At 29.6% G+C, this 72,089-nt stretch overlaps 3 protein-coding genes across 6 annotated transcripts; all 3 read right to left on the bottom strand.

Annotated features, from left to right (window-relative positions):
• Positions 1 to 6,469: 6,469 nt before the first annotated feature.
• Positions 6,470 to 10,352, bottom strand: LOC135962173 (CD63 antigen-like). Its single transcript, XM_065513945.1, has 4 exons — positions 10,170 to 10,352; positions 7,278 to 7,469; positions 7,027 to 7,191; positions 6,470 to 6,944 (listed from the first exon to the last, which is right to left on the bottom strand). Exons 1-4 carry the CDS (start codon positions 10,227 to 10,229, stop codon positions 6,675 to 6,677), a joined length of 687 nt encoding a protein of 228 aa, XP_065370017.1. The 5' UTR covers positions 10,230 to 10,352; the 3' UTR covers positions 6,470 to 6,674.
• A 25,542-nt stretch (positions 10,353 to 35,894) lies between these two features.
• Positions 35,895 to 57,875, bottom strand: Tsp42Ea (Tetraspanin 42Ea). 2 transcript variants are annotated; one of them, XM_065512472.1, is made up of 6 exons: positions 57,734 to 57,875; positions 55,161 to 55,245; positions 40,464 to 40,655; positions 40,214 to 40,375; positions 39,947 to 40,141; positions 35,895 to 36,048 (listed from the first exon to the last, which is right to left on the bottom strand). In XM_065512472.1, the coding sequence occupies exons 2-6, from the start codon at positions 55,218 to 55,220 to the stop codon at positions 35,977 to 35,979; spliced, it is 681 nt and encodes a 226-aa protein (XP_065368544.1). In that variant the 5' UTR covers positions 55,221 to 55,245; positions 57,734 to 57,875; the 3' UTR covers positions 35,895 to 35,976. The 2 variants fall into 2 exon arrangements, with proteins under 2 accessions (XP_065368544.1, XP_065368546.1); XM_065512474.1 differs by lacking the exon at positions 57,734 to 57,875 and having other exon boundaries at positions 55,161 to 55,283.
• On the bottom strand, positions 55,194 to 57,863 carry LOC135961016 (uncharacterized). 3 transcript variants are annotated; one of them, XM_065512471.1, is made up of 2 exons: positions 57,734 to 57,863; positions 55,194 to 56,992 (listed from the first exon to the last, which is right to left on the bottom strand). In XM_065512471.1, the coding sequence occupies exon 2, from the start codon at positions 56,850 to 56,852 to the stop codon at positions 56,133 to 56,135; it is 720 nt and encodes a 239-aa protein (XP_065368543.1). In that variant the 5' UTR covers positions 56,853 to 56,992; positions 57,734 to 57,863; the 3' UTR covers positions 55,194 to 56,132. The 3 variants fall into 3 exon arrangements, with proteins under 3 accessions (XP_065368543.1, XP_065368541.1, XP_065368542.1); XM_065512469.1 differs by lacking the exon at positions 57,734 to 57,863 and adding an exon at positions 57,082 to 57,270; XM_065512470.1 differs by lacking the exon at positions 57,734 to 57,863 and adding an exon at positions 57,129 to 57,257.
• Positions 57,876 to 72,089: the final 14,214 nt, after the last annotated feature.

The raw sequence follows: 72,089 nt of genomic DNA, 5'->3' as shown, positions 1-72,089 counted from the left end.
ATGAAATGCAGGCATACGACATTCGTATTTTGAGGTAACGATATATGCTTCAAAAAAAAAATCAAAATATGACAAACAAATTTAAAAAAGAAATGCACTTAATACAATGTATATTTTTAGTGATGAGAAAAAATAATAAGCATTGCACAGTGGTATGAGAAAAAAAGAGGGAAATAAATCTGTAACTTCTTAACCTTTAGTCCGATTTGAATGAAATTTGACATGCACAAAGATGTTGTCGAATTTAAGTTAGGACACCTCGCGTATGTTAGGATTATATTTATAAAACGGTGGTATGTTAGAGTAGTAGAAACAGATATCCACTTAATTAAACAATTAAATTAAATTAAAATTTATTAACAGTATAGTATATAATTTGAAATTTTTAAATATGAAATTAAATTGGTCACTCTAAATTATTAAGTTAATAATGTAATTTTTAAAAGATTCTAATTGTTAAAGTATTTACGATACTTTACGAAAGTAGGGTATAAGTTGAATGTAGGGTGAAATATAACAAAAAAAATCAAACTTAATATGAATATTTAAGAATAATTAATGAAATTATAACTCAATTGTCCAATTCACAACATAGTTGTATGTTGTACGATGTATGATACAACTATTGTGGTTGTGAACACACATTTAGCAAAGTCGAAAGTTTACCTTGTCAAGTCTTGAAAATGACAAAAGAAACGGATCAAAACAAAACATTCCAAAGTCTATTAATATGTAAAATTAAACTAATGTATGAATGTATGAATTGTGTAAAAATGCAAACAATTGGCAAATATTATAAATTAAATAAATCACCTGATTTCAGTGTTACCGTTTGGTTGTTATTTTACACTAAAATGAACAAATTTTTTTGTTTATGTATAAACATAAACTTTTGGTAACACTTAAATTTTCATACAACATTCGAAAAATATATGTAAAAATGTTGTAGGTGTTGTACAAAATATTTATATAGAAATTATCAACAACATTTGTACAACTATTGTTGATTCAGACGACTTATAACTCATACGACTGTACAACGTCAGTTGTGAATTGAACAAATCCCAATAAGCATTTTTGCTGGAATTCAAGTGTAAAGCAAATTTAATTCCAGTCATACATTCAAATTTCAAGGGTTGAAATACACTTGTATCACACTTTAATTCAATACCATTCTCCAGTAAAAAGGCACCTTGAATTCAAGTCAAACATTATAGCATTTTTACAGTTTAATTCAAGCCTTGATTTCAAGTGTACTTCAGGTAGAAAAAGTACTTAAATTCAAACTTTGAATTACAGTTTATTTCAAACCTTGAATTACAATGCAATTCAAGTCGAACAAAATAATTTGATTCAAGCTCTTATTAATATTTTTTCTTACTAATTTTAAATTAAAAAAACTTTATTTTTTAAAATTTTTATTTTTTCAAAAGATTAACAGAAAATTAAACATGAAATATTAAAGTTAAATTATGAAGAAACAGAAAACTAAATGTATTAATAAATTAAAAGAAGTTACATTATAGTTAAATATTATAATTCAAATTATTAGTAGTAATAAAGTGTAAATAAACCAAAATGATAAAATATGTTGTAAATTAACGTAGAAAATTACATTATCATAACAAATGTCAAATATTTAAGTAATGGAAAATTTATCTGTGCTTAAAGACTAATTACAAGATATTAAAATTGTTGCTTATTAGTTTTTTACTGTGTCGATTTTTTGCCTGTTGGAAATGCATTATAACTGCTTTTTCGAATTCAGATTCATTGTGATCGGCAAATTTTTCTACATATGCAACTGAAATATTTTTAAAACTTAGTTAAGTAACGAGTAAAAATTTTAAAGTTTATATGTATTTAATAGCATACATTTAATTGCTAACATCGTTGAAAAATTCTTTATTTCGGTTTTCTCCTTGGAACCTTGCCAACAAAACTCTTTTGCTACTTCATCTTTTAGTATTAACCGCCAACAATTTTTTATAAATTTAATGGAATTTCCATTTATTTTTTCTTTGAACTCATTTACCTGTAAAAGCTAAAAATAATAATGTACAAATATGCTTTGCTAAATGCAAATAAAATAATGGAATTTGGCATACCAGTTTTACAAAATTTTCTTCTGATTCTTGAATTTGTTTTTCAAAAATAATAAAATCTTCCTTTCTTTCATATGGAGTTTTCGGTAACATTTTTGTTTTATTTGAATGTATTGCTGTAGAATTATTTTGCAAAAGTTTTATTTCCTCTAACAATCTATGCATTAGTCTATTATTGGTTTCTATTTTTTCTTTAAGATCTTGAATATCTATAACAAAAGAACAATAATAAAATCATATTTTTTCTTAATCGACACGTATATATGTACTTTACCTTTCTTTGTTGCAAGTTCTACAATATGATTCTCAGTTATTCGTGAAAATTGATTATTAAAATCCATCTATTGTGTTAATAAGTGGAATAAAAATGAATGAGTTTTTTTTCAAGATTTTCGAACATAACAATTTTATTTTCAATAGATGTCCAGCAGTGTTCAACCATTGCATTGTTTACTGTAAAATTGTCACTAGATTTTATATTTAAGAGGCTATTGGACGATTAAAGTAATTTTTAAGGTTAATAATCTCGTGAGATTTTACAACATGTGTATACTCCTTATTTATGGAATGTATCCTATACAATTTTTCTCCAATGCTGTATATATTGTTTGGTCGATCTGAGGAAAATAACAAGCCGTCTTTGTTTATGTATTTTTTACTTTTTTTGGATTTTGTAATTTTTTTTGGTGTTGTAAGATCTTCGTTTAAATGGCATACGCTGCCAATTTGATAATGTTTTCTCAATTTTATTTTATTTGTTGCAAATAGTTTTCAAATGGGAAAGCACTATACGAACCCAAATCTCCGTAAGTTTCTACGTCATCGCATAAATGCAGCAAACAATGGAAGTTGAATGTAAGTAGACTATCTTCAATAAAAATGGGAATTTGATTTAAAAATTATTTTAACATATTATGAGCACAATTTTTGTTGAGCAAACAAAGTTTCTTGTCCAATAAAATCCTTATAGCTGAACTTAACAACAAAAAATGGTCATATTGTGAAGTCTCCAGAATATCTTTTAGTACAAAAATGCCAGTATACAATGTACACTATCTGGATAGAACTGCCTGAATTCTGTTGCTTTATAGCGCTCAAGTTCATTAAATGGACGAGGTTTTCTTGCAAATTCTCTAGGAATTTGATCCCTCAAAACCAGAAGACGCGACTCTAATAATTTTATTTTGTTTAAGTTCATACAATAGGTTGTTTTTCTTTTTCTTATCCAATTGATTAAAATAGACTTTGTAACTCCTAGGCAAACAACGTGCATATAATCATTTGGAAAACATTTACCATATCGATATCCAGTTTCTCTATTTCCAAGCTTGCCATACACTTATGATGATTTGAATCCACTCTTGTCCTGAAATCTTCATTCGTACGCAGATTGTGATTCTCAAGTCTGTAAATCATTTTGTGATTAATGAAAGAACCCTTTTGTACACATTTTGGGCAGCTGTGATATCCTGTAAGTCCTTTAATCCCAATCACAAATGCTCGAGCCGGAGCATCGCAAATAAAGGTTCTACATATGACTCTATATATAGAACCTTGAAACATCACTCCATTAGCTTCAATTTCTTTTATTTCTTCAACAAACTTTTTCAAAAACATATCAGATGAGGGAGCAGCTACAGTATATACGTCCTTGTAGCCATCAATAGTCTTGTTTTTTATTAAAAATTTTGTTAATGTATCCCTTACTCCATAATACATTAACTCCCAGATCCCATTTTTTCAACCTCTGTACTTTTAGGAGTATGTTTCAAGCAGCGTGAGTCCAAGGGCAACCCATCAATGTGATCTTTTAAAATATTTAGAAGATAATTAACAGCACTATTGGGTATATTGAAAGAAATTGCCCATTTAGCCAATTTATTTTTCAGTTCCTCATTACTTTGACTACTTTCATTGTCAATCTTTTCATGATAATTGCTTTCCTGATTATAAGATTTATCTGTTGATGTACTACTCACGTTTTCTGGAATCGTTGACTGATGTATTGATTGGTTGTATTCCGTATGTTGAGTAAACAATGCAACAATTTTTTTGGAGTCTGATTTAGCTTTTTTCACCATTTTATTATGAACTTACTTTAACTTTATATCTAGAACACTTATTTTTTATTATTTTGGTCCTCTTTTTACTACATTTTGGTCCTCTTTTTAATTAGTATTAAAATTGAATTTACATATTTATATTTTAATATATGTATTGACAATAAAAAAAAAGTTTGAAAAAAATGTTCAAACATATGTTACTTGAAAAATACTTGAAAAAAAAGCTGAAATTATTCCAGTAAAAATTCAACCACTTGAATTTTAGGTTTTTGTGTGCTTATTGGGATAAGTTATATATGATATTCATATTTTGTTAATTTAATATTAAATGATTAAATGTGTGAAGTTGGATAATATAAATTTTATATTATCTAATATAAATTTTATAGTGACATTAAATATTGCATCAAATAAAATTTTAAATCGCAAGTAAACCTGGTCACCCCAATGATTATTGGAATAGAGGATTGATCCTCCTATTCCTTATCTTGAAAATTCAATATTCATGATATCAGGTACTTAATACTGTAATTGTCTTTAGGATATAAAATTTTAGTTGCTTCTTTTATTATGAAATTTGAATTTAAGTATATTTTCCGAGTTTTCGCTCTCAATGAAATAGCTTTCTGATTTAAAATGACCATCAATGATCAATGATAATAAAATTCCAACTTCCTAAAATTATTTGAACCGTCAACCAAAATATTCTATAAAAAAATCAAGACTGTCCTTACCAATTATCCTTTATTCCTTGTTCCTTTCGGATCACACTTCCCATAAATCTTAATCTGCTTGCACAAAATTTCAAATTAAACAAAAAAAATTATTGTTTGAACTGATAACTATTTTTCAAATGAAAATATTTTTTCAAATTTTGATGTAATTCAGTAAAACAAAATCAGGAATTATTCAGGAATTTTAATAAAACAATAACTATTCTGAATACAGTAAATTTTCTTACACCCAAATAAAAATGTTAATAAAAATGAAATTTCAAATGGTCGCCATCACACCATTGAAAATGCAAATCAAGGAAAATCCAGCATGCAACATTTCAAAGAACAGTGCGATAACCAAAGTTTTGCAGCAAGCAAACTGATCGTTTGGGATGAGTGTACAATGGTGCATAAAAAGTCTATGGTGACATTAGACATTAGACAAAACTTTGCAATATTTACGAAACAATCAAAGCGGGTTTTGAGGTGCGATGATTCTGTTGGCAGGTGATTTTTGGCAAACATTGCCAGTGGTTCCACGGTCAACGCAAGCCGATGAACTTAATGCATGTTTGAAGTCGTCCGTTTTGTGGAAACACATCAAGAAACTCAAATTGACTGTGAATATATGTTGCGAGCTTCGGAACGATCAATCTGGAGAGTATTTTCCCAACAATTGCTGGACATTGGCAACGGAATAATCCCGATTGACATTTCGAACGGCTACATTTAATTACCCATCGCTTTCTGCTATTTCACCGAATCCAAACATTGCCCAAAATTACAAAAATCATGATTGGATGAGCTAACGTGTCGAATATGTCGAATGATGACATACAAATCGGTGGATTTCGTTACTTACCAAGATGATGTCGTCAACTATCCAACTCGCTAGAATTACCAGGATTACCGCCTGCCTCACAATATCCAACTGAAAGTCTGATTGGACCAAGTCTTTGTAATGGCACCCGACTTGCGGTAAAAAAACTTGATGCATAACGACATCGAAGCAACAATACTTAAAGGAAGTACAAAGAACAAGATGTTTGCTGCCACGGATCCCAATGGCTACATATGTCGCCTGTTCCCGTGTCGGAACACCATCACCATTATTTGTTTACGTGCCAGACAACAACAACAAAATGTCTTGTATCATAGATCATTATGATATCACAGCAAAGCAATCGAAAAAAGTATTTCTTTATTTTAATTGGTTACCTGAACATCGATCTTTCAAACAAAATGTAAATAGAACACCTTAAGATTCGTTTTACATACCCAAAAATTCAAGCACTTGAACATTTTGTTGGAATTTGACTTGAATGCAAATGTAATTATGTTTTAAACTTGAAAAATATTTGAAAAATTAAATATTTTTCAAACACAAAACATATGGCTTGAATTCATGTTTCCTTTTTACTGGAGAGTGCTATTGAAATAAAGTGTAATACAACTGTAATTCAATTCCTTGACTAGATTTCAAAGCTTGAATTACACTTGCTTTCAACTTGAATTCCAGTAAAAATGCTGATTGGGTACATACATACATATTTTAAAATCAAATGTAAATAAAAATGTAAATAGATTTTGTTTTGTAAATTTTTAAAATTTTCCTGGTTATGGAAAATACAAAGGAATTAATTATTTGTTTTATTTTGTATAAAATTTATGATTTTTACTCTTAAACTATTTATTTAGTAAATAAAATTAATGAGGTGAATTTATGTTGAAAAATGCAAACATTTTACTAAATAATATGGGAATGAATATTCTAGACTCTATTTGAAATTTTACATCTTATGACTCGATTTGCGTATACTACTGGCTAGACAGCAGGCAAATGTGAAGGCTACTAGTTCCACTAGAGCCACACCAATGCCAGCATAACGGATAATGTTCGTATTAGAAGCCCAGAAGTCTACAAATTGAGCACGGCAACCGGGTTTAAACTCATAAACACTTATCGGGCATTCGGCTGTCATCGAGCCGCAACACGATTTTGGCACATCAGTGCCAGCAACAACATAGTTCATATAACCAGTTCGACCGCAGCAGTTAAACTTTATTATGAAACAGATTTAAATAAAATAAAATTTAATTAATTAAATTAAATTAACAAAACAATATGTACGAAATACTTACAGCAATCTCTAAACCATTCATGGGATAACCATTGGCATCGTTGTTCTTTTCCCATGCCTTATCAACGACCTCACCCATGGTATTAAGGAATTGTTGACGCTTCACAAAAATCCATACCACTAAGGCCACTTGTAAGGCGAAGAGTATAAACATAAACACAGCATACTAAAATTAGAATAAAAAAAAAAACATTTAATTTTTAATTGAGAAACTTATAATGGAAAAAAATGTTTATAAAATTGTCAACTTACTACTGTGGTACAGCAGATACTCTCCCGTATGGCACCGCAACAACCAAAGAACGCTACTATAAAAACTATACAACCCAAAATTATAATTAGAATGGGTATCGTATCGATATTGACGGCTTCAGAAAATGAAGAAAAATCTCCCAAATTACTAATTATAAGCGATCCCAAGATGATCAATAATATGCCGCATATCTGAAAAGAAATTATTATTATTTATACATAAATAAATATTGTTTGAGATCGAATGTGCAATTTGGTGTTGTTGAATTTTTTTTAAAAATATTGTTACTTTGACTTAAAACATGAAACTAAAACAATTAAGAGAGCTATATTCGGCTGTGCCGAATCTTATATACACCAAATTAAACTTCAAAATACAAATTTTAAATATTTTTAGGTAAAAAAAATTATTTTTTTCATTTTTTGGAAAAATTTTTTTTAATTTTTAAACAAATTTTAAAAAACAATTTTTTGTTTGTTATTTTTTTTGTGAAAAAGAAAAATTCGGGTTAAAAAATATTTTTCCGATTTTAACCCATTGTAGGTCCATATTGTCTATATTAATGACTTAGTAATCCAGATAAAGGTCAAAAATCGAGGTTCTCCTGCTTTTTCCTCATATCTCAGCTCAGTGGACCGATTTTGCTGATTTTAAATACGAAACTTCTCGAAAGCATGTCTGACAGAATTATTGAAGATTTGGATCCCGAAGATATCTGGGATCTTCAGAAAATTGATTTCAACAGACAGACGGACATGGCTTAATCGACCCCGCTATCTATAAGGATCCAGAATATACATATATACTTTACAGAGTCGGAAAATTATATTATGGAAATTACAAACGGAATGACAAACTTATATAATAAAATATGAAACGTTATCTGATTAAATGCTAAAATTCTCAGCATTTGATTTTTAGATGACGCAGAACCATTTTAGAACTTAGGAGCATCGTGAAAAATAAATGTCATTCGAATGTATATATTATATACATATATTGAGACTCAATTTGGAATAATTAAGTTTGTGGTGAATTTCGGTCCATAACTAAACCAGGTTTGGAGGAAATTAATAAAAATGGAAATAAATCTGTAATTTCTAAACGGATAGTCTGATATTAAAGTTAAGTTTTAAATTTGGGACGAGGTCACAAGACTCCAAAGTGGGAATTCTTGGGTATATACAAAATTTAAAATGATGTCAATTTTATCCCTTTTTATTAAAATCGAACTATCCATTTAGAATTTTTTTGATTTATTTCCACGCTAGGTCCACAATTTATTTCAATATCGTCACGTGTGTTTAGTTTCGTCACGTGTGTTTAGTTTATTTTTATAAATAGAACTTTGTGAAATATAATTGGAAATTTCTGAATTACAACAAGTTAGTAGAAACCTCTGAGATACAATTATAAATGTCTAATAATTGGGCTTCTTCCCAGCAAACACAGAAGTTTGATCACAAATTTGGAATGATTTGAAATCAAATGTTTCGTGAATACTTTAAAGATAATGGAGATTTTTCTCAAAATTTCTTAAAGATTTGATGAGAAAAATTACATTTAATATCCACTGAAAAAGCCATGGTATCTGGTGCTAAGAATTACGTGGAATACAAACTCCCAATATTTCTATGTAAAGAATATACGAAGAGTGAATTTAAAAAATAATACCAAAAAAATTGTGTGGTTCCCAATTTTAATTTCGAAAATGTCTTTGAATCTAGATGGATAAAACCAATCTTCTCTTGAAGATCTTTTAACATTATGTATTTGTAAAATATTTTCCAGTTGCTCTGATAGGACAATTTTAGTTTGATGTAGTAAAGAAGTGGCCACTTAAAATCCGTAGGGATTAAATCGAGCATAACTTTTAAATGAAACAACGTATGTTATCATTTTATACATGAAATTAAACGTAATTTATTAAGCTTTAAAAAAATATAACTGTAGGTTTATGTGTCTTTATTGCGAATAAATTAAATTTTCTTCTTATGCCTTCCATTAATAGCTGCGCAACTTTTCATCCCACTTCTTCCGTTATTCCAGCATATTTATTCCACTTTGTTCTCATCAAAATCTGGTTATTTACTGTACCTGCACTCTTTTTCAATTTACGTTTAACAATTGCCCAATATACATATCTCGATTGGACGAAGACTTGGGCAATTTGTTTAATTGATGTTTTTTGGTATAACATCAATATTATTCTCATTATATCCCTTCTTAGTTGTATTTGAGTAATGACAACTTGACATTGAGTAATGACAACTTGGCTGAAACTTTGTATCAGATGTGTGATGTCTTATAAATGACAGCAATCGCTTTTCCAAACTCTCTTTTTATATATAATTCTGAAAACTCTTTAAAAAAAAGTCTGAAAAGCTTGACTCTTCAAACCGCAGCTGCGGATTGCCTGCCAAATTAATATTTTTGTTAAATTTTACGTATTCATATTTAAAGGCCACACAACCTCGAGCTGCCGAGACGTAAAAATTTTGACCTGATATCTGCCGAAAATCAGATTTTGGCTATATTTTAACCCGACAAAGTCGGACTTTCTAGATATTTCTGCACAATTTTACCTCTAGCTTCTTTTTCCATTGTGTCTACACTTTTTAAAACTAAACATAATAACTTGCAATTCATTGTAGAATAACGGTAGATTTGTGGTTAAAAACGTATGTAAATCTTTTTCCATTTTGATAACAGGGGGCGTTGTTATGATTACTATAGTGCGTACGGATTTTAAGTGGCTACTTCTTTACATATTTTATATAAATCACTTTTTTAACTGAGCTTTCACTCAATATCCATTTAGTGAAATTGTTGTATGATTTTCGATTTCAAACTTTTTAATTTATCTCCTCCAATTGTAATTTTTCTCTTACCACAAATATTAAATTAAAAATATACAGAATATATTTAACAATATGTGCTAGACAATTCATTTTTATTATTTTTTGTTTTAATTCTTTACGAATATTAAAATATTTCAAATTGCACAATTAAAATTTAATCGTATTGATTCGCGAGGAAATAATACCGTGCGCGTCGCTTACTATTGTTCGATTAATTGAAATGTTTTTGCCAGCAAAGCCTTTTTAATGGGAATGTACTTAAAGTTGGTTGGGTCATAGACGAATATTTACGTTCTATTACTATTCAGAAAAACACCATCTATATCTTATCTATATTTAACATTTTGTGGTTGTTTGATAAAGAAAATATAAATATTTTTTTTTATTTTTTATTTCATTTCCACTTGTTGTTCCCATTTAGAAATGAAATGAATAAACTTATAAAGTCTGAATATAGAATCAAAAATCAAAGTATTCTACATTGTAAATGTACTTAAAATAAAGATACGTATACGTATAATTTTAAATATTTAGAGAGAACCATTAAGTTGGGTAATATTTTACCACTAATACTACCTATAAATAATTAATTATTTCTATAAAAACAACCATCTTTAAAATATGAACTTGAATTACCCAGATGTATGAGTCACTAAAATACGAATTTGTATATAATGGTATTTCTCCTCTAAGATTCATTTAAATTCTGAGTCATTTAAAACTTTTAAGATGTCATTATTTCAGTACATGAATAAATTTATTTAGAAAATTCTATATTTAACGAAATTTAAAAAAACACACATTATTAAATAATTACAATTCAATTTAAGGAATCATAATGCATCTTAGAAGACATTTTTAAACTTGGGTTTTTGGGAGTGTTCCTTATATAGGAGCTATGACCAATTATGGATCGATCTTCATATTCTTTAATTTCGATAAATTCTCTTTGAAAGAAATTTGAATTTGAAACTAATATGACGATTCATACATACATACATCACACCTTTTGTCGTTTTGAAATCGTTTTTGAATCTAAATCGTTTTTAATCACATACCTGATTATACTACATAGTTCAAGGCGTATTAACAAGGTGAGTGCGTCCCGGCAACAAATACAACAATGCAAAAACAACAGGCAATTTGTTTTTGTTAAAATGTACGGTAAATGTCAAAATCAAGGCGAATTAAAATATTACTATGTTATTTACAATAACAAATGTAAACATAAACAAAGTTTGACATATAGTGTACATAAAACCACAGCGAATTAAGAAACAGCTGATTTTATGCACTCACCTTGTTAATACGCCTTGGAAACAGCTGATTTTATGCACTCACCAAGGTGCATTTAATAAGGTGCCATCGGCAGCACAGCTGATTATAGAAATAGCTCGCACAAATGTCAAACTACATATATAAAAAATATTCGCCCATACGTCCGTATGTCAAACTCTATATATAAAAAATAAGTGAATTCGCCTGTATTTATTTCAATTCGCCACTGTTGTCACCTTGTTAAATACGCCTTGGCACTCACCTTGTTAATACGCTTTGACACAAGGCGAATTTATATACAAGGTGGTGTCGGTGGCGAATTTAGGAAAATTCGAGCGAATTCATTAATTTTTTATATATGGAGTTTGACATTCAAAACCACTCTCTCATTGTTTCGTATGTCAAACTCTCGTATTTGCCTGAATTCGCCACCGACACCACCTTGTATATAAATTCGCCTTGCCTTGACATAGTTTGTTGTAAAATTCCACTTTAATATTGAATTCGCCTTACTTGTTTTTTTTTACAAAAACAAAATGTATGTTGTTTTTGTATTGTTGTATTTGTTGTAGAGACGAGTACAAAGTAAATTAATAAAGTAGCGACAGTACTACAACAAATACAACATTTACAAAAACAACAAGCAATTTTGTTTTTGGTTTAAGGTCTGAGCTGTCAAAGTTGCCTGTTGTTGTTTTTGCTTTTGGGCTTGTTGTATTTTTCGCCACAACAACCACAAGTGAATTGACAGTTCAGACTGAATAAAAAAAAATAGTCAGCTGTTCTACTGAGTCTACTTTATTAATTTACTTTGGACGAGTACATCTTATATGAATTCGCCTTGCTAAGTTTGAAGTGAAACAATAGTACTGATTTAACATTTTGTGTATTTTGGATGTGCCAGTGTTTTGCAGAGACAAACGGACATAGCTCAATCGATTTAGAATTTCATAATGACTCAAGAATATACTTTGTTGGGTCTTAAATAAATGTTTCTCAATGTTACTCACGGAATGACAAACTTTCTCGGGAATTATCGGGAATATTTTTTAGAAATTCCCATAAAATTTTTTCGGGAAATTTTGGGACTCTCATTATAAGTTTTCTTCTTGCATTACTATTTCTGCACAGTTAAAACAGATTCATTGTGATTCATTACCAATCAAATGATTTTATTATATCCATTATAACAGAATATCATTTGATACGGATGAATTACTATTTAGATAAAATAAAACTCCTACTAAAGTTTTTCAGTTACAATTACAATACAGGATCCCGGGAAATTTCAAAATTAATCTCGATTTCCCGGGAAAAGAAAAACTCTAGTTACAACAGAAAAATTCGCTCAATTAGACTCATCAGTCATTTGATTATCAATAAATCTGGTTATCATAACCAAAAATATAAAAACGTTTATTTAAACCATGAAAATTAACTAGCAGGTCGACTTAACACAATTTTAAATTTGAAGTTCTTAAAGGAATAATTAAGATGCTTAACATTAAAACTTCTTACCCCCATTAACACGAAGTCTGGTTATGTGTTATCAATAGATACACTGATGATTAAAATTAGTTTTGTATGAAAACTGTCAGAAAACACATAACCAGACTTCATGTTAAGGATATACAAATTAAAGAAAATATTTAATACTAATTTCAGTGTTTTTTAAATATTTGTGTACAATTAAAAGACAATAAATACACAAATAAATATTCTTCGATATGAACATATTTTTAACGAAAGTGCCTGATATTTTTCTAGCCATTACCATACCGAGCATCGAAAGTTTATTCAAAATTTAAGAAAATATGTTGGTGGGGCTAACCTAGATAAACGATAAAATAAATCCGACCCTATAAAGTATATATTTTGGATCCTTATAGATACCGGAGTCGATTAAGCCATGTCCGTCTGTCTGTCTGTTGAAATAAATTTTCTAAAGACCCCAGATATCTTTGGGATCCAAATCTTCAATAATTCTGTCAGACATGCTTTCGAGAAGTATCCTATTTAAAATCGGTTCACAAATGGCTGAGATATGAGGAAAAAACCAGGACAACCTCGATTTTTTACCTATATCTGGATTACTAAGTCATTAATATATGGATATCTAATGATAGATATTTCAAAGACCTTTGCAACGACGTATATAAGACCATAGTAAGTTGAACATACAATGGGTCAAAATCGGAAAAAATATTTTTTAACCCGAACTTTTTTTTTTACAAAAAAATATTAAAAAACAAACAAATTTTTTTTAAAATTTAAAAAAAAAATTTTTAAATACAATTCGAAAAAATTTTTTCACAAGAAACGAAAAAAACTACTTTGGGAAAAAAAATAAATCTTGTTCACCTAAAAATATTTAAAATTAGTATTTTGAAGTATAATTTGGTGAAGGGTAATGGGAAACAATAAGACACCTTTATTTACTTTCAATCACTGAAACTTTTAGATATTTTGGTTTCAATAATAGAGTTTATTGAAATCATAAGAATATAAAATGTAATATGTATAAAACTACCTACTACATATTTTTGTAAATTTTATTATAAATTTAAGTCTGACCGAAATGACCGTTATCATTAAAATACCATTACCGCTAAAAAACAGTTACCAAAATTATCCAGATTATCGTTACATTAACCGTTACCTTAACCTTGCATATTACTCATCAAATTATGATCGAATAGTAATCAGCTGATTCAAACTACTTAATGAAGATGTTTATAAAGGTATTTATAGACGGCAATACTGAGTATTAATATTTGTCAGATACTCAAGTATCATAATATAGACTGACTTCATAAACGCATTTTGCAAAGCAACACTGCAATTAGTTGCATTAGATTTTGTTTTGGCAATGTCGCAAGTTCATTATTGTATGGCAATGGTTGTCCATGCGCAGCATCTGTCAAATTTGTGAACTGCTTTTATTTATGATTCCTTACAAAACATTTATACGTTCATGAATGTCACAAATAATAATACCAAATGCGACATCTTCTCTTGAGCCAGTAAAAGGCGTAAGTGATTTTTTTTTCGTATTTCAAATATAAACAAAATATTTCTCAATTTTCAGTTGTTATTATTCGTATTTTCGTATTTCTGTTTTTTGTTTTTCTATTATTTGACGTAACAAGGCATAGCATTTTAAACTCTCTCCCTAGTGATTCTACCTTCTAATGGTTGTATCATGCGTATAAACAATAAATGTTTTTTCGAAACGATTATTTGAAATACCGAATGATTTCAATAATATTTTAAATTTGAAAAGTGTTAATACTCAGTATTGCCATCTATAAATACCTTAAGTAGCTACGATTCGAAAATAGTTGAATAATTAAGCCTTTAAAAAAACACTAAAGTTGCAAAATATTTTATTAGATACAAGTCGAATTTGTCTTGTTTCCTCAAAATTTTAGTAATTAAGATCCTGGCAAAATGTATCTTGCCAATGACCAACATTCACATAATAAAATAATTCAATCCTTATTTCCAGATGGGTAAAATTGTTCATAACAAACAATTACAATTATAAGTCTCTCTGTATATACAGTCATCCATATGTTGTTAAGCCCCCTAAGAATTTTCGTACTCGTATTTCAAAATTATAGATAGGTTGACTAAGTATATGAAAAAAAAACAATGTTATCATTTGTAAACAATAAAGAGAACAAGATAATTATGAAACATACCTACATTAGGGTGGCCCCAAAATTAAAGTTGCGGATGTTCCCACCTAAAATGAAAATTTGATTCATTCTAAGACTACGTTTTGAATTTTTTTCGTCCTGGGGTCAATATTTGGCGAGCTGGATCGAAGGATAAAAAGGTCCTTTTTTGAGGTTTTTTACATTTTTTCCATATTTCTTCCAAAGGAAGTATATGTAAATTTGGTATCATATGAAAGGTCTTTGAGAGACGCATTCAATTGGTTAAAAGAAATTTAAAAAAAAAAAATTTTAATTAAAAAATTTTAAAAATTTTCGACAAAATTTTAGTTTTTTTTAATTTTTTCATAGAATTTATTCAAATACATAGATGAAATTTCTTGATCATAAACATCATGTAATTTCACCGAAATGGTTTTTCTCGTTTTTTAAAATTCAATCCAGTTCAATGTTTATTCAAATTTGTTTAAACCCAATTTCATCCCTATCTGTTAAGCAGTTTTTCACATGTTACTTAAAATTAACAACAACATTCCAAGGGAATAACATTAAAATAATCATTATAGCGCGATGTATAGTAAATGTTTTAGCTTAAATTTAAATATTCGTAGTGTAACAAAAGAAAAGTATAAGAATTTATACATCGATGGAAAGCTTATAAAATTTGAGTTATTTTGATGCCCATACATATACCATGAATTGAGTACAGAGATTGTCAGATAGGGATGAAATTAGGTTTAAACAAATTTGAATAAACATTGAACTGGATTGAATTTTAAAAAACGAGAAAAACCATTTCGGTGAAATTACATGATGTTTATGATCAAGAAATTTCATCTATGTATTTGAATAAATTCTATGAAAAAATTAAAAAAAACTAAAATTTTGTCGAAAATTTTTAAAAATTTTTAATTAAAATTTTTTTTTTTTAAATTTCTTTTAACTAATTCAATGCGTCTCTCAAAGACCTTTCATATGATACCAAATTTACATATACTTCCTTTGGAAGAAATATGGAAAAAATGTAAAAAACCTCAAAAAAGGACCTTTTTATCCTTTGATCCAGCTCGCCAAATATTGACCCCAGGACGAAAAAATTTCAAAACGTAGTCTTAGAATGAATCAAATTTTCATTTTAGGCGGGAACATCGATACCTTATTTTTTCTCCATACAAACGGGGCCACCCTAACCTACATACTTAGTTATATTTTCATAGTACCTATTTCGAAAACAAAAATAATAATAACAAATACTAATACAAGGAATATAAAATGGCAAAATGTTTAGAAATGAATCATAACAGTAAATATTTTCAAATAGGTGTTCAAGCGCCTTAACTTATATGGCCCCACACATTACGTCACATACAATATTTAACTACAGTCATTCACGTTACTTCATATCGCCATCTAAAATGCAAATGAATCGAAAAAGCTGAATTTTAAATGTTTGATTCATAATAGAGAAAGCAAAATCCCGTAATGATTGATTATCGGGATTCCGAAATACGTCCAGATAAATTAAATATTGAACGATATAAGCGTGAATAATAAATGTTTCAATATTTACCAATTGTATCTACACACACAGCCTTAAAAATGATTAAACACCACAAATTATTATTTTTTTTTTCGATCTATCAATCTATTCAAATAATTGATTCGGTTCTGAAAAAAATTATATTTTTTTTAAACAAACAACTTCCTACATGGAATAAATCTGAATATAAAAATCATGATTTATTTATCAAGTATGATAATAGTAATTTCGGGCTGACTGAAATAATAACAAAATATTCAAAATTTTAAACAACTTAAGTTTACACTGTATTACATTTTAACAACTGTATAATTCAACGTTAAAAATGGATATTTAAATAATTTAGAATTTTTATAGAATAACAGTTCTTTTGCATTTTATGTGACGATATACTAGTTGCCTAGCTATTTTAACAAACGAAAAAACTTCCCCCAGATTTTGTCAATTATACTATAATTGATGAGGTACTTTTATTGTTTTTATACGGCTTCTCAAATAACATCTGATCATTTCTGAGTTCAACTTTAGAATATTTTAATAATATTTTCAAGCTGTCAATCGTTATATTTAGCCAAAAAAAAATCACAAGCATATGTGCCATTTTAAATTATGTATATCATAATTTGACGACTTCACTGTGGAAGCGATTGCAAAACAAGATTGTTAATAAATATTGTTATGCATTAGCGATTTGAATTTAACGGTCTGTAGCAACTGCCATCAACATTCATCGTGTTTATAAGCATTTCCATCACTAGAAGATTCTACTTATCAACAATGTTGTTGATAGCATGCGGTTGTTAGCATTGTTTGAAAGTATGGCAACACTGAATGTTTAAATAGTTGTCCGTTAAGTTCATTGTAGAAGGCGCTGCAGCGCGCTGCGAATAATGGCCCCAAAGTGGAAAACGAAAAATTACCCCAATTCGGAGTAATTATGAAATACCCCATTTTTTAATGAAATATCACCCCAAAATTATGAAGAATTGCCCCAATGCTAAAATGAAAGATGACCCCCAATTTTTGGGGTAATTCCTCGTTATGAAAATTTGTCACAAATTTATAAATGAAATTTCACCCCAAAAATAGTTTTGACCACCAATTTAAAATGAACAAGTTCTAATTTAAAGTTTTAAGAATTGTTTATTCCAAAAAATTTATAAATTAAGTGAAAAATTCTATAAAATAAGTCGAATATAAACAACAGTACGTTTGCAATTTCCTCTAAATGGGAAAAGGTTTCCTGATGATCTGGCCTAAGCAACCAGTGAAATGCACATATGAACTAGCAAACATATTCAAACCAAATTCAGCACAATTAAGTTGTATATGTAAGCCGAACTCTCACGACCAAACATTCTCGAAAATATCATTAATATACATAAATCTCTGAAATATGTCAGTATCCAAACAAAATTCAACACAAATATGTTTCATATATTCGCAATTCATCCCACCATAGTCATAGCTGCCATATAAGGCCCACTACCGAAAATGTGTGTCTTCAAATAAGATTCAACACAAATAAGTTTCATATCAAAAGAAAACTCTTTATAATCATATGTAGGGTATCATAAGGTCGGGCTTGGTCGACTATACCATTTTACTTGTTTATTAAAAAGTCTTCTTCTTTGCTTTTCACAACGGATTTTGTTATATTTTTATCGAATGAAATATTAAAATAAAATATAAAAAGTCAAATAATTCAAATTTAAAATATTTTTTAACACTTAAGTAGTTAAGATAGAAGGATGAAATTTTGACATGTGGTATTCAATATTTGGATCTTTCTTTATTAAAAATTATTGGAAATCTAAAAGGATATTCAAGGATAAAAATTTTAAAGAACATTTTTGACATCCGTTAATCGATTAACCGTTAATCGGTTTATTTGAAAATCGTCAATTTTAAATTATTCGAACAGTTAACCGACCAAAATTAAACGGTTAACCGATTAACGGTTAATCGATTGAATGCCCTAGTATTTATAGACGACAATACTGAGTATTAATATTTGTCAAAAACTCAAGTATCATACTACAATTTCATCGTCAAAACAAAATTTGTATTGTATTTTCAAAAAATACAAATGATTTTTTTGATTTACAGTCGGTATTCAAAATTTGTTTAAAAAAATTCAAAAACTTTTTATTTTCATATGTACCGCATATGTATTTATAAATACAAACAAATATGTCAAGTAAATATAAAATAAAAATTAAGTTTGCAGAAATCAACAAAGAAATAAAATCTTATATATAAATAGGCCACACGTTTTTTTGTGGTACACTTTTAAGTATGTTATTGTCCACCAATTTTGATGAAACTTATATGGTTTAAAAGGTTATTTTCTCTAGATGTGCACAATATAATTTTTTTTTTTAAATTCTTTCCATAAAAGTGGTAAAAATCATTTTAAATTAGCTTGAAAAACAACATCAACATGTTTATGCACATCTAAATACATACACGTGCATTTGTACACAAACGTGAAAAATATTTTTGCGTAGGTATAAACAAAAGTAACTGTATACTTTCGTTATTAGTGGTCGAATTTTGACCACCAGGCGATCCTAGTATTTGTAATACTATCGTATAAACAAGAAATGTTTTTTCAAAACGATTTCTTGACATGCCGAATGATTTCATTAATATTTTCAATTTGAAAAGTGTTAAAGAAGTGGCCACTTAAAATCTGTACGGATTAAATCTAGCATAACTTTTAAATGAAACAACGTTTGTTAACATTTTATACATGAAATTAAAGGTAATTTATTAAAAAATATAACTGTAGGTTTATGAGTCTTTATTGATTATTTAAAATTGTGCACAATTTTATGTCTAGCTTCTTTTTCCATAGTGTCTACACTTTTTAAAACTAAACATAATGGCCCATAATCATAGTCAAAAATAATGCATTAAACACATTGAAGACAGCAGGCTTCACGACTTCACGAACACAAATGCTGCTGGCTGAAGTTGAAGTCGTGCGGCAGCCGCTGAATTCTTTTAAAGACGACAGCTTCAAAGTAAACAGCTGATTTATAATTCAGTGGTGTCACTTTAATTTTTTACTTTAATAAAAATAACCGTACAAAATTCCAAAGTAATTAAGATTTAAACAATTATTTTAAGTAAATATATATATGTGGTAATAATTTATGTACCTGTTATTAATTTATTTCAATATGGTTATCAGAAACTTCTCTTAATGAAGTAAAAAAAAATATTTTTTTTAAGCACTGATTTGATTTACATTTTTTATTATATTAGCAACACTATTTCTGTTTTGAAGTTGACAAAAATAGAAATTAGTCTAATTGGGCAGCAGCAGCAAACGAAGTCGTGTCGTCGTGAAGTTGTGCTGTCGTCAAAAGAATCGTCTTCATATAAACGTGTGTATTCTATTTTTGACAGATTGAAGTCGGAAGCCTGCTGTCTTCAATGTGTTTAATGCATAAAGTACATTTTAAGAGAATTAAACTCGACTTTACTTTAGAGTGGACTTTATGTCTATCATAAACAAATTAAAGTATACTTCTGACGCTGAAGTCGACTCTAAATATAAAACTAGCTGAAGTTGTTTTTAACTCGTTTAACAACAGCATCAGCTGTTCTTCGCCGAGTAAAAAAGTTCATAACAAAGTAAAAAATGTTTAAGTTACAAGATATTGGTAGAGATTTTGCAATTATTGAACAATTATCAATAAAATTAGTACCAAAATATCGTAATTATGATATTAATCTTATCTGTTCCATTTTTCCACAACAAACAACTTTCTTTCTTTAGATGTCCCGGTTACTTTTATTGTTTACGTTTTTTGGATTTTTTTTTAATTTTGTATGTCAGCTGTTCAGCGTTGCCACTTGTCTGTTTTTTGTTGTATATTATATGAAAACATTTTCTACATTTGCGGTGGCACCCAGTTAAAGTCGGTTCAATTTAAAACATACTTTAATTTTGACTATAGTTGCAAAATAATTAAAAGCAGGTTTTTATTTTAAAGTTGTTTTTAAAAAGAACCGACTTTAATGTTTGACTATGATTATGGGCCAATGAATTGCAATTCATTGTAGAATAACGGTAGATTTGTTGTTAACACATTGACTGCCACGTCGGACACATATGTGTAACACTGCACTATGCGGTTTACGCCACGTCGGACACATATGTCTGACACGATATATATGTATGTCTCTCTAGCCAAAGTATATTTATACAAGTACATGCAACTCTACAACAAATCAACAATAAAAAAAACAACATTAATTTTGTTTGTGTAAAACATTGCGAGATTGTCAAAAACAGTTGAAAATTTTTGCCACAAATTTCACTCACGTTGCCTTTTACACTGCAGCCACACGATCAAGTTTTTCTTGATAGTCTTTTACATATACTGTTTGTCAAAATTTATAAAAATTGAAAGCGGTGACGTAGGCAGCACGCAACTTGAAAACAATTTTAGTACAAATTGGACATAAAAATGTAATCAGCTGTTTTCTTGAATGAAAAATTGAACACCAACTTGAATGTGAAATTGAATGCAAGTTCGTTTCAATTCTTAAAAGTGTGAGTGTATTAGTAAAAAAGTGTGAGTGTATTAAAACTTGAAAGGCAAAACTTGATCGTGTAACCCCCAAGTTAATCGGGTCTTTTCGCACATAGAATAAGTCACCACTGCCACTTGTACATCTTTTTTGCACAATGATCAAAAACACATAATTCCAATTGTTATTTTTACTTTTATTATTAAAAATTTTCAAAATTAATTTTTTTTTATTAATATTTTCATATACAAAAAATGTTAAACAAACAGAAAGAAAAACAAAAAAGTAAAAAATTTTGACAATCTCACAAGTATTTACAAAGGAGAAAAAAATGAACAGCTGATCACTTGCATGTACTTGTATAAATACGTGAGCCAAGATAGCGTCGACGAGATAGCGTCGATTTTGGGAATTTAAAAAACCGGGAAGTCGAAATACCCAATTTATGGGAATTAAGAAAATCGGGAAGTAAAAATACCCAATTATATAGTAATATTAATGCAAATGGAAATAAAAGCAAAAAACATAAAACCTAAGAAATACTAGAAAACTATAATTTAATTTTAACAAAAATTACTAGTTGGAATTTAGGTATAAGAAGGTTAATCAAAAATGGCAAAAAAAATCGTTGCTGATCTACCACGGGAAATATGGGAAGTGGCTCGGTACAAGCCATATATATTATGAAAGAAGACAGTTTTTGGAACATAATGAGACAATCGTGCTAAAAATCGTGTGAATGGTTCCAGAGAAAAATAGGTTCCTCCAAAATGGCCAAAAAAAATCGTTGCTGATTTATTATGGGAAATGTGGGAAGTGGCTCGGTACAAGCCATATATATTATGAAAGAAGACAGTTTTTGGAACATAATGAGACAATCGTGCTAAAAATCGTGTGAATGGTTCCAGAGAAAAATAGGTTCCTCCAAAATGGCCAAAAAAAATCTTTGCTGATTTATTACGGGACACATGGGTAGTGGCTCGGTACAAGCCACATATATTATGAAAGTAGAGGGTTTTTGGAACAAAATGAGCCAATCGTGCTAAAAATCGTGTGAATGGTTCCAGAGAAAAATAGGTGCCTCCAAAATGACCAAAAAAATCGTTGCTGATTTATAACGGGACACATGGGAAGTGGCTCGGTACAAGCCATATATAATATGAAAGTAGAGGGTTTTTGGAACAAAATGAACCAATCGTGCTAAAAATCGTGTGAATGGTTCCAGAGAAAAATAGGTTCCTCCAAAATGGCCAAAAAAAATCGTTGCTGATTTATTACGGGACACATGGGGAGTGGCTCGGTACAAGCCATATATAATATGAATGTAGAGGGTTTTTGGAACAAAATGAGCCAATCGTGCTAAAAATCGTGTGAGTGGTTCCATAGACAAATGACTTCCTCCAAAATGGCCAAAAAAAATCGTTGCTGATTTATTATGGGAAATGTGGGAAGTGGCTCGGTACAAGCCATATATATTATGAAAGTAGACAGTTTTTGGAACATAATGAGACAATCGTGCTAAAAATCGTGTGAGTGGTTCCATAGAAAAATGACTTCCTCCAAAAAGGCCAAAAAAAATCGTTGCTGATTTATTATGGGAAACATGGGAAGTGGCTCGGTACAAGCCATATATAATATGAATGTAGAGGGCTTTTGGAACAAAATGAGCCAATCGTGCTAAAAATCGTGTGAATGGTTCCAGAGAAAAATGACTTCCTCCAAAATGGCCAAAAAAAATCGTTGCTGATTTATTACGGGACACATGGGAAGTGGCTCGGTACAAGCCATATATAATATTAATGTAGAGGGTTTTTGGAACAAAATGAGCCAATCGTGCTAAAAATCGTGTGAATGGTTCCAGAGAAAAATGACTTCCTCCAAAATGGCCAAAAAAAATCGTTGCTGATTTATTACGGGACACATGGGAAGTGGCTCGGTACAAGCCATATATAATATTAATGTAGAGGGTTTTTGGAACAAAATGAGCCAATCGTGCTAAAAATCGTGTGAATGGTTCCAGAGAAAAATAGGTTCCTCCAAAATGGCCAAAAAAAATCGTTGATGATTTATTACGGGACACATGGGAAGTGGCTCGGTACAAGCCATATATATTATGAAAGAAGACAGTTTTTGGAACATAATGAGACAATCGTGCTAAAAATCGTGTGAATGGTTCCAGAGAAAAATGACTTCCTCCAAAATGGCCAAAAAAAAATCGTTGCTGATTTATTACGGGACACATGGGAAGTGGCTCTGTACAAGCCATATATAATATTAATGTAGAGGGTTTTTGGAACAAAATGAGCCAATCGTGCTAAAAATCGTGTGAATGGTTCCAGAGAAAAATGACTTCCTCCAAAATGGCCAAAAAAAATCGTTGCTGATTTATTACGGTACACATAGGAAGTGGCTCGGTACAAGCCATATATATTATGAAAGTAGACAGTTTTTGGAACATAATGAGACAATCGTGCTAAAAATCGTGTGAGTGGTTCCAGAGAAAAATAGGTGCCTCCAAAATGACCAAAAAAATCGTTGCTGATTTATAACGGGACACATGGGAAGTGGCTCGGTACAAGCCATATATAATATGAATGTAGAGGGTTTTTGGAACAAAATGAGCCAATCGTGCTAAAAATCGTGTGAGTGGTTCCATAGAAAAATGACTTCCTCCAAAATGGCCAAAAAAAATCGTTGCTGATTTATTATGGGAAATGTGGGTAGTGGCTCGGTACAAGCCATATATATTATGAAAGTAGACAGTTTTTGGAACATAATGAGACAATCGTGCTAAAAATCGTGTGAGTGGTTCCATAGAAAAATGACTTCCTCCAAAATGGCCAAAAAAAATCGTTGCTGATTTATTATGGGAAACATGGGAAGTGGCTCGGTACAAGCCATATATAATATTAATGTAGAGGGTTTTTGGAACAAAATGAGCCAATCGTGCTAAAAATCGTGTGAATGGTTCCAGAGAAAAATGACTTCCTCCAAAATGGCCAAAAAAAATCGTTGCTGATTTAGTACAAGCCATATATAATATTAATGTAGAGGGTTTTTGGAACATAATGAGACAATCGTGCTAAAAATCGTGTGAATGGTTCCAGAGAAAAATAGGTTCCTCCAAAATGGCCAAAAAAAATCGTTGCTGATTTATTATGGGAAATGTGGGAAGTGGCTCGGTACAAGCCATTTATATTATGAAAGAAGACAGTTTTTGGAACATAATGAGACAATCGTGCTAAAAATCGTGTGAATGGTTCCAGAGAAAAATAGGTTCCTCCAAAATGGCCAAAAAAAATCGTTGCTGATTTATTACGGGACACATGGGTAGTGGCTCGGTACAAGCCACATATATTATGAAAGTAGAGGGTTTTTGGAACCAAATGAGCCAATCGTGCTAAAAATCATGTGAATGGTTCCAGAGAAAAATAGGTGCCTCCAAAATGACCAAAAAAATCGTTGCTGATTTATTACGGGACACATGGGAAGTGGCTCGGTACAAGCCATATATAATATGAAAGTAGAGGGTTTTTGGAACAAAATGAACCAATCGTGCTAAAAATCGTGTGAATGGTTCCAGAGAAAAATAGGTTCCTCCAAAATGGCCAAAAAAAATCGTTGCTGATTTATTACGGGACACATGGGAAGTGGCTCGGTACAAGCCATATATAATATGAATGTAGAGGGTTTTTGCAACAAAATGAGCCAATCGTGCTAAAAATCGTGTGAGTGGTTCCATAGAAAAATGACTTCCTCCAAAATGTCCAAAAAAAATCGTTGCTGATTTATTACGGGACACGTGGGAAGTGGCTCGGTACAAGCCATATATAATATTAATGTAGAGGGTTTTTGGAACAAAATGAGCCAATCGTGCTACTTTCATATTATATATGGCTTGTACCGAGCCACTTCCCATGTTTCCCGTAATAAATCAGCAACGATTTTTTTTGGCCATTTTGGAGGAACCAATTTTCTCTGGAACCATTCACACGATTTTTAGCACGATTGTCTCATTATATTCCAAAAACTGTCTTCTTTCATAATATATATGGCTTGTACCGAGCCACTTCCCATGTGTCCCGTAATAAATCAGCAACGATTTTTTTGGCCATTTTGGAGGAAGTCATTTTTCTCTGGAACCATTCACACGATTTTTAGCACGATTGTCTCATTATGTTCCAAAAACTGTCTTCTTTCTTAATATATATGGCTTGTACCGAGCCACTTCCCATGTGTCCCGTAATAAATCAGCAACGATTTTTTTTGGCCATTTTGGAGGAAGTCATTTTTCTCTGGAACCATTCACACGATTTTTAGCACGATTGTCTCATTATGTTCCAAAAACTGTCTTCTTTCATAATATATATGGCTTGTACCGAGCCACTTCCCATGTGTCCCGTAATAAATCATCAACGATTTTTTTTGGCCATTTTGGAGGAACCTATTTTTCTCTGGAACCATTCACACGATTTTTAGCACGATTGGCTCATTTTGTTCCAAAAACCCTCTACATTAATATTATATATGGCTTGTACCGAGCCACTTCCCACGTGTCCCGTAATAAATCAGCAACGATTTTTTTTGGCCATTTTGGAGGAAGTCATTTTTCTCTGGAACCATTCACACGATTTTTAGCACGATTGGCTCATTTTGTTCCAAAAACCCTCTACATTCATATTATATATGGCTTGTACCGAGCCACTTCCCATGTTTCCCATAATAAATCAGCAACGATTTTTTTTGGCCATTTTGGAGGAAGTCATTTTTCTATGGAACCACTCACACGATTTTTAGCACGATTGTCTCATTATGTTCCAAAAACTGTCTACTTTCATAATATGGCTTGTACCGAGCCACTTCCCACATTTCCCATAATAAATCAGCAACGATTTTTTTTGGCCATTTTGGAGGAAGTCATTTTTCTATGGAACCACTCACACGATTTTTAGCACGATTGGCTCATTTTGTTGCAAAAACCATCTACATTCATATTATATATGGCTTGTACCGAGCCACTTCCCATGTGTCCCGTAATAAATCAGCAACGATTTTTTTTGGCCATTTTGGAGGAACCTATTTTTCTCTGGAACCATTCACACGATTTTTAGCACGATTGGTTCATTTTGTTCCAAAAACCCTCTACTTTCATATTATATATGGCTTGTACCGAGCCACTTCCCATGTGTCCCGTTATAAATCAGCAACGATTTTTTTGGTCATTTTGGAGGCACCTATTTTTCTCTGGAACCATTCACATGATTTTTAGCACGATTGGCTCATTTGGTTCCAAAAACCCTCTACTTTCATAATATATGTGGCTTGTACCGAGCCACTACCCATGTGTCCCGTAATAAATCAGCAACGATTTTTTTTGGCCATTTTGGAGGAACCTATTTTTCTCTGGAACCATTCACACGATTTTTAGCACGATTGTCTCATTATGTTCCAAAAACTGTCTTCTTTCATAATATAAATGGCTTGTACCGAGCCACTTCCCACATTTCCCATAATAAATCAGCAACGATTTTTTTGGCCATTTTGGAGGAAGTCATTTTTCTATGGAACCACTCACACGATTTTTAGCACGATTGTCTCATTATGTTCCAAAAACTGTCTACTTTCATAATATATATGGCTTGTACCGAGCCACTTCCTATGTGTCCCGTAATAAATCAGCAACGATTTTTTTTGGCCATTTTGGAGGAACCTATTTTTCTCTGGAACCATTCACACGATTTTTAGCACGATTGTCTCATTATGTTCCAAAAACTGACTTCTTTCATAATATATATGGCTTGTACCGAGCCACTTCCCATGTGTCCCGTAATAAATCAGCAACGATTTTTTTTGGCCATTTTGGAGGAAGTCATTTTTCTATGGAACCACTCACACGATTTTTAGCACGATTGTCTCATTATGTTCCAAAAACTGTCTACTTTCATAATATATATGGCTTGTACCGAGCCACTTCCTATGTGTCCCGTAATAAATCAGCAACGATTTTTTTTGGCCATTTTGGAGGAACCTATTTTTCTCTGGAACCATTCACACGATTTTTAGCACGATTGTCTCATTATGTTCCAAAAACTGTCTACTTTCATAATATATATGGCTTGTACCGAGCCACTTCCTATGTGTCCCGTAATAAATCAGCAACGATTTTTTTTGGCCATTTTGGAGGAACCTATTTTTCTCTGGAACCATTCACACGATTTTTAGCACGATTGTCTCATTATGTTCCAAAAACTGACTTCTTTCATAATATATATGGCTTGTACCGAGCCACTTCCCATGTGTCCCGTAATAAATCAGCAACGATTTTTTTTGGCCATTTTGGAGGAAGTCATTTTTCTATGGAACCACTCACACGATTTTTAGCACGATTGTCTCATTATGTTCCAAAAACTGTCTACTTTCATAATATATATGGCTTGTACCGAGCCACTTCCTATGTGTCCCGTAATAAATCATCAACGATTTTTTTTGGCCATTTTGGAGGAACCTATTTTTCTCTGGAACCATTCACACGATTTTTAGCACGATTGTCTCATTATGTTCCAAAAACTGACTTCTTTCATAATATATATGGCTTGTACCGAGCCACTTCCCATGTGTCCCGTAATAAATCAGCAACGATTTTTTTTGGCCATTTTGGAGGAACCTATTTTTCTCTGGAACCATTCACACGATTTTTAGCACGATTGGCTCATTTTGTTCCAAAAACCCTCTACATTCATATTATATATGGCTTGTACCGAGCCACTTCCCATGTGTCCCGTAATAAATCAGCAACGATTTTTTTTGGCCATTTTGGAGGAACCTATTTTTCTCTGGAACCATTCACACGATTTTTAGCACGATTGGTTCATTTTGTTCCAAAAACCCTCTACTTTCATATTATATATGGCTTGTACCGAGCCACTTCCCATGTGTCCCGTTATAAATCAGCAAAGATTTTTTTGGTCATTTTGGAGGCACCTATTTTTCTCTGGAACCATTCACATGATTTTTAGCACGATTGGCTCATTTGGTTCCAAAAACCCTCTACTTTCATAATATATGTGGCTTGTACCGAGCCACTACCCATGTGTCCCGTAATAAATCAGCAACGATTTTTTTTGGCCATTTTGGAGGAACCTATTTTTCTCTGGAACCATTCACACGATTTTTAGCACGATTGTCTCATTATGTTCCAAAAACTGTCTTCTTTCATAATATATATGGCTTGTACCGAGCCACTTCCCACATTTCCCATAATAAATCAGCAACGATTTTTTTTGGCCATTTTGGAGGAACCTATTTTTCTCTGGAACCATTCACACGATTTTTAGCACGATTGTCTCATTATGTTCCAAAAACTGTCTTCTTTCATAATATATATGGCTTTTACCGAGCCACTTCCCACATTTCCCATAATAAATCAGCAACGATTTTTTTTGGCCATTTTGGAGGAAGTCATTTTTCTATGGAACCACTCACACGATTTTTAGCACGATTGTCTCATTATGTTCCAAAAACTGTCTACTTTCATAATATATATGGCTTGTACCGAGCCACTTCCCATATTTCCCGTGGTAGATCAGCAACGATTTTTTTTGCCATTTTTGATTAACCTTCTTATACCTAAATTCCAACTAGTAATTTTTGTTAAAATTAAATTATAGTTTTCTAGTATTTCTTAGGTTTTATGTTTTTTGCTTTTATTTCCATTTGCATTAATATTACTATATAATTGGGTATTTTTACTTCCCGATTTTCTTAATTCCCATAAATTGGGTATTTCGACTTCCCGGTTTTTTAAATTCCCAAAATCGACGCTATCTCGTCGACGCTATCTTGGCTCACGTTGTATAAATATACTTTGTCTCTAGCCATGTCAGACAATAGTGCTGGATTTTAAGAATTTTTTCGATGTTGTCTGGAAGTTCCTCATCAAAACTGTAATCTTCACATTCTTCATCACTTTCTGAACTTGTACTGAGTATTTTTTCTAAATCAGTATCCCATAAAAAAATCCTTTTCGCAATTTCGTAAGACCCTCTTATTTATAAAAAAAATCGGTTTCTAAGCAGTAAATATTACTGGCAGTAGCCTAAATTCCAATATTGACGTTTTCGAAGAGATTACGCAAAGAAAATGATGTGGCCCCCAGCATCTTATTTGGTGAAAGTGCCTTGGCAGTCAATGTTTTAAAGACATATGGGTAATTCCAATAGAATGACTACCACGACTGAAAACCCAATAACCTTTGAAACTTTTTCTTAAGATGATTTGAATAGGAGAAAACACTAAAATATTACTATGTGTAAGTATTTAGAAACTATACAACAAAACTAATAGTTTAAACTGACTATATGTATATAATTTTTTAATTTAATTGGCATGTTTTAGGCTAAAATTGAGGTTAAAACTAAGCTCCCAATTAGCATATAGTATGAAAGGAATTTGACTCTAATTGTTTATTTGCTATTATAAAATTGTTTATTGAAACCGATTGTATATTTTTTATTATTTTTTTTAGTTTTTGTATACATATATTTACAGAATATATATTGTTTTATTATAAGAGACGGTAGTTCACGTACGATATTAAATTTTATTTATTAGAAAATCATCCAAAGATTGTTTTTATTTAAATTGACGGGTTGTAAAGGAAAAATATTTCGTTTAGTGTAAGAAATTAAATGAAACCATAACGCCTCTCATGATTCGAATATTTTCGCATATTTCCACATGTACCCCAAAATGAGTTCCGTTTTATGTCACGTGCGATATACCCTTATTTCGCTCGATATATTGGAACAATATTTCGAAGAAACTTTTTATTATAAAACATAGAGACCAAATTATTTTTGCAAAATCTATTCCACTCTATAGGCGTACAAATGTCACGTACGATGATATGGAATTGCCCATATGTAAATCTTATTCCATTTTGATAACAGGGAGCTTTGTTATGATTACTACAGTGCGTACCGATTTTAAGTGGCCACTTCTTTAGTACTCAGTATTGCCGTCTATAAATACTAGGGTATTCATTCGAGTAATAATCGTTCGATTAATCGAATAATTTCTTACGAATAATTATTCGAACAATTTTATGTAGAATAATCGAATAAAACGAATAAATGTACCTACCTATATATTTAAATTTATTAATTTTTTTATAATTCCAAATATAAATAAGTAATAATGACTTACAAAAATTGTATTGTTTCTGAAATTCGACAAATAACTAAATATAAAGAGAGTATTTCCATCACTGTAGATGAGTGGTCCAATAGCTCCTTCTATATAAATATATAAATATTACTGCAAGAAGTTACAATTCTAAAAACAAGTCTTTCAAAATGTTTAATTTAGGACTAGAACCAATGAAAATAAAATTTACGGAATAAAATATTTGTTATTTAGTAAAAAAAAGGTCTGAATGATTTTACAATTATTTTCTAAACAGACATTTTAGCGCCTAAACATGAAAATGGCGAAATATTAGCAGAATCGCAATTAATAATCAAATTAGCCGCGTTCACTGACAATTATATCAAACTTTGGACAGATTTGTGTAATTTCCTAAGACATCTTGATTAAGCAAAGATTCGGAACCCTGATAGAACTTGAAATAATTTAGAAAAAGTGAATAAGTAACATAAAAAGTTCTTGATACGTTTATATGGCACTTCAATTCAGGATTATGCTAAACTAGCTCAATTTTTTTAAAGCATAGCTACAAAACAGAAACTAAAGAGTTTGTTAGTCAATTGTTTAGTAGATTGTTCGGGAGGGAATCTGATCAGAATATTTCTGATGAAAATTTAATGATGGACTTTGTTTTCGAATGTTTTTCAACATTATCAATACTTGAATTGTTAACTTTTACGTTATTTTTTATTTTCCTTTAATAAAAAAATATTAAAAAACCTACATCAAAACTTCATTCTTTACTTTTTTAAACAAATTTAAATTATTCGAATAATTCGATTAATTTTAAACGTGAGATCGAATTATTCGAACAATTTAAAATCTCTTATTCGAATTATTCGTTTTATTCGAACAAGAAAAAAATCGAATAATTTGAATACCCTTTAGTGAGTATAAAAACTGTCATATTTAATTTACATGTATTTGTCCGTTGAGAACTTGATAATAGACGAAACTGGAGACACTACGGAAAGAAGTTTTTATCAGAAATTATCGAAATTATTAAAAGTATTTTAAATCCAAAAAGAACTTCAATGGTATAATGGAGATTTTATATGCTTAGAAAACACCTAAAAAATAACTGAGATATTGGATATTCTTTACCATGTCTTAAAAGTATACTTTCGACTTCACTAACATTTACAAACAGCGAGAGAGTTTTTTCCAAGTCGAGTTTTATAAAACTAAAGAAAATTAATTACTTTTTGGTTGAATTGCTATGGGTTGTCTATTTTGTATTTAAGTACAGAAAATTCGTGGATATATTTTCAGTTTAAAATTTAAATAGAAATTATTCGGTTAATTGATTAATTTAAAATTGACCGATTATAAACCGATTAAATCTTAACACCGATTAATTATTTGCTCGATTAAATCAGAAACCCGATTAATTGAATAACCTAGTAAATATTGATATATTTTAAGTAAAAATAAGCTTTTATTTTAATTTATATCAAAATATGTTAATTTTGTTCCTAATCTTAATCTTGTTCTAGTTGCCTGAGACACGTTAATGGCCTGGCGATTTTTTAATAACTTTAAAATTTTTTAACCAATTTTTGTGTTTTATATCTTATTAGAACGACAATTTCGATCTTTTCGATTAATTTGCAAAAGTAATTATTTAATGGCAAAATTTTTACAAAAACTGAAAAAATTGCTCTAAACTTCAGCGTCGTTGCGGCACCAGTTAACGTTATCCTATCATCCTTATATTTTACACAATGTGTTTCTACAATACATAGAACAATTCTAAGGTGGGAAGGGGGAAGCAATTATACTTTTCTGGAGCACTCTAATGCTTATATTCGCATAAATGTATGTTATATTATACTTTTTAAAAGCCTATTAATTATAAAAATAGTTTTTTTTAATAATTAATCCAATTTATTTAAGAATTAACAATGTGTTCCTTATTTATTTTATTTTTAACATTTTAGAAACCAAATATTGTTTTTTTTCTTATTTTCGCCATTAATTTTTTTTTTACATTGAATTTATTTTATTAATTTCAAATAAAAAATAAAACTAAAATTTCAAACTGAAGTTATTATTTCATAGATTCCTAAGAGGCATAAAGAAAGGAATTCATGTAAGCAGATAAAGAAATAGTTTCACATCAGCTATGAAATAACGTTATCATAAAAGACATGAAAGAAGTGCTTCTAGTAAGTAATGATTGTCGCAATTTCAAAGATGCATGAATGGAGCGCTTACAGAAGGCATATCATACCTGAATGTAAGGAGTGAAGACGTGCTTCTTATTTCAAAAAGTAATGCTTCCAAGTGGGAAGTCACCATATAATAATCATGCATTCTGTAAGCAGGTTTGTAAGGGGTAATATACATAGCTTCTCTCCCTTATAAACCTACTTACATGTAAGCTCCAATATTTATTTCAAAGGATAATATTTTATAAATGTAACTTAATATTTTAAAAAATCCAAGGCCTGGGCCCTATTCCACAAAAACAACTTATCAACTTTTCACATTGCACTTATCAAATTTTTGGTCAATTTGCAAAACTTTATGTTCCTCAGAACTATAAAATTTGATAAGTGATAACTTGAAATTGATAAGTTTTTGCAATTTTTATATTCTCTTTGCAATTTCTGTTCCACGTACGTTCTCTTGTTCAAAGTGTAAACTTAATATTGAAAAGTGTAATTTGCAAAGATTTTGCAAATAATTATGCTGTTTCGTTCCACAAAAACTGTAAATTCTATTTTTCAAATCAAAACTTTAATTTACAAAAAAAAAAAAATTTTAAAAATATTAAAAAATACATTTTTTTAAAAAAAATGTTTGTCATAAAATTGTCACTAAAAAAGTAAAAAAAAAAAATTTAACATAAAATTTTTGTCACTAAAAAAATTCAAAAAAAAAAAAAATTAAAAACATTTTGAAATGAAAATTAAAAAAAAATATTTAAAATTTTTATTTCTTTATTCACATGTAACTGTGCAAGTTTTTTTCCATTTTTATTTTGCGATTCATTTTAACACGTTCTAATAATAATAAGTAATAAGACCAGTGCTACCAACCTTTTTTTTTGGAGAAATCGTCAATTTTTAAAAAAAAAATCGTCAAAATCGTCAAGTTAAAAAGAAAAATATCGTCAAGAAATCGGCAAGACAAAAATACGTTAAAAATACCAAAAACATTTTTTTTATTAACTTTTTAAATATTTCTATTTTATTTACATGTTAATAAAGTTATTATTTACTTAATAAAAAAAAATAATTAATTTAATTTTGGTATTATGTGACTTTACTCTGGTACATTTCTGTGTGACATTTTTTTAATAAGTCATTTTTAATTGCTATATTAAAACACTGAGAATTATTTAACTTAAGATAACCCTTTGAAAACAATATTCCTTGTAATGTTGAAGAATCCAACAAAGCATTTCTGATTTTTGTTTTATTTAAATTTACAATATTTAAAATTCTTTCAAGGTTGGCCGACGAATGTGGTATTGCCATTAAACTCGAAACAAATTGTGTTAAAATTGGGAAGGCTTTTGCATTATTGACTCGCTTTAAAATAGAAATATTTTTCCAATGTTTGGAGTTCGGTGAATTTCATATTATGTAATTCTCGAACTTCATTATCAAGTTCTTTTCCATTTAATAAATTTGGAATAAGTTTGGCCAATTGGAAAATTGAATATTTTTTTTTGTTCAATGGAGTTTAATCCCTCTAAAAGTTTATCGTCAAAATCAAAACGTTTTAAAATTTGTGAAACCAATTCAATATAAAATTGGACGCTGTCTGCCTTTCAATTTGTACATTGCAAAAGGGGACTTACAATATTTTAATTTTAGGAAAAAAAGGTTACCATATGTTTTGCTTTTAAAAAATCGTATTTTTTGTTCGCGGGAAAAGTGAAAAATCGTCAATCGTCATTTTAATAAATTTGATTTAAAAAATCGTCAAAGTTGGCAGCGCTGAATAAGACAGAAATGCAAAGATGATTAAATGCTTTGTGGAACACTTTGCACACTCACTTTGCACAGAGAGCGCAACGACTTTGCAAAGAGAACAAAAACTTTGCAAAAATTAGCTTATTGCAAAGTGAGATTTGCAAAGAATATTGTGGAACAGAAACTCTTATCACTTTGCCAAAAAATAAAATTTGATAAGAGCAAAGTGAAAATTTGATACGTTGTTTGCCCTGCTCATAAACCAAAATATTTTATGTTTATACTAGGGATGCCAAACGGGACTGGGTTTTACAAATCCCGGGATTCGGGATTTTAGAAATGTAAATGTAAATGAATAGTTAAACGTCAAAAACATCAAATTCAACAATAAAAACTATTTATTTCGTTAATATGAATAAGAAAAAATATAAAAAATAAAATAAGAGGATTTTTAGGAAAGCGTACATTGCCCTTACTATGCGACCAATCGTGTAAAAATTGGTAATGAAGTTTAAAAGATATTTGCAATTGACACTGCACAATTTTTGTCGAAAATGTTTGCTCCATCCCTATATTAATATTAAAAATAAAAAGTATTGTTTTATTATATTACAAAAAATGTCCTGTCTGTTAAAAACACGATAGGGCACAAATGAAAGAAGCCAGCTGGCTAAAATTATCCACAAATATAAGGTTTGTTTGGTATTGAAAATGGTCCATGATTTCCCCATAGCCCCATACAATTGTCTCCCGGAATACTGTTTGAGCAGTCATAAATATGATGAATATGCGCCAATCATTAAAAAAAATGTGCACAAAATAAGTTCTAAGTACTCCGAAATTATACTGTAAAGTATTGTGGAAATCGGGCTACATTTGTCCCTAGTCCAAATTGGCTTATAATAATTAATATCGTGATGAAATTGGTCATAAACAAGTTGTATATGAAAATAAACCCTTCTACCAACTTTTGTGAGGTCCAGTCCAAAATATTTTATTGTCAATAATAATTTGTATATAATGATATTAACATAAATTTCGATATAAGTCATTCATTCATAAATGCTAATCAAGTCTCCATTGATGGTGGGTATACAAGATTCGACGAGATTAGAATTATAAGTATGCTGAAATTTAGCTTTCTAGGTATTTTAAAAGCTTGAAAAATCTTCCTGAAAATGTCAAAAATCTTGAAATATTCCGGGATTCGTTAATCCCGAAAAATCCCGGGATTCTTTTTCACAAATCCCGGGATTTTTCGGGATCTCGGGATTTTCGGGATTGGCATCCCTAGTTTATACTTATGTATGTAGATAACTGTTAAGTATTGTCCATGTTAATCAACTTGTAGTATTTATTATTTACGAAACTTTAATCTTATCTTATTTGTAGTGAAACTATAATCTAATTTCACGGAAACAATTATTTTCAAAATCGATTCTCCAGTACAAACTCGGTATGTGTCTGACTAATTAATTTAAATTATAGGAATTTTGATAGCAATGGGATTCACAAAAAATCAGTGATAAGGATTTTGTGGTTAATTTTAATTATTTTATTTATTAAAAAAAATCATACATACAAAGTTATTATTTAATATTTATCATTTATCATTATTACTATTAATTTGTTCGTTCGTCCAAAAAGTAATTACATAGAAATTAATAGGCCGAACGACGTTTATAATTCCGAATATTATTCGCCAAACAGCAGGCGAAAATAAAGCCAGCAAACTGAAATGAAAAGAAGATTTATAAATTTAAATTAATAAGTTTTTTGAATTTATTTATAATTAAAACCTAGTTTTAAAAATTTCGAATTTTCAAAACCCCTATATCCAAACTGATATAAATTTGATCAAACATAATACTATATAATATTTGCTTAATTTTAACGTTAAGAAATTACAATTAATTTTGTGATTCATTTAAAATATGACAATCAATATGAAAATGAGTACTCTTATTTAAACGCTCAAGTTCCCCATTGGCGCTACATTTTTATGAACTCACAATTTTGAGCAATTTCATACAATAATTTCTATTTGATAAAAATGTTTTTCAAATTGTTTAAGTTGAAATTCTAAAAAATTCTAATGAAGATTTAGCCTGTAAGATTTAGCTTATGTTCTACAATTTGCGAGTCTTAATTGCAGCGCAAACTTATCAGAGTTGTACAAAGAAATTTACATACATTTTTTTTTTCAATCTAAAAAAATATCCCAAAAAGTACGCGAACAATAATTTGTAAAAACTAGTAAGTTTCTGTCTGGAAAAATCGTACGTTCGCGACCGGTACCGAAGCCAATTAAACAAAAACCAATAGAGATATTTTATTGTGTAAGTACCGGATATAGACCTATATTAATACACTTTATTCCGTTCCATTTTGCATATTTTAACATTTCAATACTGTCAGCCAAAGTTGACTTCTATTTTGCGTACGTTCGTTACCACATGTTTATAACTAACATTAGAAAACTTAAACTCGATACCAAAATGCTATCGAATCGCAAAAAAAAAAGCTAGGAAAACTTTTGTTTTCTAGATTCTTTGGACTTTTGTTTTCTATATACTTTGGACACAAAAGCGTTCTAACGTACGTTCGTGACCACAGCAAATGCCCATATATTTATACCCTACACCACCATAGTGGGGAGGGTATTATGCGTTTGTGCAGATGTTTGTAACGCCCAAAAATATTAGTCTAACACTCACCTTAAAGTATACCGATCGACTTAGAATCACTTTCTGAGTCGATTAAACGATGTCCGTCCGTCCGTCCGTCTGGTTGGCTGGCTGGCTGGCTGGCTGTCCATGTAAACCTTGTGCGCAGAGTACAGGTCGCAATTTTCAAGATATTTCGATCAAATTTGGTACATATTACTTCTTCGACCCAAGGACCAAGCCTATTGAAACTGGCTGAAATCGGTCCATTATTTCACCTAGCCCCCATACAAATGTCCCCTCGAAATTGGACTTTATCGGTCATAAATGTTTAATTTATCTATGTATCTACACAAAATTCGCTCCAAATAAGTTTTATATATACAAAATTCATGTCACCAAATTTTGTTACGATCGGTCCATAATTAGTCATAGCTCCCATATAGACCCGCTTCCGAAAATCACTTTAACGTGAATAAATCGCTTAAAAATGTTGGTATACTCACAAAATTCAACATAGTAAACTTTCATATAGACATAAATCACACGACCTAATTTTATGGTGATCGGTCCATAATTGGTCATAGCTCCCATATAAGGCCCACTTCCGAAAATCACTCACGAGTATACATTATTTATATTTTAAAAGAAAAACATTTTTACTTATTTACTTGGTGTAGGGTATTATATGGTCGGGCTTGACCGACCATACTTTCTTACTTGTTTTTTCTTACAAACTTACAAATTTTTACAAATCATTGTTCGCGTACTTTTTGGGATATTTTTTAGATTGAGAGTAAATTTATTTTTACTCTCTAAATTAAATTTACTGGAAAGTACTCGAACACACCTATTTTTACTTTACAAAAATTTTCCAGTAACAAATATCAAGTTCTCTATCAATGAACTGTCACTTTTAACATTCTCTTGCTCTCTCGTTACAAGTTTTTAAAATTAAACGGACGCAACCCTTTAATTTCCAGTAATAATTTGTTCAAATTATTACTGGAAATTATAGCGTAGATGATAATTTGCACTATTGTTACGAAATTGATTATGATTTCAACATTCATGATGTTTATTAACATATCAATTAGTGGAGACTTTTACTAATAAGTAGGGGCCGGATTTATATGCAAATGTATGTTTTTTCTCGAACGTCCCAATACAATGTAGACTAATTACACTGTCCAACAAATTGAGACTTTTTGATTGGAACAGAATAGCGACCCTATAATTCTGAAAGGGCATTTTGAGTAGTTCATTTGTAGAATAAACTTATAGTTCACCTGGTCTGAATTTTGTTTGCAAAGTTTTAATTCTTTGATCGAAGTGAGCATTATACAAACTGAAAAAAATGTTGTAAGTTAATGTTTAAGATAGTTCTTATTGTCAGAGTTATATTGTGGAATTTTAGGGGGATCATTTTTGTAGAACCCTCTAGCTCCACTCCTCAGGGGTCAATTTAACCATTTTTTCGAGAAAATCATCAAAAATCTATTTATAATCCGAATGAGCTGATATTAAAAATGTTAATAGTCCTAGAGAAGATCTACAAAAAACGTTCATCTACATGTAGGTTATCGCTTTTAGGTCAAGATCTTTCTCTCTGCTCGATCTTTTTTTAGTTTTTTAGATATTCTAAAAAGGCAATGCACCGATACTCGAAAAATATCCATGTTTGTATAGCCCTATATCTTATTTAAATACGTACAAAGCTTTTTACTATCACAGAGTAAATAATGTTACAGTAGGGACTTTTCTGAAAAAACTCAGTTTTTGGAACACATTTTCCCCGTTTTAGGTATTTTCGTATTTGAAAATAAAAAGTGTCAAAAATTATAATGCGATTGATTTAACAACATTTGGATCTACGCAATTTTCTAATTAAGTTATAATATATAATATACCGTTAAAAATTTACATTAATTAAAATTTTATATTTTTGTTCATGAAAAACCCTATGTTATAATTTTTTAGTTTCTAAGCTAAATGACATTCGAAAAATTCATAAAATTATTTTATTTCACTAAACTGTTAAGCTGCAAGTCATAGACTAATATATCCATACCCTATGCTACATGTCCTAAGCTTTTCACCAATACCAACAACTTATACAGAAAGCTTATATTTATTCATTCACCTTGCTCCCTTTTGAACATTTTTAAAATATTTGTATACATTCCATGCTAAAGTGTTTTGGAAAAAACGTAAAAAATATTACCATTTTTTTAATGCTCCAACATTAGATGCGTGTAACTTTTTATAGGGACGAGATAACTGTTAGCAAGTTGTTATAATTATATTCGAAATTTTATCGAGAATATAGATTATATTTAAAAAAAAATTTCGAAACTCCGTAGGCCCGCCATATTTAAAAAACCAAAAAAAAGATCGAGCAGAGTTAAAAAAATAAATAAATAAACCTAAATATCTCTTGAATTAAAAGAGATAACTTTCATATGTATGAATGTTTTTTATATATCTCCGTAAGGACAATTTATATTTTAGATTTCAGCTCATTTGAAACATTTTTGGATTTTTGGCGATTTTTTTAAAAAATGTGAGTAATTTTGCTAATTAAGCGAAAAGCGCTCTATTTACAAATTTTGTATCTTTGGTAACCCCCACTAAAATTTTCCGACAAAAATTTTCATAGAATATTTTAATTCTTAAATGTCCTTTCTGAAAGAACTTCTTTTGATTTTCTCGAAAAAAGGGTGTATTCAATAATTACTCATTATAAAGTTTAATTGTTGTGAATTATAAACGTGTATTTGTGTAAACATATAGTGACTGTGTAAACTGTTAAAGAGTTGTTACAATTTTAAAATACTATAAACTGCTTTTATTTGAAATCAAAAGTATCCGGTTTATTTAAAGGAAATAAACCACCGTTTTTAAAAGGTAAAAACGTAACAATAGTTTAGAATTGGGGTAATTTCTGAATTACATTCATGCTTACCTCAATAGCAGCAATAACTAAACCAGCGTATTTAATAATATCGGCATTTTTATCCCAGAATCCAACAAAAGCTTCTTTGCAGCCTGTCTTAAACACAGTTTCATAACGACAGTCTTGTGGATTCTTACAGCATGAAGTGGGGAAATAACCCTTGAAACTATAATCCATGTAACTAGTGCGGCCACAACATTCCATCTACATACGTGAAACAAAACAAAATAAACATTCAATAATATTTAATACTCTAAAAACATAATTATAACATACACTAATTTGGATGGCATCCATATAATCCGCAGATGTAGTTCTCTTCTGCCAGGCCTTCTCGACAACGTCGCCCATAATGATTAAGTATTTATCCTTTTGCAGCCACATGTATGTTACCAAAACCAATTGGCCAATCATAAGTACAAACAACATGATGGAGTACTGAAATCGCAATTAAAAAATGTATTCAGTATTAAATAGATTTTTCTAATTATGCATAATTAATTCCCTATTTGGAATTCAAACTTACAGTCATTGACATACAATAACTTTCTCTGATAGCACCGCAACATCCAAAGAATGAAATCATTAATATAACCACACCTAGAACAATCATTGTTATAGGCACTTGCTGGGATTTAAGTGCGTCTGCAAAATCTTCTACTGAATGTATGTTGCTGAACAACAAAGCTCCAAATACAATCAATAATATGCCACATATCTGAAACGATGAACAAATTAGAAGTTTATTTATTATTATTGTTAATGCTAGTGCCACGATTTCCTAAATAACACTATATCAATATTTGACAGATTTAAATAAGATTCTCAAAGAATTCTCTATTATCGGACTTTCAAGGTAATTTTTTGTAAGAAAATTAAATAAATTTTATTCATTTGTACGAAAAATGTTTTTTTCCTCAAATTAAATTTTCAAATAGTTTCGTTCAAAATCTCTCCAACGAAGTATAAAGCAACATAGAAGTTTGAATCGGCAATGGGCCAATTACGAGGAAAACTAAATGCTTTGGCTAAATGTCCTCAAACATGTACAGATTAAAAAAATGGTTTGTCTTTTACATAAGATCGAAATACCGCAGGATATTTTTCAGAAGGAATATTTAAAAAATAAAAGCTATTTCCCATATTTCGCGATTCAGAGAACGAACAAATTTGGAAACTAATAAACATATTAATATTTGATTACACAAGTGATAAACACACTTTATCTAACTGATATACTAAATATAAATTACAATATTTACAAAGCATTAACACATTTAATATTATTTATTATACCCTATTGTTGTTTATCATTTTCACAGCAATTATCAAGTGCGTGAAAACTTCTCAACTAGACGTCATACGTCATATCCATAGAAAATATGGAAAGTCAATATTTTATTACAGTTGAGGAAAAGTAATAATATTTATTGCTTTATTATCAAATAATGATCAAAAACATAATTAAACCTTGAGAGTTATGAGGGCGAAAACAGTGTCAAAATCAAAGTTGTCAATATTTATTTACCATATAGACAAAATTGTATGAATTGGATGTTAACATTTGGTTTTGAAAATATTAATAACATTTTATACTTTTAGTTATTAATAGGGTATACAAATGGGAGTTAATAACCAATTAAATAAATTTTTATTTTCCAAATCGAAATACAAAATTCCAAATAAAAAAAATGATAACTTAATCTATCTATATATATAAAAATGAAATGGTCCATGTATGTAATGACATCACGTGAGAATGGCTGGAGCGATATGGCTGATTTTTGTTTATTCGAATCGAAATTTTTAGGAAATGGTTTGTAAAGAAAAAAAATTCAAAAATTCCGGGTAAAACTCCCTAAGATCCCTAAAGTATGCAGTACAAATGTAGATATTTTATTTGATAATAATAAATAAGAACAGGCAGTATGCGGGTTGGACAAACTTGAAGAACTAACATTAGTAAATGCTACCGGGCGAAGCCGGGGCGGTCAACTAGTTATTTATAAAACTAAATTGCAAAGCTAAAATACACAGGTCAACAGCAAAGGAAGGCTTCACTAACCTCTATATAGATTTGATGCATCATGGTTAGCTAAGTACAAAAATGAATTTTTGAATTCTATGGATAGATTTTTTTTCTTAAATTTTTTTTTCTAAAATTGCGAATTTGTATAGATGTTTCTCCACATAATTTAGAATAACTCAAAAAGGGTTAGTCCGATATTATTGAAGTAAACCTAAAAAAGTTCCAATTTACATAGCCTTTCAATCGGCTCAGTAGTCTTTTATAACAAATTGAAGCAAAAAATATATTTTTTAAGTGATAAATGCATTTTTTTTATTTCATAAAAATCATGAAAAATTGAAATCGGCGATCGATATCTCATTTTGTTGCGATTATATGTGGGTTTGTGATAAAGTAATAAACCTGAACCATTTCTGCCGTTTTCGATTTTTTATGAGTTTTTTAAAACAAAAAAATTTGCTATTTTCACGTAAAAAATTTTTTTTTGCTTCAATTTGTTATTATAACTCCGAAATTACTAAGCTGATTAAAACGCAATATGTAAACAGATTAAAGGTTATGTAAATTTTAAGTTTTCTAAGATTATTTCAGTAATATGGGACTAACCCTTTTTGAGTTATCATAAATTGTGTGGGGAAACATCTACAAAAATTCGCAATTTTAGAAAAAAACTTCTCCATAGAATTTAAAATTTGTACTACTGGAACCACAATACATCAAAACTGTGTAGTGGTTTAAAAAGCCTCTAAAATTTTTTTTGATTTTGTTGCCCTGTTATATGTAGAGTATCACCACAAATATAATTACAAGGCTTAATTTAAAAAAAATCCTGATTTTGTGAGATCATACTTTTTAAAAGGTTTTTACATCAGTGCTCTCAATGGCGTAATAATTTTGTTAAAATTCCAACTCCTACTGCATATCTGTGACTAAAACCACTGGTTTTGAACATCTCAAAACCACTGGTTTTGAGATGTTTTTCAGAGCAAAAACATCTGGGGCCGAATTACCGCATTCGTGATCGAATATTTCGATATCTTAATTACATATAACAAAATTTACTAAATATCATGCTCGATATCGAATGGCGTAATCTCAAATAAGAAAATTACCATCGATTTTACTCGATATCGAATGCGGTAATTCGGCCCCTGAATATTTTTTGAAATCAGACTTTATGATTCGATTAAACACGAAGAATTTTAAAAACAAACTTTATTTTTTTAATTTAAAAATATATTTTTTTCTATATACATACATACTTATGTACTATAAAAATACGCTATCTACTGGGAAAAATAGTATATTCTATCACTAACCTTTAATATGTCATCATGTTTTAAATTTTTATACCATGAATGTTAAAGTTTAAAGAAATAGTCATTGTATAAGTTTTATAAGGAGCATTAATTGTGTGGATTTTTATAAAATTTGGAGATGTCGATGAAAAAAATCTTTGTTTGTTTGGAAAATATTAACCGACTTAGCGGATTGAATAGTTTCATTCTGGGTGGTAAACAAAATTATTTATTTAATTTGAGCTTTAATGAATTTCTGGTGCATTCTAATTAGGGTTTTTAATTTCCCGACCTTTTTTGATTCCCGGGAATCGGGAAATTTTTTTCTACATTCCCGGGTACCCGGCTATTCCTGAAATATATAATGATACTGTAAATTAGGAATATTATAGCCAAATTTCATATAAAATGTTAGTGTTATAATTATTAAATATCAGAGCTTCGTATTAATTAATAAAATTTGAGCTTAATTCACTAAAATCTTAATCCGTAATCAAAGAATATCAGCCTTTCATTCCATAAATCCATTCATAATATTGAATTTTTTAGATTCATTCCAAAGCCTTTGTTTAAACTGAATTAATTTTAAAGTAAATTAATAACAGAATTTATTCAAACTTTGAATGATTATATTTTTGTTTAATCAAATCATTTACAAAATTAATTGAAAATATTGTCTTAATCCTTTTTGTACTAGATTTGAATTGAAGAAAAATTTCATTTGCTCATACAACTTTTGTTAATAAATTTTTGAAGCTATTTAGTTATGGATTTTAAGAATAAATTTAAGAAATTAGAATGATTTAATAAATAAAATCTATAAATAATGAATTCAGTTTATAAATTTTCATACGAAAAACCCCAAATAAATAATAATAAGCGGTCTATTATTGCCGAGATATAAGCAAAAAACTGTAAACAACTTTTTACTGATTTTTGGTGAAAAAAAAGAGTTCCAACTTGTTTTCTACGTATTTTCGTCAGTTTTTAATTCCCGGGATTCCCGACTAAAAATCCCGGGAATCGGGTAGTGAAAAATTGGCAAAATTCCCCGGAAATTTGTACCGGGAATTCCCGGGATAAAAACCCTAATTCTAATAATGCCAAATGTGGCTTATTGTCCCTGCATTTTCCTATAAAATCGTATGGTAAAGTCAGAATTTAAATATGTATATTCAGCTGTTCTTACTCTGTAGAAAATATCACTCAAAATCAGTGCAGATTAGAAATGTTTGTCGGGAATTTCTTTATAAGTTTTCTTCTAAAAGTTACAATTTTCAGATACGTTTCGATAGCCAAATTTGTTGCTAATTGAATTATTATATTATATCCATAGATTTTTTCGATTCTAGCAACAGAAGTATTACGGTTGAAATAACCGAATTTTTTTCACTCAACTCAAGCCACAGCAGAAAAATTTGGTTATTAAGAATGAATCTAATTTAAAGTTTGTGCTCTTAAAGGAATTAAGATGCCTAACATTACAACTTTTAGGGATATTCAATGAATATTATTCATATTTAGAGAAAATAATAACAACAATAGTGGTTCAAATTTGTTTATCTACAATCAGATATGAAAAATGTCTCTAACTGCGACTGTGACAAAACCGATAAAATGCCACTATTAAATTAGAAATATTTATAAAGGCTGGACCAACATTGTGCAACCAAATATGTATAGTTAGTTTATACTTTTTTTAAAACCCTGGTATAAGTCAATTTATTCGAAAAAAATTTCTGGTTATTGGTTAATTTAGTGTAAAAAAATTCCCGGAAATCAAAGGATTTTTTAATTTCCTCCCGGGAAAGAAAAAAGTCCGGGAAATTAAGAACCCTAGTGCAGATACAAGTATACAGCAGAGAGAGTTGGAATTTTTGCAAAAAAGTTACACCATTGTGATCACTGATTAAAACCATTGAGATCACTGATTAAACGAAGACTTATAAATACCACAAAATATGTTTTTTAAATTTATAAAACAAATTTTGAATGGAAAGTTTGTACATATTTTAATTAAATTATAATATTAATTGAAATTTAAAAAAAAATGTATATATTTAATCCATAAAATACCATAAAACACCAATGTTTGTAATTTTTAAATTTTTCCAAATATTGTAAGAATTCGTAAAAATTCTAAAGAAATTCCTATGATTAGTATAATTATCGCCTTTGAAATATCTGTTTTGACGAAAACACCTTTACTGCAATACTTTTTAATTTCAAATTATTTCAGGTCCCCTGAATTATTATATTGTAAACAAAATTGAATATTTTTTGTTCAATATTTCAAGGTTTTTGTTTTCGTTTCACTGAACAGTTTGTTTTTAAATGGTCTGGGCCTATATACCCTATTCATTATATATTGATTTTATATTATATGGATAATATAATAATAAGGACTTTTGGATTCATAGACTTCAAAAAGCAAGAATGGGGGGATTATTTTGGAAATTGCATTCTTAATAATTAAGTGAAGGAAAGTTATAACAGAATAAAAAGGACATCTGAAAAACATCGCTTATACGAAGAACTTTTGTATTCAATAATTTGAATACGCACCGCCAAAAAGATGCCGGATAATTGATTTTGTCATTCCGTTTGTTACATATCGAAATATTGGTGGAAGAACCACTAAAATGGAAATATTCTGGGTACTTATAATATTCTAAGACGAGTTAGCTATGTCTGTCTGTATGTTGAAGCCCCGAAAAGACTTATTTACATCAGACTGACGTTTAAAAACAATTAAAACATGATAGGGCGTAAACGAGGAGACCTAGAAAATTTATATTGCTAATAACTAACTTACTAGACTATAAATAAACAAAATAGGTTTGTATATTGAACCGGCAAAAAGTTTTGGATAAATAAATATGAAAAACTTTTTTTAGACTTATCACCATATATACATACGTATATTTTTCCCGATTACATTTCATTATATTAATCTAGCCATACTGAATACATTGTCTTGGGCCTTAGATAGGAGCTATGTATAATTATGGATCGATAGTCACAAAACCCAGTAGTAAGATACATATTTGGATACGGACGGACATAGCTAGATCGTCTATGAATTTTATAAGGACCGAGAATATACATCTGTATGTATATACTTTTGTGGGTCTGCGATGAATATTTCGATGTGTTACAAACGGAATGAAAAAATCAATATACCCACCATGTTTTTGTTTGTGGGTATAAAAAGCAAAAATAATAGTATTAAAACGTGATAATATTTGAAAACATTGAATTTAATATTGTTTTCAATTTTACAACAATTTAAACCATAAACAACATTAATAGCACGCTTGCTTCCATACTCATTGTAAATGACGTAAGGGTTTTTTTTTAATTTGAAAAGCTTTACATTTGTAATTTATGCATAATTCATTTAAAAACCAAAATTATATAATGAAGATGTAACAACAATGTAAAATGTTTATATGTATGTGCTACGTGATTGTATGGATTTGGTTAAATGTATATTTAGGAGGGGTTTGTTTTTACCAGCAATTATTCGAATATCCCAAAAGATTTGTGAAAATTTTTTCTGAATTTTTGAAGGTCGAACATTTTAACTGCCGTATTCACAAAAACTTAATTTCGCAAAATATTTTCCTTAGTTTTTTATGTGATTTTTTTGTGAACTTGACTTTTTCTAAAAGATGCTTAAAGCTCCAAAACAAATGAAGAAGATTCATACAACAAAAAAGATTTAACCCAAATAGACCATTAACAAGTTCATTATTCAAATTATTCAAAAAACTCGTGAATGTTCTGGGCTGTCACAGAATTCTATTCCAATGGAAAGTGGAATTAGTTTAGTATTTTGCTTTTTCACAAAGAGTAAAACGAGTTTTAATTAACATCTTTACTTAATTTTTGATATATTTAGCAAAACAATGCCAATTCAAAATTAAAAAAATATTAATTTTTTTGCGAATTAACAGAATTAATTGGAATCCTACTAAGGTAGAACAAAAACGATATTGAAGCCATTCCGATACAAATGACAAATGGCGACAGGTTTGTATATAACCAAAATTATAAATCGAGTCCGTTTATCTCTTTATATTAAATTTTTATCGGATTTTGTTATTTGTATACAATTACATTTTAAAACCAAAGATTTTTTTTAGCTTTTTAACGAAGTCTACATTCTTAAAATTTAATAATTTGTTCTTCGGAAATTTCTAAATTAATCCCGATTTCCCGGGAAATGAGCATAAATCACTTAAAATTTTATGAAAAGAAAAACTTTAAATTAAAAGTAAAAATAAAAATAACACAGAGCTTAAATTTCGTAGATCAAAAACAGATTTATGTTAACATTTATGTTAAATTCCAAAACGATTTTCATTAGTACCAGCAAGGAACTACATATACATTTTTATACCCTTCACCTTCCTGAGAAGAGTATATATAAGTTTGTCATTCCGTTTGTAATTTCAACAATATAATTTTCCGACTCTATAAAGTATACATATATATTCTGAATTCTTATAGATAGCGGAGTCGATTAAGCCATGTCCGTCTGTCTGTCTGTTGAAATCAACTTTCCGTTGAAATCAACTTAACTTACATACACGATTCATACATCAATATCTCCGGAATTCTTCCGGCTCGGTTGCTATTTAAAATCGGTCCACAAATGGCTGAGATATAAGGAAAAAACCAGGACAACATCGATTTTTTACATATTTTTGGCCTATATCTGGATTACTAAGTCATTAATATAGACAATATGGAAATCTAATGATAGATATTTCAAAGACCTTTGCAACGACGTATATAAGAGCATAGTAAGTTTGACCTACAAAAATATTTTTTAACCCAATTTTTTTTCACCAAATTTTTTTTTCGCTAAATATTTAAAAAAATATTTTAAAAAACAATTCGAAAAAATTAAAAAAAAACTTTGGAAAAATAATTTTTTTGTTTCCAAAAAATATTTCAAATTTTTATTTTGAAGTATAATTTGGTGAAGGCTATATAAGATTCGGCACAGCCGAATATAGCTCTCTTACTTGTTATAAATAGCAAGGTTGTCTACCGTTACCGAAATAACTGCAATTACCGTTACCAATATAATCGTAAATAACGTTAATTGAAATCTACATGTAATAAATTAAGTCAGAACGTAATTACCGGTATCATTAAAATACCTTTACCGAAATAATCCAAATTAGAGTTAACTTTACCTTTTTACAGTTTTAAATCGGTAGGCAACCTTGGTAAATAGTTTTTTTCGAATATCTGAAGAACTATAATTGCGAGTCTCACATGACATCTTCGATAGTAACAGTTTATTAAATTATAACGAAAAGTGTAAAGAACTACTTAATTTTGTTTAAAATTGGATTAATTGGTGATAATCAATGACAATCAGTGAAGAGTTTGTCAGCGTTAGGGAATTAGATCCCAAAATACTTGTGTGGTGATCGAGTTTGACCATCAGCATGTGTCAAAGAGAGAGATTATGAAAATTAGATATTCCTATAATATTTCTGATTATTGGAGAAAACCTCTAAAGCGCAACAAATATTTGGAGATCCTGCAACATGTAACTTCTAAATCAGGGGCGACCAGCAGAAGAACTAATGTTTCGTATTTTAATGAGACGACCAGGATTTTCCTGAAATGCCAAGGCAATATTCTTCTTCTAAATTACACTTTTTTGAAACCATACCACAAATTTCAACATGGTGGCTATATAGAATATCGATCTACGCATGGCAGTTTGGTTTTAATTAAAATAAAAGGATACATTATGCAAATGCTGTTACCGAAAATCAAAATGAGTACTGAGAACATCTCAATACAAGTTATGATTATAGACGCCCAGTTATATTTACTTCAGCGTAATCCGGCATAATCCATTTCACACTACCAATTTCAAGGCTGATTTGGATAAATTAACATCATTTCTAACGACTATTTATACCCTACACTACAATATTGGGGAGGGTATATTGGGTTTGTGCAGATGTTTGTAACGTGCAAAGATATTGTCCCAACACCCACCTTAAAGAATACCGATCGCCTCAGAATCACTTCCAGATTAGATTAAACGACTTCCGTCTGGCTGGCTGTCCATGTAATTAATAATAATTGCCAGTCTTTAAACTTTGTACAAGTCAATTTCCTGTTACTACACGAAGTTTATTTAAAAATGGGCGGGATCTGAACAAGGGGGATAACCCCTCCCATACAAAGTAAATAGTTATTTTCGAATACTTATATAGAGAACTGTCTGAATCACTTTCATATTATTATAAGAAAATCACTTTAACTAACGAGCATAAATCTCTTAAAATCATATGACCTAATTTCATGGCGATCGGCCCATAATTAGTCATAGCTCCCATATAATCATTCAGGAAAATAACTTATTGAAAATAAAAAAGTTTTTGCTCATTTACTTAGTATAGGGTATTATTACTTACTAGATTCATGTATTTAAATGTTATCGGGAACAAAATATGTATAGTACTAAGTCCGAACAAAGTTTTGCATTTTTGATCCAAAACTTATTACCGTTTAAATTTTTGTTGTTCATTTTTGTACACATAAGTTAACTATTAGCAATTATAAGTACATAGTCTCAATATATATTAGGGTGGGTAAATTTTTTTTGGTCAACAGGCGTATAGCAAAGACGTAATCTACGAAAAAATCTAAGAAAATTTCCCCAAGAAACTATGGGTCTAAATTCAAAACCTAGCTCCCGCTGAGAGGCTTCAAAATACACAGTTAAGAAATTTTGATTTTAGTCGCTTTTCATTGCTTACTTTGATAAGAAAGTTTATAAAAATGTATACCAATGTATAAAGGAAATTTAGTTCTTAACAAAACATAGTTCTAATTATTTAAATCGGATGAAAATTGTAAAAGTTATTCGCCAAAATATGGCCAAAAAATTAGTTTTTCTTGAAAATCGCAAAATTTATATCGCAGGTACGGAAAAACTATAGGAGATATTGACATACTTTTTTCACATTTTTATTCCCTATTATGTTGTAAATAAATACCCATGTGATGATCAAAAAATTCTGAAATTTGTTTAACAAAATTTTAAATTGGAGTTTTGAAACCGCCGTTAAAAAAAATATTTTTGTTTGATTATAACTGCGAATAGGTTAACAGTATCCTATGAAGATAAAAACTCATATACAAGTAAATATTGATATATTTTAAGTAAGAATAAACTTTTGTTTTAATATTTCTCAAAATATATTAATTTTGTTCCTACATTTCTTGTTCTAGTGTCCTGAGACACGTTAATGGCCTGGCGATTTTTTAATAACTTTAACATTTTTTAACCAATTTTTGTCTTTTATAACTTATTAGAACGACAATTACGTACACATTTCGATTCTTTTAAATTAAATTGCAAAAGTAATTATTTAATGGCAAAAATTTAAAAAAAAAACTGGAAAAAATGCATTTTTCCCCTTGTAAATGCACCTCAAAACTAAATCGAAAGTCGGCACGGGTTGTCCTTCCCAGAACAAGCTAAAAAAAATTTTGGAGGTATTTTAGGTCATTACGAAAGTTTTCAGCGGGTACCGTTTCAACATTTCAAATAATTTAATTCTAAGGGACACTCTAATATATGTATATCGCACTCGTTCAACAATACTGTATTAACTCAAAATTTTAAAATTTTCAAGCAAATTTCATTTGAAAATATATTTACATTGTTTTTCTTTAAAATTTTTGCAATTATTGCAAAATAAATAAATTTTTTGAGTTAATACCACTTTTCTGAAACTTCTTGATATTTTTTTGTATTATTTTATCAACAAAACAGTGTTAACTCAAAATACAACCAAATTTAAATTAAACAATTTAATTATTTTTAACTTTAAGGCTCAATTCAATTTATGTATTTCTATTTAATTTTTTGTATTAACTCAAAATAATACCTTTTTGTTGATACAAAGGTAGTCACTAATTATCACGAAAATGGTCTCAAATGTGGTTTTCGAGATGAAAGAGTAATCGGAATACGTTGAAATTTTTATAGTATATACACATCTGCTCAAAATAATAGATACACCTAATTGGAAAAAATTTAAATGGCGGTAACATTGAAAATTTCCTCGCAAGCGTTAAGAATACATCATATTATTAAAATTTCTATCTGGCAATGTCATGTCAGTCAAAAATCTGGCAACTATTTGCCTTCATGTTGATTTTTAAAAACGAATTTATTTGAATTACAAAAAATTATTTGCTCATAAAAATAGATACACATCAGTAATTTGTAATTTGTTTATATACAATTTTTTTTTTTGTGCAAATTTTTGTTCCTATTTACGTGAAACAGTAAGTATAATTTAAATTTTAGCAACAATTTTATAAAAAATAGGACTCTTTTGAAGAAAATGGGACGAAATCATCATTGTACCGAAGATGAGAAAAAAATTGTTCAAACGATGAGAAATCAAGGAAAATCATTACGGGAAATAGCAAAGAACATAGGAAGATCTTTACATTTTGTCCAAAATGCTTTATCTAAAAAACAAAAAAGAGAAACTCGCGGTAGACCAAAGAAAACCAGTCCAGAAACAGATAGGCGGATCGTCCTTATGGTTAAAAAAGACCCTTTCATATCAGCGAAAGCTATTTCTGCGGAGCTATGTAACGAAATCAGTCCACAAACAGTTCGTCGTCGTCTTTTACAAGCTAAATTGCCGGGAAGAATTGCCAGAAAAGTGCCACTAATGCGCCAAAAAAATATCAAGACAAGATTAGAATTTGCTAAAGAGCACTTACAATGGTCCGGGTGTGAAGGCGAAAAAAAATGGAGAAATATTTTATGGAGCGACGAAACAAAAATAAATTTGTTTGGAAACGACTGCCAAAGAAATGTACGCCGACCAAAAGGAAAAGAATTCCACGTTAAATTTACAAAAAAGACGGTAAAACATGGCGGGGGAAACATAATGGTTTGGGGTTGCTTTTCATGGAATGGTGTTGGTCCGATATTCCGAATAGAAGATACCATGAATGCTAGTGGGTATAGAGACATATTGGAAAACGTAATGCTTCCATATGCATCGGAAAATATGCCATTAATATGGACATTCCAGCAGGACAACGACCCAAAACATAGTTCAAGATTAGTTAAAAACTGGTTCTTGGAGAATAACGTACCTGTTTTAAGCTGGCCCAGCCAATCCCCTGATTTAAACCCAATAGAAAACTTGTGGAGTGAATTAAAGATAAGGCTTTCGAAGGAAGTTTTCAAAAATAAAGACGATTTATGGGAGAAAACGCAAAAAATATGGTACGAGATTCCATTGGAGAAGTGTCAGAACTTGATATCCAGTATGCCCAGAAGAGTGGAGAAAGTTTTACAAAACAAAGGTGGATATACTGGATACTAGCTTTACTTTAATAATAAACTAATTTTGTTAAGATAAAATTTATTAGCTTTTGTTTAATAAGAATTTTTAAAAATGTATCTATTATTATGAGCACCAAATTTTTCGAAATTTAAGAAATTTAATTTACTATTAATTTAATTTATTATTAATTATGAAATATTTTGTTTTTGTTTTTTACTCTCCTTTTAACTATAAATAAAAATCGACTGAATTTTTTTTATAATTTTACAATATACCATTATTTTTTTCGTTTTTAAAAAATAAATTTTGGTGTATCTATTATTTTGAGCAGATGTGTATATATTGATGTTGTTAGTTGATTTCTTGCAAAAAGTGAAATTTTAAAAATTTTGAGTTAATACACTATTGTGGAACGAGTGCGATATATATTTGTGTGGGTGTACGACCAATATCCACAAACGAAATGACAAAATTAATATATCGGCAACTTTTGGAGGTGGGTATACAAATATGGTTAAAATATAAAATTTGTTTTCCCTCACCTTTTGTACTGTTCGTAATTTTATAGAAAATATTCCCCGTTTTCTGAAAAAAAATATCATAATTTGTAATTGTTCTCTAAATCGAATCCACATGATTTACTCGTTTTACTTTCGAGTAAAATAACCAGTCAATTATGAATAGCTTTTTGCATTTTAGATGACGATATATAAATCCGTATTCATTCATACATACATATGTATTTGTGACAAAACTTCCGAATTTTTTGTAAAATTTAAAATGTTTTACGCCCTGTACAAAATGATATGTACTATGTATGTAATTTGTTGCTACAATTTTTTCTCTCTCTTTAATTAAAACATTTGATCTCTCGTATTGACCCCAAATGGGAGACATATAGTTAATAATGACAAGAAATTGTTATACATTCGATATTTTAATAATTTAATTTGTTTTTATTCGTCACACAAAGAAAAATTCAAATGAACCAACATTAAACTGGCTCTTCATTGTATGGAAAATTTGCAAAATTAATTTTTTTAACTTAAATGGGTTAATTTTTAAATATTTCGAACCAATCACATACTCAATTTTTAGATTTATTTTAGTTATTTGATGTAAAAATTGTAAATTATCTTTCTAACTGTAAAAAAATTAATATCGAAAATTAGCCACATGTAGCTAGGCAAATTTGTATTTATTTTATGTATTGTATGTATTTGCCTATATTTATCTTTTCAATCATAGAAATTGTAAACCAAATTTTGTAATATTTGTTTATTGTACAGTAGGTTTATTTCACTCGAAAACAAGTTGTAAAACAAAGGCAATAAAACTTGTTAACCTCGAAATTTATGTGTGCATCTTGACGAGAAAAAATATCAAAACTGGTTACGAGTGGTAATTTTTTATTTTATGTTTTAATAATGTTTGAAAGTTCAATTTTATGTTAATATACATATCTATGTACATATGTGTGTTTAAAAAAAGCTTTTATGAATTTTGTAACAAATATAGAAACATACTTAAATACATATACATATGTATGTACTACTATATAATAATGTTATTAGGCCTGGCATTAAAAAATAAAATTCGGGCTTGGGAAGGGTCTAAAGTTAATTAAAATCTAAATTTAATTGATGTAGAAAGTAGGAGCCAATCAAATAATGGGTACTCTTTATGAAAATCAATTAAAACTCAAGATAAAATGTCTAAAGATAATTATTGAAATTACTTAATACGTCTAAAACATTGTTAACCAAACTCTCACAACAATAGATTTGCTTCGTATTCTAGTATTACGATGTGTGTACACTGAACCAAATTTATTATGTAAATAACCTTCACTTGCAACACTTGTAAAATTTAATTTCTGTTTCACATGTATAAGAAACTCACACATAGACGGTGCCCGCGGGCGTAATGCTGGAGACCAATGGTCTAAATTTTAGACTCTAAAATAACAAAATAAATGACATTATACGTATTGTCATTTAAATGCCAGATGATCTATCATAATAAATTTGTTTTGCTTTTTAATCTCATTGAGTTTAAAAAGATTCTTCTGTAATATATTTATAGTTTTCCTAAAATTTTGGGAAAGGTTTCCTGATATGATCACGACCCTACAATATATTTCATCTAATTTTATTTTTAAATAAACTTGAATTTTAGTATGTTACTATTATGTAAAACTTATCGAAACAATTTTTTGTAATCTCTTCAAATAATTTTAATAATACATTTTTCTTTATCCTACAAAAAACCAAGTATGTTTAAAATTGAATATTATTTAAGGCCTGTTTCACGATGTCGAAAGAAAAATGATTCGAACAAATTTGTATGAAAACTATTCGAAAGAATTTAAAAAACTGAGTATTTTTCATACAAATTTTTTCGACTCATTTTTCTTTCGACATCGTGGAACAGGCAGTTAATTCTTTTAGTTGTTTTCTACAATGAAATTGCCATGGATTTTTATAAATAACAAAGTAATATGAAAATATGTAAAGAAAAAAAATACTTACCGAACATAAAAGATTAAATAAAAATAGAATATATTTCACCATTCCCATGCCACAACTCATCTTGTTTTATTTTTTAGATGAACAACTGAAATTAATTTTTTACATTTAATGTATAAACATAAATATTTTAATATTTTTAAAGGCATTTAAGTTCTCGATAAATAAAATAAGCAGGAGTGTTTCTAAATCTTTTACTAAAAAATAGTTAATTTGTATAGGTACAAAAAATTTGTTGTCATTTAAAAAAAAAAAATATTACAAATAATATTGTAAATTGTAAACAATTTAATTGAAAATGTTTATAAATTGTTTGTGTTATTCTAATCATTTGTTAAATATAATATGAAGGCTCTGCATTTCGATGTGTTTTAAAATGAACAAAATCTAAAGTCCTGTGATTTTTTTGTTGTTCTATTTACTATTAAAAGTCAGAAAAAGTTTAACTTTTTACTAAAGCAAATATAATCATTTACAAATGCCCTTATTATTTTAATATCGAAAATATTTGATTTCTTAAAAGAACATTTTTTAAATCAACGATTCAAAATAACTAGCAAAACAAATCAGTCAAAAGTACTAAAGTTAATAAATATTCATAGCTATTCAAATTGTATATTAAAAAAAAATAATTAAAAACTGTCTCAAAAGTAAAAGTATTATTACTTTTGTTAAGCAAAATCCATTATACACATTATAAACCATTATAGGTATACACTAGCATATCCTAATTATGTATTTGACTTCCTTCCGCATATTTATGAATTTAAAATTATAAATAATTTAGTAGGCTTTAATTAATATCGGGTGGTTTATCAGACTGAAAGTTTTTCACTGTGGTGTTTGTCGAAAAGTACAATAGCTTTGTTCATATATTCGGATCAATAAAAAAAGTATACAAAACAAATCGAAATGCAGAACATTGTTAAGATTTGTTGTTAGTTTTTTTCATCATCAATTTGTCAATTTGTAAACTTAACGAACTAATTCGGGTAATAATTTTTCTTTGGGCAATATGGAGGCCTTAAAGTCGTACAATGCTTTCCAAATCCAAGGATAATGAGAAACTTTGACCAGCATAGCTTCTCGCGATTGCGTGGTTGCTTCCACATTTGCCAAATGTTTATAGTACTTGGCATTTCTCTTGACACTACCATTGGCATCTTCGGCAAAACGGGCAAATCGCAATTTTAGCAAAGTCTCAGAAATGTCCAATAAACGATTGCCTTTGGGTGGATGCACCAAACACAGTTGCGATACAACATATTTATCGGATGCACGATTGTTTAGCGGTATAAAGGTGGCCTCACGTCCAACCAAACAATTTTGCAGCCAAGAAACTCCATTGCCATTTACCTTAATGCCCGGTAACTTAATGGGCAATAAACGTTTGCTGCTCATAAAGAATGGTATTAATGGGCGGTGGCTGATGAGCAGTAGAGTATCTGGTCCCTTTTGCTGTATATCCCTTACGAGACCGGTGTGCATGACACGCTCATTGATTAGACGATCTGGTATGTGGGAGGGCTTCTTGAAGGGACGTACTAAATAGGCGGGTTTGCGTTTGGCATAGGCTACCAACAGCATTAAACCCGATGTGCCGTATATTAGAACTTCTGTACCCAGAGTTTCCCGTTCCATAACATTGCATAATTTTTGATATTTTTCGGCAATTAATGATTTGGTGGCATCCATTTTGTTCGTAAATAATTTATGAAATCAGTCTTCTTTTGTTGCAGTTTTTTTTTATTGTTTCGAATGCAAGGCTTGTGGTTAAGTTTGGTATCACTAATTCAGAGTTTGAAATTTAAGTACGTTTTGCAATGTTTTTTAACCTACAAAAATTTAAGATGCCGATTAGTTAAACTCATTGAATAATAAATTATTTTCTTATTTTTAATATTTAACTGATGACATCATTTACTTTTTTTATGAGTGATCTTTTCTACTTGCACAATTCTCTAGACGCACATTAATATAAATGCTCCTCCACGTATTAACTAATTTTGAAATATTTTTATATTGTATTGTATTATTATTCAATTCAATATGTACAATATTTTTAATTTTGTCTCTTGTGTCTTTCTCGGAATCTATCTTTTCGATTTCTGTTCTACGTTTTATGTCGAAGTCTACTAAAGATTCTTCTACACAACTGTCAATTAGTTGTTTTGTTTGTTTTTTTGTATTTTTGTTTTTAACTTGACAATTTGTGGTATTGTATCATTTTTCTTATTCTGAATTTGACATTTTCTTTGTTGTTTATTGTTTTTTGTTTTTATTTTCATATACCTACATAGGTATTACAAATAATAATATTTATTGTTTGTTTTATTTTTATTCAACATTCGCTTTTTTTAGACCGAAGGTCGCATCAACAAAATATACATATGTGTGCACTGGCATAATAGGTGTGTGTGTGTAAAACACTAAAAACAACGCCAGAAAACTACTCTCTGCTTATTTGTCAAAAACGAGAACCAAAAGCTTCTATTTAGAGCTTTTATTTTTTAATTTTTATATGTAGTTATTTTGAAAAAGTGTTGTGACAAAAATGATCTCGTTGTTGTTTATACCTTTTTGAATAATAATTTATATGTTAATAAAACTTGTTGTCTAGTAGTTTCTAAACAAAACAAATAATTTCACTTTTGTTGATTCACGTTTTGTATTTTGTTGTTAGAGCTAAGTTAATTTCAATTATTGCTTGGAGCTTTACGTCTTAACCAGCGTCGTGTTCGTTATAAACTGATTGACTTAGTTGGCGGTTGGGATCCAAAAACCACCAGTTGAATAGAATTTGAAAACATTTGGTTGTTCTATTTGTTTTTACTTTTTTGCGTTTGTTTTTTTTTTGTTTTTATTTATTAATTTTTTTATATTGTATTTATTCGCTTTTGGTGACGACTCTCAACAAAACCTCCCATAATCAAGGTTGCCAACTCTTCAGCTCAGAAAATGGCTAGATTTTGAATTATAAATGGCTAGAAATGGCTAAAACCCAAAAATAATATAAATATACAAATTCATAAATATTACATTTCTTGCCCCCATTACCACGGAGTCTGGTTATGTGTTAACTAATAGTTATACTGACAGTTTTGAAAAATAATTTTTACCGACTTCGTATTAATGGGGTTTAGCAGATTAACCCCCACTTTCTCAATCTCCGGTTATCGTTTTTCGTAACGATATACTTTCAATAAATAAAATTTTTGTATGAGAACTGTCAGTATATCGTTACGATGAAAAATAACCAGAGATTGAGAAAATGCGGATAAATATTGTAATATCAATATTTTTTTTCCTTTTTGATAAATTAAACATATTTTTGGCCACTTACATTCAAAATCGGATCCATTGAAGAAATGTAAAATTGATTTTTGAATATGCCTCATGTGTTTGCTTTGGAAACAATTTCGAAGCCTGTTTTCATAAAACCAATAATATTCTCATCAAATCATCAACAGACGAATTTGTTTAAAAAGACTGTTTCTTTGTCATTTGATAAAAAATACTGTTTTATTTTTAAAAAATTCCAAAAATGCTCAAGAAAAGTTTACAAAAAAAAGACTAAGACAAAATAAAATGGCTAGATCTTCCGGCTAGATTAATTCTAGCCATTTTTTTATGGCTAAATAAAAATAAAATCGCTAGATCTAGCCGGAAAATGGCTAAATTGGCAACCTTGCCCATAATATGTATGTATGTCAGTGTTGCCACCAAGAAAATTATAAACTACACATCCTCATACCTAAATTACACATACGAGAAAAAATTACACATGTAAATAAATTTTCGTGATTTCAATAGGAGAAATTGTCTAAAATTGTCATGAATATAAAAGGTTTTTCACAGTTTGGACCAAATACGCTCACTTTATTGTCAATGGACAATTTTCACTTGCGGTGATTTTAATTTATCCAGGAATTGGATATATTAGGGTATTAAAAGAAGGTTAGCAATCTCTTTTTTTTAATGAACTTTTCTAATTTAATGAATTCTTGAGATCAGTCAAATATGTCAATCCCAAATACGCTTTTAACAAATATTAATCAATGTTCATTCGGAGATTATTCCATTGGAAATTGTTACATTTGTATTAAAAATTTAACAATATTTAATAAATAGCACACTGTTTGCTTTCGAATTTGAATTTATTCCTATTTTATATAAAGTGCTTTGAAATCAGTTTTGTTTTCAGTTTCAAAGATAAATATACCATTTTCCTTCACAGTAAATACTTTACCAGTAAAATCTTGTAACGTTTATATTTTTAAAATTTGTAGTTATAAATTTGAAATAAAGCTTCCAAAATAGTAAATAGTAAGTCAATTTTATTGTTTATTATTTAAAACACACACCAGGAACCAGACAGACAATAGCATAAACACAAAACAGTTCTTACGGGTAAAAAAATAACTAGTAGAAATTTGTAAAAAAAATTTTCTCACACAAATTCCTACGTTCTTGTTTTTTCTGTTAAGATTGGCTAACGTTACCCCGAAATAACTGCAATTACCGTTACCGATATAATAGTTTATATCGTTATCTGTAAATACCGCTACCCTTATTCTATAAACAATTTAAAATTATAAAAATACAAATTTTCGATTTTGGGTTATCTTGAAAATTAACGTTTTTCCAATAACAATTTTTAATAACTTGTAAAAATGTATAGTTATTGAATACTATTTGTTGTTTTATATTTTTTTTTTATGTTGGAATTAAAAGTCTTTAATATAAACCAAAATTTAGTTTCTATTACCAATATTACGCAAACAAAACTATCACAAACGGCGAAATGTCCACTTTGAAAACCAAACGTAGCAATCTCCAAATTACTTATCATATTTTTCTGCAAACCTTAATGTTAATTTAGTTCAAACTAGATTCATATCTTCATACATATAATTCCATTATACTGAGTATAGGAGTAAAATATAGGATAGTAGCTATTCCCTCATATAAACGTACATATTTATTTCAGTCGGTTTTGAAATCTGAACAATCCATAATTCATTCAATTAAAATCCAAAATATAGATAAAAGACATACATTGACAATTTATTTTGGATATAATTGGAATTTAAAATTACACATGAATTACACATTCACTCAATTACACATAGGCTACACATCCAAGTTAAAATTACACACAATATGTGTAATTACACATGAAGTGGCAACACTGATGTATGTACATAAATTTCGGTATTTTTACCCATTCATCTCAAATACTTCATTCATTCAAATGAGAGTCAGTCAAATCTAATTAAACTCATCCTATTACGTTTACAATGGTATGTTTCATTATTATTGTGTTGACTTCTCGTTGATCTAATAGCAACGCAATTATCTACATATGTATGTTTTTTATTTGTGTACAATTGAATCCAATATATCGTACATACTATGTTTGTCTAGTTGTAATTCTTATGACTCAGATCATTGAACATTCCAAGTATGTATTTAAACATTAAATTTTAAAATAAATTGAATTTCTCAAATTTTAATTTCACATTAAGAATTTAATTAAGAAGACTTTATATGTAAATTAAGTGCATACTACATAAACACATATTAATAACTAATTAAAATACAGTAAATTCTAGTAAATCGATCAATTTCATTTCGTACAAAACTAAATTCATTAATTTTACATACCTAGTTCCAGTAAAATATTTAAGCGATAGTTAACAAACGCAATGAAATTTTGAATTAACATACATATTATGTACCTACATACATATTTCTAAAAATTTTCAAAGACAAATTTAATTTGAGCTCTTATACATTCCATTATATAATTCATTACTAGGGGGCGGATTTTCATGTATTTATAAATAAACCAAGTTAGAAAGTATTGTCGGTCAAGCCCGGTCAAGTACACTAAGTAAATGTGCAAAAACAATTTCTTTTAAAATATCAATAATTTATATTCGTGACTGATTTTCGGAGGTGGGTCTTATATGGGAGCTATGATCATTTATAGACCGATCACCATGAAATTATGTTGTGTGGTTTATGTCTATGTCTCCCCACTATCGTGGTGTAGGGTATAATTATGAGCCTAAGAATACGCTTTATTAAAAAATAATTATTAAAGCATGAAAACAAACAAACAGAACGAGTATTTATCTATTTTGTTTTTGTTGTTTTTCGTTGTAATAACTATTTCGTTTAACAGATTTCTTGCCTATCTTTAGGCGCATACATTTTTTTATAAATGCATGAAAATCCGCCCCCTATTCATTACTAATTAATTTATAGGCTTAATTCCTTCGTATTTCAAATATATTGAATTCATTTCATTGAGAATTTATTATTTATAGAATTAATTCCTTACTGAATCATTCAATATTTCTTTAATTTAGATTCATTAGAAAATGATTTAGACAATTTAGTTCAGTTCATTTTTTAAACGATTAGAAACAAAAAGAAAAAAGTTTTGGAACAAAATACAAAATAGTTTTTCTAAGAAAATTATGATTTCAGGTCTGTCACAGAAATTGTACGAATGTGGAAATAATAGTATGTTCCAATTCGTAACGTTTTGGATTTGCTTCATCAGCTTTCGCTAAAGCTTCACATGGCTTAAGGCGCAACATATAACTCTTTTTTTAACAAAGCTTATGAAATAAATATTTATTTGTCACTCCTAAAAGTATACATCAAATATTTAAAAATGTTTCTTTATTAACACCAAAGTATAACATTAACACATTTCTAATTTTTTTTACTTCTACTTTTTCATTTGAAAGTTAAATTTTTTGTTCTTTTATATAACCTAAATACGTTTTAGTTTTTACTTTCGTATTGATATCTGTGACATAACTGTTTACATAGGGTAACATAGAGACGAGACGGAATTGTCAAAAACCTAAGTATGTTGTCAAAAACCTATCTCTTGCAACAACAAAATATATGCTAGACAATGTATTTTGTTGTTGTATCAGAAATATTATTTGTTGTATTTTTGTTTGACAATTCGGAGTGTCTCGTCTCTATGTATAATTCTCTATGACTGTTTATTTAACCCAGATATGTCGACTGTACTACATGTAGTTCTAATTTACAGGATACGTCACGTTTATCAAAATACCAATTTTATACCCTTCAGCTTCGTGAGAAGGGTATATATAAGTTTGTCATTCCGTTTGTAATTTCTACATTTTTCATTTCCGACCCTATAAAGTATATATATTCTGGATCCTTATAGATAGCGGAGTCGATTAAGCCATGTCCGTCTGTCTGTCTGTCTGTCTGTCCGTCTGTCTGTCTGTCTGTCTGTTGAAATCAGTTTTCTGAAGACCCCAGATATCTTCGGGATCCAAATCTTCAATAATTCTGTCAGACATGCTTTCGAGAATTTTGCTATTTAAAATCAGCAAAATCGGTCCACAAATGGCTGAGATATGAGGAAAAAACCAAGACAACCTCGATTTTTGACCAATTTTTGACCTATATCTGGATTACTAAGACATTAATATAGACAATATGGATATCTAATGATAGATATTTCAAAGAAATTTGCAACGACGTATATAAGACCATATTAAGTTGGACCTACAATGGGTCAAAATCGGGAAAAAAAAATTTTAACCCGAATTTTTTTTTTCAAAAAAAAAAAAATTTAAAAAACCAAAAAAAAATTTTTAAAATTTAAAAAAAAAAAAATTTTAAATTTAAAAAAAAAAAAAATTTAAATTTAAAAAAAAAAAAATTAAAATAATTTTTTTTCCAAAAAATGTAAAAAAAACAACTAAAAAAAATTAAATTTTGTTTACCTAAAAATATTTAAAATTTTGAAGTATAATTTGGTGAAGGGTATATAAGATTCGGCACAGCCGAATATAGCACTCTTACTTGTTTTTGTTCAAATACTTAGTACTCACCAATACCTCATGGGAGATTGTGTGATCGCATTATTTTTTCCTACTACTTTTGAGTTATTGGATTTTTAATTTGTGATATCTTCATAATGCCCATATTCAGTCATAATGGACATATGTATCTCGTTTGCATGGAAAGTAAAATTTTGTACATTTACAAGTGAATAAATATTATATTTTTTTGGTATTTATATTTATGAAGAGTAGCTTGATTGTTATATTCATGAATGTTTCATTATTGCGTTTTAGTTTTGTTGTTGTGACCCCAATGCCTTCTATATTGGACGACTTAAAAAAACACTTTTTTCAATAAATTTTTAAAAAACTCTAATTGCACTGTTTTTTATTTCTCATTTGCTTCCAAAATAATATAAAAGTAATTTTAAAATGATCAAGCTCAAGCCTTCGGCATATCTGGGTTAATTTAATTACTATTGAAATATACAGATATGTATTAAAAAAATCATTAAATTAAGTTTTTTTTAATAAAAATCAGTCCGTGATCCGATAGCAGCACTGTTTTTTATTTCTCATTTGCTTCCAAAATAATATAAAAGTAATTTTAAAATGATCAAGCTCAAGCCTTCGGCATATCTGGGTTAATTTAATTACTATTGAAATATACAGATATGTATTAAAAAAATCATTAAATTAAGTTTTTTTTAATAAAAAATCAGTCCGTGATCCGATAGCAGCACATCTACTGTGAATAACTTCGATGTAATCAATTATTTTTCCTCTTAGTGATTCTTTGTATCTGCTTTATTTTTTGAAATTTCAATAATAATCATTATTTTCGGTCCCTGTCGAAAATTTTGTAGATTTTTTTTGCATGAGCGCTCCATTTTGGAAATATGTAATCACCAGGGAAACCGGTGATTACAAGGTTGGCATCTTCTAGCAAATTAAGAATATGGATATTAGTAGCTACTGCCAATAATATGACGAATGTTATTGTTTGAATTTGAAATCCAGCTATCACAGAAAATTTGAAAATTTCTTGACAATTTGACAGTTCTTTCAAAATATTGGATGTGAATTTTAACAATAACTTTTTATTGCTTTGAATAGCATCAGAGCCGGAAGAATTCCCGATATATTGATGTATGAATTATGTATGTAAGTTATTTGGAGGCTACGGAAAGTTGACTTCAACATACAACATATCTATAAAGAAAAATGCCCCTAACAGGTTAAAAAATATTTTTTTTTCCATTTTTTTTTTAAATCTGTGTCTTTATGTATTTATGATTATTCATTAGAAAAATTTATAATATTCTCTTTTGTGACTTTTTTGAAAAAAATTTTACATTTATAAAATTTTGTGAAAAAAAAATGTTTATTAAATTTATACTAATATTAATACATGTCGCACTCGTTCTACAATACTGTATTAACTCAATTTTTTTTATTCAAGTTAAAAATAATCAAATTGTTTAATTTAAATTTTGTTGTATTTTGAGTTAATAAAATAACATCGAGAAGTTTTAGAAAAATGATATTAACTCAAAAAATTTATTTATTATGCAATAATTGCAAACATTTTAAAGAAAAATAATGTAAATATATTTTCAAATGGAATTTTCTTACTATAATGTACTCGGATTTTCAAATTCTCTTAAAATGTAACCACAAACAGTATTTTTCCCTCTACTGAAAATTTTAAAATTTTGAGTTAATACAGTATAGTTGAACGAGTGCGATATAATAAATTTATTATTTGAATTTTTTAATAGCACATTAAGTATGCTTTAATTTCCAATTTTATTCATTAATTTATTGCTTTCCATTCTAAAGTTATAGCATAAATTGTGAGCTAAGGTCTTTTTTTCAAAAAAACAATAATGCACTTAACGGGATAAAAAATTTTATTTTTTTTAAACTGTTTTTTCTAAAGTGCTGTGTTTTTATGGATTTATGATTATTCATTACTAAAAAATTATAATATTATCTTTTGTGACTTTTTTGAAAAAAATTGTAAATTTATACAATTTGTGTAAAACAAAAATTGGATTTTAAATAAAATTTATATTAATATATATTTATTTTTTGAATTTATTATTCAAATTTTTAATAGCACATTAAGTATGCTTTAATTTCCAATTTTATTCATTAATTTATCGCTTTCGATTCCAAAGTTACAGCATATATTGTGATCTAAGATCTTTTTTTCAAAAAAACAATAATGCGCTTAAACGTTTTAAAAAAAAATTTAACATTTTTTTCTAAAATGCTGTGTTTTATGAGCTTATAATAACTCATCAATAAAAAAATATTATTTTTTAAAACTACGGCTTCTATGAATTAATTGACATTTTGGGTACCATCGAACCCACTGTGCGTCTGCAAGAATGAATATTGTTACGTTTTAACCTTTTCAAAACGCTGGTTTATTTCCTTTAAATAAACCGGATACTTTTGATTGCAAATAAAAGCCGTTTAGTAGTTTGAAAATTGTAACAACTCTTTGTTTCTTAAAAATGTACAACAACAACAGAATTAAATAGCCACTCAATGTTTTTTTTTTATACACGTTTATAAATTCTCAGAATTACAGACACAATTTATAATGTACACGAATTTACTTGAAAAACACAACACACTTTAAGGCACTTAGATGATGTTTATTCGAAAAGCGTCTCTGATAAACTCACTCACGACTGCAACCTCTGCCACTATTTATAACACTGCATTACCATCTAGAAAGCTCTTTAACTGCCAAAGTTCGAATATTCTAGATCATACGCCATCTGTGGTGTACTTTCTACAATGTTCTTTAACTGAATATTCGAATACAGCGTTGCCAACTTACGAACAAATCAACTGAAAGCTTTTATTTGACAATGACCACAGATATGTTACAGTCTGCCATTACAGCACTGTTATTTGAAAGCATTATGCTACTTTTAAATCAGCCGTTAAAATCGTTATATTTGAATTCAAGTACAATTTCGTAACACTGCCCCCTGCTTAAGCCTGTTCGTCCCGAATAGACATAGATTCACTTCTCCCATAGGCGGCTAGTCGTTTCAGATGTTCAACTTTAATTCCCGATATCGGTCTTCCACATTTCCGTATTCTATAAACCATGTCGTCCAATTTCTTAATTACCCTATGTGGTCCTTTGCAGTGATTCATTAATTTGGATGACAAACCCTTATTACGTTGTGAGCTATATCTGGTTTTCATTTGTCATTTTAATTCGTCTCCGAACGAGTTCATGCATTTCTTTTTCTGCTGAAGCACCTTCACCCATCTTGGAACCCGGCCTGGTGATCTTTTCTCTGCGGGACAGACCAAGCACTCCAACAGGAACCATTCCGTCGTTGCACTGTTCAACGAGGGCCTCCATTGTGACATGGCCACTTCTCACATCCGCTGGTTCCAACACCAACAAACCATAATCCTCCACTTCCTCACGGGCCCACACCAAATTCTCTGACTGCGGTGGCAACCTTTTGTGCTCAACGAAAACTAACTTTCTTACTTGAGACTTGCTCTCATATCCGACGTCAAGGGGTATTTTAACATTTCGCCAATTCATGACTTTTTGTCCCATATCCAAAGTAATGCTGTGACTAATCATGAAGTCTGCACCAATGATTACTTCGTCCACAATATCGGCAACAACAAAGACATGATTTACGCTAATACCACTAATAGTTTTACATTAACTTTACCATGGACAGCGGCAGGCTCTCCAGTAGCGGTGCGTAGACTTACATTGCAAATTGGTTCCATCGATTTCTTTACTAAATCTGTTCTGATGATAGACTGCGACGCTCCCGTGTCCATAGTAAGGATGAGCTTCCGACCGTTGATGTACCCACTAGCAGTAAGATTGTTATTTTCCTGCTGCAGTACTGATATGGAGATGGTAGGGCCATCAGGTGTGGGTGTCAGATCCTGTCCCTCAGTGCTAGCTCGCTTTAAAGGTGGCTCCTGTAATACTTGATGATTCGACAGCTGGTTATATGGTGAAACATATCTGATTCGCTTTCTTGGTGCTCTGCAGTTTCGCTGAATGTGACCCATTTTTCCACAGTTATAACATTTAACTTTGGCTTTAGTTTGTCTCTTACTTAAAGACTTTAAAACTGCCTCTATTAATTCCTTTAATTCGTTGACCATACTTCTATCATTTTCAGCGACAACCTCGATTTTCCGCACATTACACACCTTTGTGCTTTGAAATTATCTTTGCAGTTTCTTGTACCAGCGCGAATGAGACGGTTTCAAAGAATGATGACTTTGGTGTGGCACATACCTCATATTTTATCTCTGGATCGCGAATACCATTCACAAATGCCTCTATCTTCAAATGCTCCAAAATCGGATGGTTCTCCCCTGGATAAATAAGCTGTAGAAAACGCTCGATTTCCATCGCAAAATCCTGTAGCGTCTCATTGGCATTCTGCACTCTACCACGCAATTCCATTCGGTATAATTCTTTTTTATGTTCGCCACCGTACTTTCGTTGTAGCGCCTCCATTATGTCATCATAACAATTTCTGTTGCTTGCTGGCACGCTTTCAAGAACTACTGCTGCATTCCCTTTTAGGGCCAATATCAATTCTATAGCTTTTTCTTCATTGTTCCACATGTTTCTAATGGCAACCGTATCAAACTGGAACTTGAAAACATTAAATGGTGTGCTGTCATCAAAACTAGGGGCCTTTCTTCTACTCGATGTTTCTGAAATAACTCGCACCGGTCCATCTTGGCATTGAAGATTATTAACCTTTGTTTCTAGGTCTTGCAGTTTTTGATCAACACCATTTTCTAAATCTGACACCTTCTTGTCAATACCATCCACTCTGCTGTTAAAAGCTTCAGACATTTCCTGAATTTTCTCATCTGTGACTCTAGATGGTTCTTGAAATTTCGCTTCCATTTCAGCTAGGAGTTTCTCGTTGTTGACTTGAACTTCAGCTAATAATCTTTCATTGTTGACTCTAGAAGTTTCTTCAAATTTCATTTCCATTATTTTATTTTCTTCTTTAACTTCAGCAAGAAGTTCAGTTTTAACCTCCGCAAGCTGTTTCGAATTTTCGTTCAATTTCGCTTCCAGGTTCTCGTTGTTTACTTTAGAAGTTTCTTGAACTTCTTTAACTTCAGACAGAAGTTTCTCGTTGGCTGTTTCCATTTCTTCCATCATAGCCGCGAACATTGTGCTTAAATCTAAGCTGCTTGTTGTTGAACGTGTAGAAACTTCCATTTCTTCCTTATACTCGAATTCGTAAGCACCGATGTCAATATCACGGCGCTTAAATTCATCTATGAGCCTCTTCTGCAATTCCGCCTTATTACCTGCTGTTGGTAACTCCAACTTACTCAGTTCTTTCTTGAGTTGTTCAACTTTTAGTTCCTCAAACTTCATGCTTATTATTTTGCAATCCCACTTCTGACACCAATTGTTACGTTTTAACCTTTTCAAAACGCTGGTTTATTTACTTTAAATAAACCGGATACTTTTGATTGCAAATAAAAGCCGTTTAGTAGTTTGAAAATTGTAACAACTCTTTGTTTCTTAAAAATGTACAACAACAACAGAATTAAATAGCCACCAATGTTTTTTTTTTATACACGTTTATAAATTCTCAGAATTACAGACACAATTTATAATGTACACGAATTTACTTGAAAAACACAACACACTTTAAGGCACTTAGATGATGTTTATTCGAAAAGCGTCTCTGATAAACTCACTCACGACTGCAACCTCTGCCACTATTTATAACACTGCATTACCATCTAGAAAGCTCTTTAACTGTCAAAGTTCGAATATTCTAGATCATACGCCATCTGTGGTGTACTTTCTACAATGTTCTTTAACTGAATATTCGAATACAGCGTTGCCAACTTTCGATCAAATCAATTGAAAGCTTTTATTTGACAATGCCCACAGATATATTACAGTCTGCCATTACAGCACTGTTATTTGAAAGCATTATGCTACTTTTAAATCAGCCGTTAAAATCGTTATATTTGAATTCAAGTACAATTTCGTAACAATATTAAAACGAAAATAATATGAAAACGATGTTAAAAGCTTATTTAAATTTTGATGGGAGAAGGCTAAAATAATGTTTTTTTCATTTTTATTTATATATTGTATCTTCAAGTATCACAAGTATTCAGTATTTACTTAACAACAAGTATTTCAAATCTTATATCTAATAATTATAATTTAATTAGTGCCAGACAAAAATTTTTTTATTCATTTTGGGATTCTTCCTTTTGTCTCTCCTTCTTAATCGAATGTTTCCATTGTTGTCTAATATGTTGCGGGCCAATGGATTTCAAGCTTTTTTAAATATTTTTCTACGTGTTTCTTGATCTCAGCTTTTGCAAAGGGCACGTCAGATCTTTGTGAATATACGTGTTTTCGAGATATTTAACTTCCTGTTGTTGAATTACTGTTTGGTTATTGATCAAAATAGGGAGCATGATTCTCTACGCAATGTAAATGTTATATGTGTACATTTTTGCTCGTTGACTTTAATTTTTCATTGTTTTAATCAAAGTAGTATAACGTTTTAACCATTTTTCTAATTCAAATACGTGATTTTGAAAGTAACCAGACGCTTCTTGAATGTTTAGAATAGCAGTATGATCAGCGATTGTTAGTTGACATATCTGACGAATATATCAAATATAAAAAGGGGTTCGGGATACTGCATTGGATACTACAAGCTTCAATAGATTGGAAGGACTTAAAAAGTGTCCTTCTTTAAGCTTAAATGTTCGAGCAGTTAAATAACTTTCTAATAGCTTATGTGTGTTTGCGGATAAATTTTGACCCAATTTGTATGTTAAATTATCATGCCAAATTTTATCAAAGATAGCCGAACAGTATTTTTTTTCATCAAAAGCTTGTCTTACAACACTTACAAGTCTATGTATTTGTTCGATAGTACTGTGTTTTCTTCTAAATCCATATTGATGATTCGGAATACAATTGCTTTCAATTAGCATCGGGTATAACGTGTACATGAGTATCTTCTCAAATAGCTTTGATATATTAGACAATAGGCTTATTGGTCTATATGATTCCACTTTTGTGTGATCTTTTCCCGGCTTAGGTATCATGGTAACCAGTGAAACCTTCCATTCTGTAGGATAATATTCAATGCGTAATATAGCATTAAAAATAAATAGAATTATTCGGGGTAGCTCAATAAGCATCTTGTTACTGATTTTGTCAATACAAGGAGCTTTCTTGGAGTTTAAATCATATGATATATGTATGTACATATTATGGGTCGTAGTCATAGAGAACATAGAGCGGAAACTCGAGCTATGTCCGTTTCCTTGTTTGTCTTGCGGAAGCAATAATATTTTTTGTCATAAAAGTATTTTTATAAAATTTTTTAATTTGTTTTACAACATATTTTTTTTTGCCATATTATGTAACAAATAAATATAATTTAAATTTGTATCACAATAAAATTAATTTTGATATTGCTATACATATCCATGTTTTTATACCCTACACCACCATAATGAGGAGGGTATAATGCGTTTGTGCAGATGTGTGTAACGCCCAAAAATATTGGTCTAACACCCACCTTAAAGTATACCGATCGATTTAGAATCACTTTCTGAGTCGTCCGTCTGGCTGGCTGGCTGTCCATGTAAACCTTGTGCGCAGAGTACAGGTCGCAATTTTGAAGATATTTCGATAAAATTTGGTACATATAATTTTTTCGGCCCAAGGACGAAGCCTATTGAAATCGGTCCATTATTTCACATAGCCCCCATACAAATGTCCTCTCGAAATTGGACTTTATCGGTCATAAATGTTTAATTTATATATGTATCTACACAAATTTCGCTCCAAATAAGTTTTATATATGGGGGATTTCATGTCAAGTGAACCAACTTTTGAAATCGATGTCTTCCGATCGGGATGAAATTTGCACCAAGGTTAGCTCTATTGGATAGTAACTCAGACACAATTTTTCAACAACATCGGTCGAGAACTCTCTGAGTTATAGGGGGTAAAATTTTGACAATTTGGTCAAACAGGGGTTTTTTCTTATCCATGTAACTTATTACCTATTGTTCTTAGCAAAATGTGTTCCAAATAGTATAGATAGCTATTTCTTCGATCTTTCGAAAAAAATATTTAAAAAAAAAAATAAAAAATTTTTAATATTTTTTTTCCGAAATCAAAAACTTTTTTGACTTTTTTTTAAAATACGCTATTTTTTTTTATTTTTTTTTTTTCTTAAAATAAAGTTTAGATATTTTCCTTGAACACCTACTTGGTCGCTTAGTGGGATGCGAGTGGGATATCTATCAAAATAAATATTTTGTAACTCAAAACATAAAATTTTTGACTTTTTTTGCAAAATCAAAAACTTTGTTATTGATTTTTAATCTTTTTTTTAATCTTTTTTTTTAGGTCAAACAAAAGCTTAGATATTATCCTTGAAGACCCTTTTGGTCGCTTAGTGGGATGCGAGTGGGATATCTATCAAAATAAATATTTTTTAACTCAAGACTTACAATTTTTGACTTTTTTTTTTGCAAATACGATTTTTTTTCCAAATGGGCCCTTTTTTTAAAATTTTTTTTGTAGTCAAAAGAAAGCTTAGGTCCATTCCTTTAACATATTTTTAGTCCCTTAGTGGGATGCGAGTAGGATATCTATCAAAATAAATATTTTGTAACGCAAGACATACAATTTTTTAATTTTTTTTTGCAAAATCAAAATTTTTTTCCAATATGGGCCCTTTTTAATTTTTTTTTTTGTTAAAAAGAAAGCCTAGGTCCATTCCTTTAAGATATTTTTAGTCCCTTAGTGGGATGCGAGTGGGATATCTATCAAAATAAATGTTTTAACACAAAAATTGTATGTCTTGAGTTACAAAACATTTATTTTGATATATATCCCACTCGCATCCCACTAAGCGATCAAAACCATCTTAAAGGAATAGGCCTAAGCTTTCTTTATAGCAAAAAAAAAAATTACAAAAAGGGCCCATTTTAAAAAAAAGTCAAAAAAGTTTTTGATTTTGCCAAAAAATCA

Source organism: Calliphora vicina, chromosome 5 (assembly GCF_958450345.1).
Source record: "Calliphora vicina chromosome 5, idCalVici1.1, whole genome shotgun sequence".
Classification (NCBI taxonomy): Eukaryota; Metazoa; Arthropoda; class Insecta; order Diptera; family Calliphoridae; genus Calliphora; species Calliphora vicina.
The sequence above is the reverse complement of the archived record's forward strand: the minus strand, read 5'-3'. Positions and strand labels throughout refer to the sequence as shown.

What these genes read in the sequence shown, in the direction of transcription:
- LOC135962173 (XM_065513945.1), bottom strand. Translation starts at nt 10,229, where the DNA reads ATGAATTGTCTAGCACATATTGTTAAATATATTCTGTATATTTTTAAT. An exon ending in GTATCTGCTGTACCACAGTA is followed by an intron (nt 7,192 to 7,277) that starts GTAAGTTGACAA and finishes TTCTAATTTTAG; the next exon opens with TATGCTGTGTTTATGTTTAT. An exon ending in TGAATGGTTTAGAGATTGCT is followed by an intron (nt 6,945 to 7,026) that starts GTAAGTATTTCG and finishes TTCATAATAAAG; the next exon opens with TTTAACTGCTGCGGTCGAAC.
- LOC135961016 (XM_065512471.1), bottom strand. Translation starts at nt 56,852, where the DNA reads ATGGATGCCACCAAATCATTAATTGCCGAAAAATATCAAAAATTATGC.
- Tsp42Ea (XM_065512472.1), bottom strand. Translation starts at nt 55,220, where the DNA reads ATGAGTTGTGGCATGGGAATGGTGAAATATATTCTATTTTTATTTAAT. An exon ending in TATTTAATCTTTTATGTTCG is followed by an intron (nt 40,656 to 55,160) that starts GTAAGTATTTTT and finishes TCATCGTTTCAG; the next exon opens with ATATGTGGCATATTATTGAT. An exon ending in TAGTTATTGCTGCTATTGAG is followed by an intron (nt 36,049 to 39,946) that starts GTAAGCATGAAT and finishes TTTTCATTTCAG; the next exon opens with TTTGCTGGCTTTATTTTCGC.